Source organism: Nesoenas mayeri, assembly GCF_963082525.1.
Source record: "Nesoenas mayeri genome assembly, chromosome: 2".
In the NCBI taxonomy this organism is placed as follows: domain Eukaryota; kingdom Metazoa; phylum Chordata; class Aves; order Columbiformes; family Columbidae; genus Nesoenas; species Nesoenas mayeri.
In genome coordinates this window covers 25,205,304-25,277,392 of record NC_137543.1, presented here as the reverse complement: position 1 = coordinate 25,277,392, position 72,089 = coordinate 25,205,304, and the positions used below count along the sequence as shown (strand labels likewise).

Sequence of the window (72,089 nt, the reverse complement as noted above, 5' to 3'; positions counted from 1 at the left end):
TTTGCTGGCATCCATTTCCTTGTGAGGCTGAACCTTTCTCTCCCCCCAGGTGTACAGATTTCATGAACCTCTGCAGGAAATCTTCCAATTTCCCCCTAAATCAGCGTGCCATCACTCTTACCTTACCTCATGTCCACTGTAGTATGAGCAGGCATTTCTGACTCCCAGTGGTGCTGGCCCACTCTCTCTAATCTCAGTTTCTACCTGTTTATCCCTCACTTTGGGGAAGATGATTGTGAAGCTGATAGAGATGTGAACCTCCACCCACTAGGTCACAACTCTGATGAAAATCGCTACACTGTTTTTACCTCCCAAGGGTTTTTATTGAAGCACTCATGTCAGCAGCACATTTGAGATCAATTTCAGATTTCCATTAAAAAGGCACACTCCTTATCTTTTATATTGTCACTACTCAGTACATCTTTCTAATAGTCTTGAAAGAGCAGGTCCAGGCTAGAAATACATAACTTCCAAACGACATTATGTAGAATATCCTTCAACAGTTTCACCCAGGAGTTGTATCACAGTGAGCTTACTTTTCTTTATTGCTTTTTGTTGCTGCTGTGGTCACAAAGCTCAGCAAACTGTTGTGAGAGGTACGAAGGCAGAGAGGGCACTCCAGAAGAACAGGCTGGCAGAGAGAGGCAGGAGGGTCAACCTCCATGGCTTTTTTCATATTCTGCTGCACCATGGACTGAGCAATGTCTGGGCATCAAAACTGAAGCTAGAGAGGCAGCAAAATACATTTTACAGCAAGAATTTATGTGTAGCTGCATGTTGCTGTTGCAGAGAGCACGGGGTGTGGGGAGCCACTCTAGGATGTTGCTATGGAGGAAAGCATCACCATGTGGTGTTTATGGAGTTCATTTGTCCTCTGATGACACCAACCATTCAGCAGGTATACATTTTGTGTTTGGGAGTCTCTTTAGACAGAAAGGACCTGTACTAGCCTGTAGTGGAGAAGGACTCCCAGCAGGGACTTGCCTGGACATTGCACGTCAAATCAGATCCTCAGCTAGCCACATGTAGAGGGGCTGAGTCTATCTTGGTCTCCCTCCTTTCCTGAAGCCTAAAACCAACCTTGATCCCAACAGCAGCTCATTCTGTGCAAAGCTCTTCAGCTGCCAGTACCTGAGGGGGTTTGAAATCAGGCTAAATGTGCTCATTCAGCCTTATTTTCTCCAGGCAGGACTGACTGCAGGGGTTGGAGTCATGCTCCATCGCTGCCCAACACCACAACATTAAGGACTTGGCACTTTATGAAGCCCTTTGAAAGCATCAGTTATACAGCGCACCTCGGGCACACAGCAATGTGCACGCAGCTTCTTATTGATGTGATACTGGAACACCAAGAGACAGCAAATTGAATTTAGCCTCTTAATAGCATTTATTTAGATTTGCTTTAGTAACGGGCAAGAATAAGGGCCTAATAGCCCAGGAGACTGTAATCCTTTTAGACACTCAAGCTCCCAAGCAGAGTGAGGTGAATCTCCAAATATCATGCAAAAGGCACGAGCGACTCAGGACTGTGCCCCGACCGTGGGGAATGCAGGGAATCCTGCTGCCTCTGAAGGAGGCGAGAGGTTTTCTCTCCTGGCTTTTGGGTACTACTGGGCTTAAGAACAGAAGTCATAAATATAGGGACTGAACTGGCGTAAAAATTAACTTTCTACATATCTATAACAAGCTATCTCTCTTTCCCAAAAATTTTGTGAGAAGCAGGGGAGATTTTGCAAAATCCGCACCTTGACTATCAAGGCTTGAAGATGCGGTGCTCTAAGCTGCTGAAAAACTATCAAACCCTTCAGCAATGGATTTATCAAAATGCTTAAGTGAACTCTTTGTAATGTGAAGTTACTATCCTTGATAATACGGTTTCTTACCCAGGTAAATAATGACGTGGGTTTTTTTACACAAATAAACTCTTGGAGCCTACTACTGTCACTGTGCTTTTTCATCTCAGGAAATTCTTGTGACTGTAACTGGTGAAGATTTATTTCATTGTGTACTTCTGAAGAAAAATCCATGTTAAAAAACAAGGGCTGGAGCTGTGGCAGATGGTACTTTTCTGGAGAAGAAATTAGTGTTTAATAAAGATTGTAATAGTGTGAACCAGATGTTCATCTCACATTTTATCTTTGAAAATATTTGGGAGGATGCCAGATAGATACATATGTGCATCACAGATCTTGAAAAAATACACAACTGGATCCCCAGGGGCTCATTAAGGGAGGAGTAACTTTTTGTGAGCCATCAAACTCAACTGAAAAAGCAAGGGCTGTTTAAGCTGTGACTAAGTATCTCCTAGGAACTCCCTTTCACATTTCACATGGACAGAGCAGAACCCCAGAAGATTAAGGGTAGCAGTAGTCCAATTTTCCAAGGAAAATGGTGACTCTAGTTTCATCAAGCTCATAATGAAACACGACTCTTAACGGGCTTTCTCTAGCTCTCCACTGGGATGCAGAGGTGGGTCTCTAGCTATACAGGACATTTTCAAGTGTCCTGAATACTGGCCCTATAGCAAAGCCTGAGCATGGGTGTATTTACTGTCTCTGCCTTGCTCCTGCTATGTGATGACCTCCCAATCTTCAGTGAGCTGATCAAAGTTTCCTCCCATGTAGAGAGGTGGTCCCACCCCTGCGCTCTCCACCTGCAGCTGAGCTACCTGAAGGCTCAGCCTCACACGAGGTGCTCCTGGCAGAGCAGAGGTGGGAGATCAGAGCTCCCAGTCTGGTGATGAGGTCTTGAAACAAGGCTATTTTAAACCCCATGTGCCTGTTGGTCCTCTGCCTGAGCCATGCACATCTCCCTGGGTGACACTTCTCTCAGCTACCTGCGAACAGCACAACTCTGCCCATACTTCTGCTCAAGTATGAGGTCCTCTCTCCATCCATCTCCCAGACCTGGCTGGAGTGAGAGAGCTTTGACTGGACATGACTGTAGAAGATCAATTATCTTGACCTTGTTTCTCTTTTGCACTTAAACAAGTCCTTGATTCCAACCAAGATCTCCTGCCTACCTTCACTCAGCAAAAATACACCCTGCTGTAGTAAAGGACCTCTGGATGGATGAATGCACACAAATACCTCTCTACTCTGTGACTGAGCAACTTGCAGTCCCAAGCCAATTAAGCTGCTATTGGTGCCTAGGTGTTGGATGTGATCCCTTTATTTTAGGTGGAGAGTCGTTCCCAAAAGAGCATGTGCAGCAAGTACCGACGACAGCAGCCATGCTACTGCAGTTAGAGCAGGTGCCTATCACAGGATGGAGCATTTATTATCAGCTCCTCTTGTTACTGTAAAAGCTGTAAGTTCTATATGTATCTGTGAAGGGTGAGGTTAACCAATGACCTGTAAGGTGGTTATTTAGCATTATCATCTCTGTGTGTGGGCACGTGCCCATCCATCTGGTAAAAATCCAATTCAAAACGTAGATGCCAAATATTCCAGCTGCAGCTCCACCACCCTGGCTCCTTGTGGGGTGGTAGGCTGACCTTGGCTGGATACCAGGTGCCCACAGGTGGGGACAATTCAGATGTGTTGTCCTGTGCCAAGGGCCCAGCAGAACCCACCGGTTTGGGAATAGGGGGAGCCAGGACCCCTGTGGCTGCTCCTCCAGCAGTGGCTGCCCAACCTGATTTGGTCCTTCCTGCCGCAGCAGGAGCCATTCTCCATTCACAGTTTTTTTGAACAAGGATTGTGTCACAGCACTGAAATAATGACTGAGGGACTGTGCATTTCAGTGAGGCCTGCTGTGATTCTGGGCCCCTTTCCAGCAAGCAGACAGCAAGACTAAGTGTATATGTGGAGGACAGTCTTCATTACACTGAGAGAGAATCTCTGAGTTCCTGCTGCCCTCCTTTAGCCTGTCTCTTCAAGACTTCTTCTGTGTCCAAACAAACTCAAGAAGCAAGGATGCTAAAATTATGTGAGCTAGATCGGAGAATTGCATGGGAAATTATCTTACCATAAATCCATGGTGGACATAATTTCCAGGATCTTTTTTTTCTGGGCATTTGTAGTTCTGCATATTGCTGGAGGGTTCAATGCCATGGCCATTTTTGCTGTTAGAGCTCAAGGTATACTATCTGAAGAACTTTGCAATATGTTTTGAGTAAACAGAAAAACTGCATTAATTAATAGGATTTTAATTAAGAGGATGAGCTACACTGTGCACACTTAAATTGACTTAGAACTGATTTACATCAATTTCTTTGCTATTAGTCAGTTGTAAATCAATTAAATATGTCCACGTAGAGGACCTGACTGGTATAAAATGCAAGACTGAGTCACAGATTGTTGGTATTTACATTCCAGTTCAAGGTCTCCTCGCAGCAAGGCCGGTCGCTATCCTGTAAACAACATGCTTATCTTTTCCAGCTTATTGTTTTCTTGTGGCTCAGATACCAAGCTGAACTACTCTCATTCCATTGTGGAGGAAACAGTTTAGCTTAAAACTCTCTCACCAGAGTTCATGCTGAGTTGCCTCACCTTGCAATTAGAGCAGGTGAGGAGTGCACATAGATGGTTATTGGCATCTGTGGGAGCTCAGCTGATGCAAGTTTAGTTACTTAACTCAGTTGTCTCCTGGAGCTCTTGAACTAAAATAAAGATTATTCTCACTGACAACAACTTTTGTGCATGCAAAAGCACATGAGAACTCATTAAGGACTTTATTCTTTGAAATTCTTAGGAGTCACAGCAAAACCCCATGGCTGCCGAATGTGTCCTTCCAGAATTGGAAGTTAATGAATTTAAAATTTCATTCATTACAGAAGAGAAGAAAAAAGGAAAAATCATGTGTCATCATCTAACATTAGTGAAGAATTTGGAAGGGAAATGAAGATTTCTTTTTTTTCACTGTGAAGATATTTGCATGGTTTTCCTTCTTTCCTGTGCTTTTACAGATGCATTGCAGCTTGTACTGTCAAGCTAGTCCTACTTCTGTGAAGAATTTCATAAAAATATTGGAGTAAAAGCAGCTGCGATCTCTGAATGTTCACTTGTGAGAAAGCACACCAATATTCAGAGCCATTGGGCTTGGGAACATGAGCTCCTTGCTGACCAAGGCACAGAGAAACTTGTGGGACAGAAGCAACAATTTTCCTTTTGCCTAAAGAGCTGTTGTAGCATTTCAGGCAATGTCTGAGTAGACAATTTTAATAGCACATGTGTTTCTGATTTTTTCTGGCCACAAAAGACCTCTTCTTCACCTTTGTCTGAGGTTCTGTCCTGGAGGACTACACTGTGCAGTGTCCATTGTGCATCAATACGCTGGCAGGGCCAGCTGCTGCGAGCCAGCATGCACTGCAAGTCACTCACAGAGCAATCCCGAGGGCACACACATGGGAATATTCAAGTGACTTCTGTTGCTCATATGGGTTACCCGTAACAAAACTGGGCCTCTGTGATGGTGTTTATGACTGTGCCTACTGCCACACATAAAGAAAGTGAGGAAGGAATAAAGCACCCACTGCCTTGGTCAAGGTGCAGGAGATAATTCCTGCTCTAGAGCCCATTACTCTTTTTTCTCCCCACTGCTGGCACTCTTCTCCCTCCCTCCTATCCTCCCATTTCCTTCCGCAGCTACAAAGCCCTTCAAAGATCAAAGTCATCATTGACCATGAGTTTGCACAATGTTTCTGCTTCAACACTGGCTGCGAGCCAGCTGGCATGTGTTAAAAACCATCATCAGAATCTGTTTAATTACTGTTCCCAATGCAGTGTTTTAACAAAACACTGGAACGGACACAGTTCCAGCAAGCTGATGCCCAGTGATGGGACACTACAGTAGCACAGCCATGACTTTGATGTTGGCTATTTTAATTCTGTTTTATTTTGTACTATTAATCCACTTTTTGGCCCATTTTGAAAAGATGTCTTTGCAAGCACAACTTAGTGACTTAATCTAAACTTATTACTAAAAGAGGTCACATGTCGATTTGGATACAAAATATATTGCTCACAAAAAAAGGATGCTCTTTCTGCTAGGACTCCTCCCATTTGTGACCTGCTACTGGCTAAGGACATTCTCCTGGCTAGCCTTGGAGCTGAGGGTTAGCATGATGATTGTCTGCTCCAGGCAGTGCATGCAATTAATCTGCCTGTTAAATTAAGCCCACTGTGCTGCTTCTAAGCCTTTTCCTGACCTTTGATATATGTCTTGACTTCTGGTCCTGTCCAGAACTATTGGGTGGTTTATCTGGCTCACACCTTCTCCAGGTTCTTCCCTGATCCATGACCGCATATTCTTGCTGTCTCTAGGGGATCACACACAGCATGGGGCAGGTCAGACATGCCCCAGGTAGCCAGTGGGTACCCCTATTGAAGGACCTCATAACGGGCATCTCTCTAGCCAACAGTACACACTTCCCTGCCACCCAGGGTCTCAACCACCTGCGATCAGCCAGCATGGGTACATGCCACCCCAGTGAGCAACACAGAGGGGTGGTCACAACCACCACTACCACTGTAACAGGACAGTCAAAACTTCTACCCTCCTCAAACTGTGCAGCTGAACACCCTACAGGTCATGCCCTATTTTGTGTTTAAGACACTGCAGCTCTGATGACTGCCCACATGCCTCTGTGGTCACATTCACTTGATCAGACTTGATCTCCTTGTCTGGAGGAGGAAAGATCCAAAAAGTCTGTGAGCAAATCATCTGCACTGTTGCCCAGAATTATACCACAGGATTGATAGCCAAAACACTCCAGTCAACTGTAGCCAGACTATGGAGATGCAAGACTGCATGGGACAGGAGAAGTCTGAACTATGTGGTAGCAGAAGAGTATCCAGCCCAATGTGCAAGGTGACATCAACTGCCTCATCATGCCATTCAAGCTGGAAATGACATCTGTGAGGCTGCACCATCATCCACTGAGAAGCACAATCAGGGCAGCCTCTGGCCGATGCATAAGTTGCCCCTGTTCTGAGGAGTGAGACTGTGCTATCATGACCACTTTGACCATGGCTAGGTACCTGTCAATCTTCCTGGTGCCCAGGAATCTGAACTGTGGGTACTCAGGGCTAGATGAAGATGACAAGACGAGCCCTGCAGCCAAGGCCATTGCTGTCTTGGCAGACGCGTTCTCCCATGAGCCAGGGAACCACTCCTGCTGCTCTGCAGTGGACGGCCTCTTTGGCAGCTCGAGGGACTGTGAATAATCCTTTTGTGCTCCTGCCACCAGTCCCAAAGTGTGATCAGTGGGCAATGACGCCAATGAGATAGTCTGAACCTTCTCCTGCTCCAAGTGGCTGGGTTTTAACAACAGTGACAAGAAAAAGGCGGGATGTAGGGGATATTCAAAAGGACTCTCTCCTTCACAGAGATCCTGTGACAGGAACGTCGTCACCCCAGCAGACCACAGGACAGTGTTGCACACAGGTCACGTGTTAGGAACATATTGTCCTGGCAACCCCAGCTTGCCCCTGGTTCATGTGACAAGCAGGTCTGCTTGTCTCCCTTCCCTTGTCCCATCACACAGCCCAATGCAGACCTCAGCCCTGAGAAGCCCAGCTCCCAGATGGGGTATTTATTCATCACATTAATTACTGCCAAATCCTGGGTGTAAAAACGTGCCTTCAGGATCTCCAGGATGTTGGACTGGGAGCCTCAGCACCCAGGGTCCCCCAGCTGGACACAGCACCTGCAGTGGCTGTGGCAGGCAGCACTGTCCCCTATGACGGGGTCATGTTTTCACTTCTCACCGATAACTCCTCTGCTGTTCTTTCTCGTATATTAATAACCTTCATCTCCTCCATGGTGGATTTAATGGCAGGATAACTGCTTGGGGCTTTTGTTCAAAAAGACACCAGAAGCTTCAAATACTTGGTCACCCTGTCTCAGCAACTGGGATCTGCAGAAGTATCTGAGCACTATCATGAGGATGAGGGTAAAATGTTGCCCTTGGAGAGGTCAAATGAGAATTTAACCATAGATTTTATCATACCCCTGGAGCTAAGATTTCCTGCAGTGAGACTTCTAGCACTTTAACTGGGTGTTCTGTTAGAAAGACCGCACATGATGCTGTCGGACTGGTGTTTAGTTTTTCTGCTTCCAAGCCTGGCTTGACCTAAGACGAGAGCTAGGAGTGGAGGGGAGGAAGGGGAGACAGCCTGGGCAGGAAACAGAGTCCAGTGAACTTTTACAAACCTTAAACAACCACAGCTGGCTGGGATTCAGTGTGTGAGATGGACCAAGGTTCAGGGTGATTTATTTTATCTGGAATTGTTTCACATCTCTGGATGTAATGTGTGGGGCTGGATCCCCCTCCCAAAAAAACTAGGCCTTCCGAAGAAGGCTTTCAAAATGATCACCCATTTATCTGTAGTGGAGCATTTGCCTTCTCCGCATTCACAAATTTGGAACTAATTCCCTGTATGACATACCATTTAATGAGTTTGTCTCCTGAGTTCTGCAAAGCATTTAAAATCCTTTTGATGGCATTTTCTCTTTAGTAATTAATGTCTTATCAGTGAGTTTCGCAGAGAACAATGGCCTGATTCTCCTCTGATGCCATTTTACATCTCTGTAGCTTCACTGACTACAAATGAGTTACTCCTGCTTTGCATAGTGTGAGAGGAGAATTAAGACCTTAAGCCTACCACTATTTAATCACATGCTTTGAACTCATTTTGTCTCATTCAGAATTTGTCCTTTGCTTGCAGCCCTGCATAATTCCCATTTTACTATCATTAGGAAGCTGGTCATTATCAATAATGCATGTATTACCCTTTGATTTCTGAAATGCCAAATGAGGGATGCTCCAGCCAGGGGAAGCCCCACACCACATTGTCTCATGGTGATAGGTGGTGGCTCTTCTCACCTGGGTGTCAAACTTCCCCCAGGGACTGCTCTACCAGCACTGAGGGACATTGATCATTATTTCATTTCACCCTGGTAAGCAGTCTTTTCAACATCCCTGATGAGTTTGCAACTACGTTAAAAAACAAACAAACAAAAACCAAAACAAAACACACCACACACAAAAACTTGGAACATGAAAGTGAAGCTTTTTCTCTATCACAAAAAGAAGTCCAGCTGCATTTTCTCTTAGAAACAGTCAAACCATAGACTCTCCTTATACTGCAGACTAATTTGTTTTGATGCTCACAGGATGTATATCCTGAGATTGGAATAAATATGCTGAAACGTGTATGACCTGGACACATATTTATTCTTTTGGCTCTGGATCCAGTTCCATCCTGAAAAGGTAAAAGCAACACCAACAGAGACAGAGACATAAATGTGAAAAACCCAAATAGCTGTGATAACACTTGACATAGACAGATGCTCGCTTGGAATATATGTTTATTTAAAATATATTTATATCTGAACAATAAAGTATGAGCAGGCAAGAGGTAGCAGATACTGTTTTAAAACACTTTCATCAATTATACACAAATCTGGACTAACTTGAGCATGCATGGCATATTATATGGGCAAGTTCTACAGTATCTGTATAATCCCATAAGTCAGGAGGTGATAAGTGGTGTCAATTAATTCCAGTGGATTTTTTTATGCGCACAAACATTACTCACACAGGTAGAGATTTCCAGGGCCAGACAATAGAAATCAGTTAACCCAAATGTGACATGTTGTGCATTATATTTTAAGAGTAACATTACAAAACCTTTGCTATAAAAACATTTAAGCTACAAAGCAAAGTGCTCAGAGTTGAGAAACATCAGAATTAACATTGTCCTTGCAGCTAATGCCTTATGATACCATCTTTAATTACAGTCGTCTTTGTCATTTTCTCCGTAGCTTTCAACTTCTGCAACAAAATGCTGCATGGATCTTACTGACAACATTATCTCTCACTACACAGCCTATTATTTATGCTGTTCAGCCAATGCAGAGTGTTGGGGCAGACAGACATCTTCCCAACACTATTTGCTGACAGCAGAGGAATGTGAAGCCTTACATCCAGTGGTGGTAATTTCGAGGTCTGGAGGAGAGGGCAGATGCCCAATGATGGGCAGTTATCACCTTGTCTCTTGCAGGACCCTTTCCTTCCCCTTCTCCTGGCCACCCCAGGCATTGCATCACCCTGCCTTCCTTCCTCACTGCCTCTGCAGGTATCACCTACCGTGGGTCTGATGCTCTGGCCCTCACCCGTCTATGCCGACACCACGCTCCACCCTCTCTCTTCTCCTTCTCCCACCGCGCTCCACCCTCACTCTTCTCCTTCTCCCACCATGCTCCTTCTTGCCCATAACCTCCCCCTCTCCCTCCTCACTCTCCAACTCTTACAGCCAGTGCCCCTCTCTTTATTCCTCCATGAGTAAATCAAATTCCCTTCTCTTTCCCCTTGCGGCGCAGGCACACACAGCAGACCTTGTCTTGCAAGCGTCGAGAGGAAATCTGCAGCCAGCCCTTTTATTTGGAGACCAACCACAGAGAGATTTCTGTGGCTCTGAGCTGGAACATGCCTGGCTTAGATGGGATTTTTAGATATCAGAATTTAACAAGTCTCTACCAAGCATGTACAAGCTGCAAAGACAGTAATGCTTAGACATGGTCCATATTTGGGAATAATTCCCCAATTGTGTTGAAAAGCAAATTTCTGGTGTTGGGTTGACTTCCTTTGTCAAATTTTTCTCTTTGCTTCCACACATGGAGGTAAAACATCTTCTCAGAGAAATGTTTGAAGGAATTTGTCTTACCATAGACAAAATAACATACTTTCTCCTAACCTTGCTCTTGGATACAGATGTACCATTCTTGATAAAACTTGCAAAACAAAAATAAAACTAAACAAATCAAGTCAGTCAGAGGCTGATACCCAGCATAGGAAATTTCAGCTTGATGCATTAAACTTTGGCAAATGTATAAGAAACTGACAACAAGATATAATAATGAAAAAGTGTTGGGCAATCTCTGCACCTATAATTCAAAACTCCTACACGTTTTAAGATAATGGAAATTACTCATGTTCATCAGGAATTGAATAGATGCCTCTGTTATTACTTGCATTATTCAGTTAGCAACAGCAGCCAAATGTATGTCTGACTTTCATTAACTTCAGCAGTATACCTGGCAGAATTAAAATCTACTCCAATTCAGCCCTTCTGTATTTTTCTCCTGATGTACCACATACAAACCTTAACCACGATACCATCTTTTGGGATAATAAACTAAATCAACAATGCATTTCATTTGCGGGGATCATCACGTAAGAGACACTTCCAGGTATGCAAATGTCTCAGGCAATATTGAACCATGGCTCTAAATGAAACTTTCAGAGATAAAGAATTCCCTTTTGTATTTTAAAGGTATATTTTGTCCTAATAATGAAAAAAGAAAGTGTAACAACCATGGCTAGAATGGCAGAATGGTAAATTTTACCCTATTCAGGAGGCCAGCATGAAGTGATGTTGAATTTCTTACAGCAGTTAACATCCAGAGCCAAAGCTCTGGATAACACTTCTTTGGCCAAGATCCATAATATTTTGGTGGCCCTAACTGTCGGTATTGTGTCATTTGTTTTGCTTTTAGTGCTTGGTAGGCATCTTCCCTGAAAAAAGAGACCCCCAAATCATCAAGGCACTCAAGGCACATTTTTTAAACTCGAAAAGTTTCAGCATCTTGCTGAATAGCAGGGGATGTGACCTGCTCTAGGGGTGCTGCCAAAGCTGGGCTTTAATGCCAGATGTTAAGGCCATCTTTGAAACTGGATGAGTGACTGGTTGAGACGTCCCCATCTAGGCAAAGGTCACTACTTTCTGAATGCAACTTTTCTGGAAAGCGGAACAGGAGATAACTCCAGATCCCTCCCTGCAGCTATTGCTGGAGTGATGCCCCCAGATGTCCTTTTGCCTCAACACTCCTTTTGTTCCACAATGACAAACACAAACCGGCTTCATTCTCCAGCTGCTCCTGGCCTGCTTCACCCTGCCCACCATCTCTGAGGAGGTTGCTGTTGTGCTCTACCTGTAATGCCAGCCTTTCTCTTCCATTTTGTTTTCTTCCAGACCGCTCCTTACACGGGGAAGGAACGTGCAGTCTTCACCATACTTCACCTTCCCCCCCACCCCAGTATTCTTTTCCACAGAAAATGATCAAAAATATTTTGTTTGCTGAAAGTTATCTGTTGTCAGTTATTACCCAGCTAAGTTGCAAGCCAAGCTCAGACTTTCTGTTACATTCTGTTACATTCATATAAAACCCATATAAATCACCTTATAAACCACATACAGTCCAACTATATGACCCCGGTGGTGCCCCAGCAGACACAACAAGCACTGGTTGCTTAATGGTGCCCTTAGCTCCTACCATGCTGTTGTTTTAGCTATCAGGGAGCACCCGGTTCTGAGCAGACATATTTTGTATTTCATATCTAACCAAATTAAACAGATAGATGAAATAAAAAATAAATACCCTGCCTATGTCTATGATTCAGAAGCTGCATAGCAGAAGAGGCCTTTGAATCAAAGAGAAACAAAGATGTCCCAGGGTATTTTGGGGATGCTTAGAAGAAGCACCCTTGGAACAAGAGCCTGTTGAAGAAGGATGCGTGTTCATTTAATCACACTGCTAAGAACCAATGCAGAAAAGAACCATTCAGTGATTTGCTACCAAATATTGCCACCACCTCTCCTGTGGTTCAATGGTCCCACGAGCACCAGTACCATTTCACCACATCCCTGAATTCAGGTTATAATACAGGAATGAACATGACTGCACTTGCAAATATTTAGTAAGACATTTTTATAGAAGAGATGCGTAGTTCTGTTGTTCTTAAATTAGAGGCATAACGTTTGGGAGTTTGGGGAGGTAGTAATAAATCTCACTTTGAACTGTCCTACTGACATATTTTAGTAAGCTTATTTCAGATCATTGCTGGTATGGGTTCAGACAGATTTAATGCCACCTGCTTCCTTGCTTTCCAAGGAGGTTCTGCTCATCTTTTGATAAGTTATTTGGGAAATTTTGCCACCTCTTATGACTTTTGAATGTGATGCCAAGGCTGTTCCATCCTGGGTACAAATAGAGCCATCGATCATTCATACGACGAATGTCAGCTACATCCAACACCAACTCATCACCCACTTAACTGCCACGTTGAGGTTCAGTGTTTTGTTATGTTCCCTGGTACTTTGGGCCAAGTGTTCTCAATCACACCTTGAATTATTGGCCAAATCTTAATGGCGAAACAGCATCATTAGGAGCTGTTCTCCCCATGTAGATCTCTCACCTTAGTTCCATTGATCGTACAAGTCACCTGGACAACCTGGAGGATGCAGAAATGAATGCTCAGGAAGTCCTTCAATACTTGTTAAGCACATTTATCCTTAACAGGGCCTTGGCAGCTATTGGCTGGAAATCTTTTTCCCAAGATTCCCAAACTTGCTTTTTGCAAACCTCTTATCTCTTTCTAACCATGACTTGTCCCTAAAATGCTAGTAGCTCCATAGCACATCCCACTAAAAGGGCCCTGCAAAACCCTGCTTGTGCTTTGCATTACTCCTGGCTTTAGATATGTTTGCATTTGTGTGAAGACCTTCTGTGCTTTTACTGGTCAGTGCAAATGAGCCAGAGCTGGGAACACAGGTTACAAATCCAGCAGGTTTATTTTCCCCTAGGACAGACCCAGGGCTGAATTTTCAAATTTGGTGGACATTTGGGTTATAGTTGGGGCTTTTCAGTAGCTGGTAACCGCATTGCACATGCTACACATGAGGTCCTCCTGCATCCTTCCAGCATAAAACACATTTTGTAAAAAAATGGCCTTTGGTGGATTTTGTCCCTTAATTTCATTTTAATCACTTTCCAGCCTGGTTTGACTCGATGTCGGGGTTGTGATGGGATGGCTGGTGCCCATTGGAGGGTTGGGAGGGCTTGCAGTAGCACAAAGGCAGGGTGGTGATTGCTGCCTGGCAGACTGCAGCAGAAACGCCAGGCCTGCAGCTTTCTCTTGGCAGCTCTGTCACATCGCCTGGCTCTGATTACCCTCTCATTGCAGTTCTTATTACATAATTCCTTTGGGTTAAAACCACTCGGTTTCAGCTTCATGCTGGGATTTCCACTTGCCTCTGTCCCTATAAAATCAGGATGAGAGAAACAGGTGCCGGAGCACTTGGCTGTGGTCAGGTAGCACAGCTGTTCTCCATGGGACCTTGCATGGAAGTGCTCCTGCTGCAGTACAGTGCTCCCAGCTGGAGGGCTCGGGAGTGTGGAGAGACAGCAAGTGGGTTCTAAACAATCTTATGTTATTTCTGTGACCTACAAGGGTTACTTCTTTTTTCTTCTTTCCTCCTCATGGCCATTTCTATCTTTCTGAATCATCTATCTGGCTTCTGGTCTTCAGTTCTGCTCCTTCTAGTGTTAGTGCGCATGCTTATCTTCATGCTTGGCATCAGAGATTGTCCTCGCACAGGTTTAAGGATGCGTGTAGGCATTTGGAAGTTTTGCGGTCTTAGCCGCAAGTTCTTCATGGGCAATGCCCATATGGACACATGTGGTCCATGAGGAGCCCATTAGCTGCTGTTGCCTTTGCCTGAGGAAGGCCTTCCCTGGTTTCAGATAATAATTTGGTCTTTGATAGATTCTACTGAGTACATAAATCCCTGGTAACCATGGATTGTAACATGGAAGAAAAGGTGAGCTTGATTTATTAAAGATGTGACTGAAAGGTCTGAGTACTAAAAAAATTCCTATTGTAGTAAATCACCTGGCCCTTTGTGTCTGACAACCCTTAGGATGCTTCCTGTAGTTGGCTTCTCTGTCTTCACATTTGCTCTTTCATGTTATTTGTTTCTAACATGGTGTTCTGTTTTCCTGCTGTTAAGGATCCTGCCAGTGTAAGGAATGCTATTTCTGCTTTCCGCTTTCACTTGAGGCAAGTTGCAACCTCTTTATTTCTTCCATCCCTGCAGACAGAGGTGCCTGTAAGACCATGTGCCTATGTGAGGTTGTACAGATTTGGCCCAACCAGAGTTTTCCTCCCTTTGCTTCACCGCACTTCACTCACCCACATCAAACAGAGCTGAAATGATTGCTTAGTTGAACTGCAACCCTGCTGCCTACCAAAGAAGAGGATACACAGTATTACGATATTAGGTCCTAAGTATTTGCAGGGTACTTTGAAGGAGAAGTATATTAAACAATCTTTTTCACATAAGGACTATATTAAATGATCTGTGTGTGAGACCCATGAGAAGCAGACCATTGAAAATCTGGTAAGATTTCAGCGAGGAGTACAGCTTAAAAATCAATGACACGGCATGTCCAGAAAGTGGATCTAGAAATAGCAAGCCTGGTAACAGTTGAGAGGTATCATGTTCTCAGGACCGGGTCACACACAGTGAAGGTGCTCCAGGCATGGCTGGGGGCATCTCCTGCTGTTCCCCAGCACAGGGCCAGCCACTAGATCCACGCTGCACAGGGAACCCCAGGGGTGCGTGTTTGCCTGGGAGAGGCTGGGAAGGTGATGAGTGGGGCGAGGGATTGCTTGTGCCAAATTAACAGTATTTTCTTATGTGGCGTTCCTGTTTTGATAGGAAGGCAACCAGAGCAGGAACCGAAGGTGGTTGGGATCTCAACACCAGCTGTCATCCAGAGAGCTCCCCAGAGCACAGGGCAAGCAAGGCGATGGGTGTGAAAAACATCTGCCCAGGAAAAGCATCTGCTCTGGGAATCTCCCTGGGCTCTTCTTGCCCGCTCCAGGGCCTGGGTTCTCTAAGAGGGGTAGGTTTTGCTAAAACTAAAGAACCATTACAGTCCTTGTGACCATTTGACTCAGGCTCTAAAATGCTGCCTGCATCCTTCTGAATTAAATAACAAGTGTTTGTTTGCAAGTGAGACTGATACATTTAACTTTCCTAGTTATTGCTCCTTTCCCATGTCCAATGACTGATGTAATATATGGACACTTTCAGCAGTGGAAAACTGCTGGCATAGGTGAGTGGATCAGGCTGAGGCTCCTAAGCTCTGCAATACCACCATTTTCCCCAGCTGAGAAATATCATGGACTAGTCATAGCAAGACTTCATGTTTTGGTTTCTGGAGCACATATCCTTGGAGCTGTCAATTCCTGCAGTACTTATTTTGAAGACACAGCTCCTGGATCCACGTAACTAGGTGCAGGTTGCAGCCCTCTCTCACTTGCCACCCCCTCGCCCCTATAAGTTTCCAGTCTTGTTGAAGGAAAAAAGTCCGAAAAATTAAACCGTGAGGCAGAAAGCCAAGTGGGGGTCCAAAATGGGCTGGCATTGTGGGACACCCCCCTTACGCCTGATTTTTAACATCCCTCGGTCCTGATTTTTCTAACACTTGATGCTGCCACCCAGGCTAACTCAGGAGGAAGACGCAGAGCACCGATGCGAAATCCGGCGGCAGAGCCCTGATCACCCACGGCAGCGGCCAGACTCCCCTCGAAAAGAGGGAGCGCTTCCACGTCTCCGCTTTTATATCGGGCCAGCCCTCTCTCGGTCAGCCCGTGGCGCTGCTCATGTTTTCCACTGGCGGGGGAGAGGACGAGAGAGGGGAGACCGGGGCGGAGGAGGAGGAGGGCGGATAGGGGGAAAGTTGCTTGAATTTGCGAGGGGCGAGAGCCGGCGGCGGTGGCGCGCCGCCTCCTTCCACTGGCTGGGGGAGCTGCCAATCTGTGTTGTAATCCTGCAGGAATTTCTGCGGGGTTTAACTGGGAGTCGCGCCGCCGCCGCCGCGCACTCGGGGCGGAGGGAGAGTGGCAGAGCCGGTAGCGCGCAACCTATAGCCCGGGCGCCCGAGCGCCGTGCAGCACTGGGCCCGCCGGGCAGCGGCGGAGCGGAGCGCGGAGAGGAGCGGAAGGAGCGCTGCGGAGCAGAGGGCGCCCGCGGCCCTGCCCCGCGCCCCCTCGGGCGCTGCCGCCCCCCAGTTTCTCCTTTGTGCCCGGCCCTAGGCGGCCGCCGCCGCCTCGCCGGCTCCGCGGGAATAATGCGGGGCGTGTGGCTAGTGCTCACCGTCAGCTTCGTGGCCTGCGCCTCTGGGCAGCCGGTGAGTGCCGGGGTGGGCAGGGGTCGGGGCGGGGGGGACGGTAGCCCCGCGGAGCGCGGCGGGACGGGACGGGGGCGGCCGCCTCGGCTCCGTCTGCCGAGCGCGGAGCGCGCAGCCCCGGTCCTGCCCCGCGGCATCGCCGCCCGCCGGGGCGGTGAGCTGGTTCGCGGGAGTATTTCTTGATAGCTGAGCGCTTTGCAAACAGCAGACAGCCCCCCACAAAACCCCCAAACAAACCCCCCCCCCCCAAAAAACCCCAAAGCCAATAAACCCACGAAGCCAAGCGGAGCACTCCGCTGCCCTCCGATGAGCCTCATCCGAAGTTTGTCGCGACGACCCGACAGCCTGCTGGCCTTGGATCCCCCCCTGTGCCTCTTTTCCTGCTGCCCCGGAGGAGGGAGGTGCTGCCTGGAGGTCCTGAGGCCCCTGAGGGCCGGCGGCGACGACAAGTTGGTCCAGGAGCCTTCGAGGCGCTGTGTCCCGCTGGGCTTTGTACCCGGTTCGGCCCGACGCTGTGAGCCGCCGGGCCGCACCGTGTTCGAGCGGCGGCCTGAGGAAAACGCCGTCTTTCTCCGGCTCCGCGGGCGGTGAGACGGGAGGGTCTCCCCGTGAAATCAACCCGCCCTGGTTGGTGGGTAAAGAGAGCAAAACAAGCTCTAACTACGCTTGGCTGCACAGCTCAGGATCCCCCACAGCCCTCTGGTACGTAGCGCTGCCTGCAGCTTTCCTTAATCGGGTGCGCAGCGCTGCGCGCCTCCCGACCAGCTGCCTGTCCCGACCGCGGAGCTTGCCGCTGCTCGGTGCCGGCTCCGCGGAGCCCCAGCCAGCCGCTGGCCCCACCAGCCCTTCACCCACGGGCTTGCTGCGAGATGCTCGGGATAATGCCGCTGTTTACACGTTTTCCGAGCCACAAGTGTGTTTGCTAACCGGGAACCTCTGCTTAATGCAATTAACTCGGTTGCCGGGATTTGTACCTCTGGAAAAGCCACTCTCCGGGCGAAGCACTCCCACCCTTTCACAGCACGAAGCCGGTGATGGCTGGCCAGAGGGTTTTAGTCTTTTCCATCGGTGGATCTGAGATTGTCGTGAAGGAAGGGGGCATACAAATGACACGGTTGCAGTGTTTGGGCAGATATTAGGAAATAATAAATTGAGGTTTTGGTATGAAATTAAAAAACCATGACAATTTAATCCAATTAAAATGAGCTGCTCCACTGAACTAAATAATGTCACTAGCTTGGGTTAACTTTTGAAGTTGTTTAGCTATTGTATAAATTAGCCCAGACACAGCCTTCATGAAATCTGGCTCATCATTAAGGATTTCTAAGGATACAATTGCAAAACACTTTTCTTAATGACTAATTAAAAAAAGGTGTAGAGTTCTGAATCCTGTTTCCGCTAAGTATAACTGCACTGCAGAAACACCCTTGGCTAATGAGGTACAATATACTTTAATTTTATAGAAATACTGTTATTATGAAGTTCTCTGATGGTGTACTAACTATTAAACTGCCACAGTAATTAGTAAAGCATTAAGTTTTATGGTTTTTTGCCCTAGGATGAACACACTGCAGCAACATGAGGAGGGTTGTTGGGGTGTACCAGGGCAGTGCAGTTTGTGGGGGAGGGGGCAGAGTGAGGCGTGGGGAACCTGCCTGGCCCTGGTGCAGTTCCCTTGCTGCTGCCAGAAAATTATGGAGAGACTGAAAAAGTAAAGGGGAGGGTTTTTTTCCTTTCTTTTTTTCTCCTCCATTTTCTTTTTTCTTTTTTCTTTTTTTTTTTCCTCTTTCACTGTCTGGCAGTAGATACATGGTCTGTTAGGGCAGGATTTTGTAGACTGGTCTCTGGAAATACAGAGATCCCAAATCTGTTGTCTATGTCCTGATCATAAGAGGAATTTTATATGGATACTTTAAAAAAACATGCTTGGTAGCTCTCCGAAGCACTGTCAGGTGGTTTTAACTCCAAATTTCTTCTCCGTTGTTTGATTCTGCTATTTATTGTTATTATCTAGGCAAAACTGTAAGGTAAAAATCTCATTTCTGATGAAGTAAATTATCCAGGAGTTTTTTGAGCAAGGGAGGGGGAGATAGGGAGATTTTGTTTCTTAAAGCAAAGAGTTCCTTGTGTTTGTTTCATGTAACTGACAAGGCTCTTTACTGGGGTGGGCCAAGTAGATGTCAGAGCTGTCCTAAAAATGTACTGAAAATGAGACCTGCCACCAAACCTGGGAGTGGTTTGTCCATGCTGGGTGCACACTTTGTGCACCCTGATGCGGGCTGTCACGCCATGGACGTCCTCTGGTGCGCTGTGCCAGCTGCCCTGGGGGAGCAGCCGTTTAGGGACATGATGGGAATGTAGAGAATGAAGAGGAGACCGACCTGTTTGTGCCAACCTGTGCATGGTGGCAAGTGTTGCCACATCAAAGCTGGTGGATGGCAGCCAGGGCTTGCAGTGTGGTTTGCTGCCATCAGCGCAGTGTGTGGTGAGACGTCAGATTAGAGTGGGATCTGGTAACCCTGAAGGGCCTGAAAGGACATTGGGGATTCACCCAGGCTTGGCTGAATGGCAAAAGATGTGCTTTTTAGGTACCTTCAAGGTTTCCGGGTTTGCTTTTAGGAGAGGGAAAGAGAATGACATGAATCTGCTGGGAAGAAAAGGCAAACTCTGTAAGTGAGGGGACTGATGTGCCTTTTAAAAGGTTGGGTCTGGACCTGATGACAGTGGGAGTCAGCTCTTGCTGATTTTAATAGCACCAGAGAGCAGTGCCAAGTATCCAGCTGTACTTGTCAGCTCCCATTTGGAAGAGACTGATAAACCTTTCCATTTCATCCTGGTTTGCAGCAGTGGGACGAATGGTTTTCCAGAGCTTGTGTGATGCTCTAATCCGCTCTGCAAACCCAAGGTTGCGTCGTGAAACTTTGCTGGCTAGCAGGTTGTCCTGTGTACCACAGCATTAAAGTGCTGTTCTCTTACCAGGAGGTCAGTCATGGCTCTCTTCTTCCTCAGTGGGGTTTCTGGAGTCTGGAGGAGACTTTGCTTCACATCAGCAATTAGTGTGTGGGGTTGTGTTGGAAGTCGTTCAGTAAAATAGAGCACTGGGGTATCGACATCAACTGGGTGGTCTTTCTGGTTCTTCTGTAAGTGTCTGAGCACTGATTTGTTGGCATAAATGTAGTTATTGAAGGATGATCCAAGGCTAATATTTGTATATTTTTCAGAAATATTTAGTATTTTAGAAGCATGATGCTATAATTTTCCTGCATTTGCTTCTAATGGTTACTTTGCTTTTGGAATTTGGAAAATTAATAGCATATTGGAGAGGAAGAATGTTATTTTTTGAAAAATGCAGCTAGACTTTGGAAATGGTAATTAGAAGAGAAGAGAGAAGAAGGGCTGAAGATGGCATTTCAGATTTATATGCTGTGCATGTCTCTCCTAAGCATATTAAATCTGTATTGCCAAGTAAGTTCCAAAGAAAGGTAGGAAGCTTTTTTAGTCTTGGTTTATCTCCACCCTTCCCCAACTCATGTGAGCTTTTTTTTTTATCACCATAGAATTAATACACATCTGTCCATTGCTTTCTGTGGCTTGGCAGTGCCTGGAATTGGCCAGCAGCATCTGCCATGGCTGCTTCCCTTGCTCTGGTTAAACATCTTGGTGCTCCCATCCAAAAGCTGCCTGCACTGCCGTGCACTGGAAATCTGGGAGAGCTCTGGGTTTTGCTGCCAGTCCCAGGTGTTATGATTCTGGTACTGCAATGAAGCCATCTCTTATCTGGATATTCTTAGGAGCCACGTTCTGGGAATAGGTTTCCCTCCCAGGTTAGCTTATCTTTTAAAAATTAAAAAACACATGATTCTTGACCTGAGATCAAACACTGAAGCAGTTTCTCTTTTTAATATCTTAGCCTCGAGGTCTGCATTGGAACTGAGTTAATATTCAGGCCTAAAGTGCAGAGATGTTTTCTCTGAGGTTTTTTTCTAGATCCTTATCGAGCAAGTAGATGAGAGCCTCCTCTTCAGGAACAAGTTGAGACAAATATCTCAGGGTTTGAAGTCGAGTGCTGGGATTGTGGTTCTTGGGCAAATGATACCTCTGTGGTAGGTTTGAGGCAATTGCTGCAGCTAATGGGTTAAAGATGGTGGACGTTGGAGAATGAGCCATAAGCCTTAGATTTGTTTGAAGTTTTGATGGATCCCAGTCTCTGTGGTCCTGATCGTAAGTGTAATCTCAGGATGGCCAGATCAAGGCCTAATTTCTTGACTAGCAGAAGTCAAAGCATAATTTCTTGGCTAGGAGAGGTGTGAGTTATGAAAAGCCCAATTTCAAACACACAGCTGCAATGTAACATCCCCAGAGAGGATGGTGGAGAGCTACCTGCCATCCTTGGTGGGGAACATGGGATTCTGGCAGGGAATCCTGAGCCTGGAGAAGAGCTTGTTCCTTCCTGTAGCAGCCGAGCTCTCCACAGAGCAGGCACTTGTTTGCAGAGCTCTCCGTTTGCCCTGCTCTTCATGGCCAATTGTCTTTATAAAACGTCAAGCAGAGGCATATGGATGGCATTTATTAATTACATTATCTCACCAAATTGACTTTTGCCGTTGACCAGTTTAAACATTTTCCTTATGGCAAAGAATTACAGGCTTTAGTCAGGCTCGGTGGCTGAACAAAGAGCTCTTGTTTAGTTGTGGAAAAGTACTCTTTTGTCTTCTGAATAGATTTGACTGACTATGTTTTTTAACAGAAATGTGGTGTTTGAGACTGGCAAGCTTAGTCTAGGCCCCATGTAAAACCCTACTTGAATGTAAGTCATAAAGATGCCCTCTGTGCTGCCGCATTTGAGAGAAGATGCACAAGTCATGAGCAAGCAGTTTGGTCTGCATTCAAATTGCTTTTCTCTCCATACTGTAGCAAGCATGAGAATTACTTTAGGTTGTTCTGCAAACAGCTCGTTTGGTTATCTTCAGTTCATGCTTACAAGACAATAATAAACTGCTATCTAGAATCTTTTCAGGACTAGTAATTTATTCATAGGCTACACGGCACTATTCAGTGATTTGGGAACAAGATTTCTCTCACATTGAAGTATAATTTGCAATCTCTTGAGTCAAGACTGCATTAGTGTTTGACCCTGTAATAATGACAGTTCTCTGTATGTATGTTGTTTTCTTGATTAGCTCAGCCCTGAGGGATGCTTTCAAAAGCATACTAGATATTTAGGCAGAAATACAAAATATGTGTAATCCTCAAAAGAATTGGAAAAGTGATTGCAGTAGGAGAAAAAAATAGTGTTTAACAACTGTTTGCAACAAGTACTTTTGCATTGAACAAATGATTTTTTTTTTGATGTCTCAAGCAGAGAGTTCATTTAAAGTGAAGTAATGACTGATAGGGTGGTGATGAATCTGCAGAACTTGGCCTTGTCTGTAGATAGGTTATTAGTGTGTCATATAAGCTGTGCTTAACTAAAGCCTGAGCTGGACGCTCCATCTGAAATCACTATTTTTGGTTTATATATAAACACTTTCTTCAGAAATCTCCCTTCTAAGCTAAATTGTTGTGTTCCAAAGGTGAATTGATTTGGGCAAGTTCAAATAAAAACCTGTTTGCCTGTGTTTGAGTTGTGAGCGTGAAGATAAATACATACTTTGTACTCTTATTAATGGTAAAGAGACAATGAGACTTGCAGAAGGTCAAACAGCCTGTGGTATATGCAGGAACTGAATCAAAATATTCAGAAACCAGCTTTGTGATTAACAACTGGAATATATTCTCTGTATTTAAATATTATGTGGTCAGACATGTTTTGTTGCTGCTTGATTAACCATAATAAAATATAATTTTCTCTAGAGGTGCTTCCACACTAATGGAGGTCACTTGTTACCTTTCAGATCAGTGTGAAGTGGCCCATCCTTATTTTTTTAAGTGTATTTCAGAAGTGTGACTGTAATGGTCTTGCAGAGCTGTAGGAAACAGTGCTGCTAAAGAATACAGCCTGGGAGGTGAAGTACTTCTTGGGGAGCAGCTGCGTGCATGACTGGTGTGGCCTCGAGACTAAGGATGTTTCAAGAGAGAAGAAAAAATGTTATGTGCTTGGTGCCACATGAATAAGTAACCTAACTAGGTCTTCCATCTCTCCTGCCTTCCCCAGGATCCTCTCTGGTATGTCTGCTTATATCTCTCCATGAGTTATACAAGTAGAAGCAAGCTTTCTTCTTTCTTTGGGCTGCATTAATTCCAGTGACTCTGCAGTATCTGCAGGAGCAGCAGGCTGGACACAGCCACCGGAGGGCACAGCTGTGACCAGCCAAGATCCATGCACTTGATGTCTTTTGTCTCTAAGAGCTGAGTCTTGATTGTTTTTTGGACTGGTGTCTGCAGGGGAAGCCTAATAATGGGTTAGAATACATGGTGTATATTGCAGGCTGTAGAGAGATGTCTAGGAGACTGATTCTTCCACTGCTGGGTTGTTTATCCATGCTCACTCTGGATAGGGAGATCCCAGAACTGGTGTGTCACTTAAACTGATTACTAGGCAGAAACCTCCACGAAGTCTTTCCTTTTGAATCCCTTTCAAGTGTTGTGCAGTTCCACATTCTTATATGCAGGTGACATTGATAGTGTTCTTATTATTTAAAATTTGTTCTTATTATTTAAAAGGGAAACCTGCAAGGGAAGCAAAGCAGAAAGGTGAAGCTAGGTCAAAGTAATGGAAATGCACCATCATTGGGACATCCGAAAATCGAGCTTCTGTTGAATATAAATTTGTGACATTGCATAAGTAAAAATAGTGTATAGTTCCTGCAGCAAGGATGTGCATAAAATAATGTTGCTGAGAAGCAAGATTCTGAGTTTTCTGTGGAAGGAGGATTGCAGAACATCCAGGTCCAGTCCTGGCTGTGAGACTACATCTCCTCTCAGCTGGGTGCTCAGGGGCACTCGGTACTTGCCACTGGTGGCACTGCAAGCACAGTGAATGGAAGTGTTTATGCAGCAAGGAGAAAGCATACACGGACAGGGTATGTGAAGTTTGTGTATGTTAGTAGCTGGCTTGCCTAAGTCTCATTGTACGAAGGTGAAATGTTCTCAAGAACTGCTGTGGCAGCACACAATGTTAGAAGATTAATGCTTTAGGATCATTAGTGACTTAAGCACCTGTAGCTTGTGGAACTCACAAATCTCTTTCTCCATGGTAGAACAAGAAATAAGACTGGTACTGGAGGTAGATAAGGAAAGTTACTAAAGTGCCTAAATTCTTGCCATTGGTGGGGTTGCTTATGATTTTTCGGTCATGTCCTCTTTGATTATTTCTCATCTCTGAAGGCTGATTTTTTTTTTTTTTTTTTAATGTAACATCTAAAGTGCTATGAAACAAAACTTCTTGGAGGACATTTGAAATTACGTGTTCTTAGAGACTGTCTTCCACAGAGCATTCAGCACTGAGCTCTCTGCAGCTGTTGCAGTTCTAGCTTGGAAGATCTTTGAAACTTTGTGTGTATGTGTATATTTTATATAGAACTCTATTCTACATATATCTCTATTTTGCATATATTTTTATTTTAGATACTTTTGTGTGTGTATCTTTCATGAAAGCCAGTGTGTCTTTCAAGTGTCAGGAGAAGAAATGCCCTGCAGAACATGAGGAGGACTCCAAGTTAAATAAACAGAGCAAAATTACTCTCAAAATTGTCTCAGTAGTTGTCCTGGCCTGAATTAGGGTGGGAAGAGCAGCTTCTCTGACCATGCTTACTAGGAAAAAAGCCTTAAACAGAAGGTGGTCTTTACAAAGGGTTTTCCTCTTGTTTCTTCACTTGTGATTTGATACAGCGATTTTGTAACAGTTTTCTTGCCTAAGTGTGGTTTGATCCTCTGTAGGTCCCACAGGTACTAATGGGAGAGGCAGTGAGTAGGAGGTGGGTGAGGAAGCCCTGAGTCAAACTGCGAGATGGTTTCTGCTCTGATGGTGGGAGCTGCGGTCCTTCCTGCGGAGCAGCACAGAGCGTCCCTTGGGATGTGGAGGGGAGGGATGGCATGAGGGATCAAGAAGCTGCAGCTCTTGAAAACCGACTATAAAAAGATACATTGATATAATTGAACAGCCTTATCTCCAACATATTGAATAATATTTGGGTACTTCATTGCCTCTTAATGGTCTGACTGTGCAGACTTTGAGCCTGAGGGAGGTAGGTACCATGGCCACCTGTTGAAAACAGACTTACCTCCTTAAAGTGCACAGGTGCAATAGTTACTGGAGGAGACAGGACCTTGAGGTCAAGTATGACTGGTTGTGTCTCCAGTCCTGTTGCGTATCATAAATGCTTTTCTTTCTGATGGCATTTAGCTCCAGCAGCAGGGCTCTGTTCTGCCGGGGGCGGAGAGGCTCGGTCTTTGCTCAGGCTGGGTACTAAGTAGCCTTTCTGTGGGGCTGAGGAGGCGGAGGTTTGCCTGTGCCACTGTGCTGGGGCTGGCTGGGTGGAGGAAACTTCTGAGCTCCTGATAATGCAAGAGCATCGGGTCTAAAGTGGTTTGAGACAGGACTCTTAATAGTATTGCTGTGCTGAAAATGCCAGTTCTTGTCCATTTTGTAACTGTAGGGCATTAGAAAGGGGAAATGACCTTTCTTTCCTTTTGTTCCTGTGCTTGCTGTGATTCACAACGTAAAAAGCTTATTCTATCCTTGTCTGGTTCGGAGGTTTGTGCTTTCACTAATGCTGCTTCCCTGATTTTACCCTCCCATCCTTGCTGTCTTGATGTAGGTCTCTTGTGGTGGACACTTGCAATTAGTTTTATGCCTGATGGCATAAATTGTCATACACAAAAAAACAGATAAACTTAATAGTGTTGAAGGTTTCCTAATACTTTTTTGAGAAGGATGAATCTTGTTTGTGGGTTAAAGAAGTCTTCTGGGCTTGTGAACATTCAGTAATGCTGCTGAGGTCATGTGCCTATGATTTTTTTTTCCTGATCTTCTCTATATGTACTGGAAGAATTAGGCAGCTTTAAGTTATGATAAGAAAAATCTTAGTTTGGGGTAAAAAATGCTGTGCTTCTATAGTATAGGAGTCTCTGTGATGCTTTTTAACCATATTATTTCTTGCTGTTTCACATAATATCTGAGGATCTTATCTCCACTAGTTCACATGTGTAAAGGTATTTGACTTGAGGAACCTGAGGACAAAACTTCTTCTGGCAGACACTGTCAGTCTCAAAAAAGTAGGTAGGATCTCTTGTCGCGAATGTTGTGGCTATGTAGACAGTCAGCACTGGCATAGCTCCTGTGAAGTAGAATAGTTCACATGGCATTTCTGCATTGGTGATCAGAGATGAAGGGATCGTAAGGGAGGATTAGCAAGAGTGTTTTTTGGGATTTCTCTGTGGCTTCCTAGAGATCTCTCTCTCTCTTGTTATTTAATTCAGCTAACCTAATTGGAAAACCTCCTTAGAGCAGTCCCCGGCAGCAAGCTGTAGCAGCTGTACAATTAGCAGTGTCACCTAACAGGAGAGCAAAACAGGGAGCAGCAGGAAACTGGAGGTGGATGTTTCTCTGTATCTTAACAACCCCCTCAACAGCCAGGCTTGCTAGAGTGAACTCAACTGTGAAGTTTAAGAACTTAAAAAAATAGGAAAAGTCTAAGTTCTTAAAGACTTAAAATTCTTAATGCCTTGACTTTCTTACTGCCAGTCTTGTTATGCTTTTAAGATCCATAAAAGGTGTATTTGACCCCAGATACACTGTTTTGGCTATATAACTTTCTTTTACTCCTTGAAGCATTCAGTTTTGAGGTTTGGGCATCATTGTAGTTAATTTACAGCTGATTTTATTAGTGATGTTTTACACAAACATGACTGGATGTGGGGGCTGATGGGCTCTATTGCCCATTCCTCAAGATGTGAGCAGTCAGGCTGTGTGGGGAAGAGGTGTATAATGAGGTGATTTATATATCTGGGGACAGCCCTTTTGCATTTGCCCTCCCAGCTTGGCTGCTGAAGTATGCTTTATTTAGGGATAGCGTTGGAGCCCACTAAGAGCAGGAGCTGGTGTGGAGGAGAGAGTCAGCCCTGGGGCTGCCGTTGCTCTGCCAGGGCAGGAGGTGATGGGACTGGTGGCAGTGATGCTCCATGGCTGCATGGTTATGGAGGCACCAGAGCGCAGGGACAGGTTTGCATTTGAATTGACAGCTTGGCACTTTCCCACTTCACATCATTAATTGCCATGACACTAATGCCATTTAACCATATATGTATATTCAGGGAGCATTTAATTAAGAGTATGTGTGGGGCAAGTCACAATTTCCCAGTCTGTGCAGAGTTATGTGGTCATCATATTTGAAATGTGTGATCCATGGTAATAAAAGATGTTTTTTGGAAGCGCTGTTAACTGAGTGGCATGTCAGGGCCTGGAAAATGTAGGCTATTTATAATTATCCACAGGTGGAGAGGGAGGCAGCAATGCACAGTACCAGTAATAATTATCAGCAGTATAGAAGTTCATCTCTTAAGCCATTGGGTCTAATGCACTAAAAAGTATTTGATCTGAAGTCTGGCACAGCCTTCAGATGGAGCTGTTCAAAGGCGTCCTGACCTAATTTTGCTGCAGAAGTGTGCAAGCCTTCCTCATTCCCTTAATTTCTTGCAGAAGGTTTCAATGATAAAGCCTTCATCCCCCTACACGTGCATATATTTTACCACTGAGCATTTGAATAAAAGCAGCCATTACAAGCCAGGTGGTAAATATAGCATGCAGCTTAACAGAAATGACCTTCATTAAGCAGAGGCGGGCCCTTCTCCTGCACTTTGCAGTTGTCAATTAGCTTTCCTTAAGACTTTTTTCTTTTTTTTTATTTGCTGGGTCTTTTTGTGACTAATTGTAAAGCCTGAAGTGCAGCACTGGCTCGGAGTGTATGAGTAAAGACTTTTTGTGATGCTGAATTCCTATTTCAGTTAACATCTCTAAACTGTGAAGCAGCTTAAAAAGAAATGTTTGCTTTCTTTTCCAGGGAAATAAATCATTACATTATAAAACATTGTCCACAGAGCTATGTAAATTTATCAGTTAAAGCATATAGCCTAAGTGCTTTTACTTTCCTTTGGATAAATCAAAGCAGATGTAACAACATTACGTCTTAATGGGCTTTTGTCTTCAAAAGAAAATGGGTAAGAAAGATTTCTGGTTTTCAACGGTGGTATGATAGAGTGTACTGCAGGGATGGGCAGTGCTGCATATTATTGTCTGTGTAGGTGTAGGCTGTTTTTATCAGAAGGTAAAAACAAACAAAGCAACCTAAACTGCTGAGGGTTTTTAAATTCTGTCTAACTTGTCACTTGTAGGTTTTCTCATGCCATTATCACTGCAGCGGTCTGTAACACGGCTGGTTTCCTATCAGAAATGACTTTTTTGGTCAGTGTGGCTTTTTGACTTGTGCTAATGATATTTCTGAGCCATACTGCGCAGTACGCAGTAACTATAATGCATTTAATTGTATCTTAAGTTATTTATTTGCTCTTTTTCTTTGCAATTTCTTTTGCTTCCAACCTCATTAAGCTGATTTTTTTTTTTCTTTCCCCTCCTTGCTACTTTTGTGCTGTCAGGGAAGCCAGGTAACTGTTAGCATTGGCACTGCTCTATGATCTCATGTTGCAAGTACAAGATCCAAGAGCAGAAGAAAATGTAGAGGAAAATCTAATCCTGCTCTGGTCCTTTTGCCACCCCCAGAAATCCTTCTGCTCAGTCAGGTTGTGGCAGAAGAGGGAGCGGAGAGGAGATGGTTGGGAGTGACCGAAGTGCTGGTGGAGCTGTCGGTGGGGAGGGGATGCTGGGCTGCTGACATGACTTGGCCAGACCATAATTCAAGGACAAACCTGGAGCTGACTGGTCTGGGGTGGAAAAGAGTCACTGTGTCAGGGATATTAGCTCCATCTTTGACTTGTCAGCTGTGTCTATTTTGACAGAGCTGGAGCACGTGAAATAAGTGATTAAGCAGATGTGGATGATTTGAGCACAACATCCCTCATCCCCTTTGGTTTTTGGAAAGTGAGTGTGTGGAGCCAAACTTTGCAGCTTGGCATTTCTCTCTGCTCTTCAGGTTTTCTTGAAACCCTTTGTATTCCCCTCTCAGACTGGGGAAGGATGGGAATGGTGGGTGCAAAGTGCTGAAGAAACTGGTGCTCCTCCTCTGCCCTACAGCATCCCTTTAAAACTTACTTTTGTACAAATCACCATTTGACTGTTTAAGTGATCAGTAAGTGTGCTAGCTCAAGTGGAGGGGAAGCCGGCTGAAGTTGGGATTAGTTGGAGAAGTATCAGGTTACTGAGGGCACTGTAATCAAGGTGACAGCTGCTTTCCTTATGCTATTCTGAAACAAAATATCCCAAACCCTTTGACAGAGCCTCACCAAATACATTAACCTCAGTGCTTTTACTCTTTCCACAAGTTAGCTGGAATACTTAGCACTGTTGCCTAATGAAGCACTGGAGTGCTAATCTCTTTCCATGGATATCAGAGAGGAAAATGTCGAGCATTGCTGCCCCGAGAGCAGGGGCGTATGCGTGTGCTGATGAACATTTCCAAGGCAAGTGGCACGGGGAGGGAAGCGGCTCCTCCCCGGGTGCTTGTGCACCCGCTGTAGGTGCTGACCCTGGCACCGGGGGGAGAGCAAGGGTGGGCTCCAGCGGGCCCAGGGGATTATCTGTGGCTCAGCAGCTGCTGTTTGGATGCTCGCTTCTCTGCAGCCTGCATGGTGAGCAACCTGCTAACACAACCCTTGCTCCCTCCCACCCCTTCTGAGGTACTTACACTTTCCCTTAAGTAACCATTTCTTTCTTTGGCTACTCAAGCTGACACACTTTGAGATACTCTGGAATGAAAAATGGCAGGTGATACTTGAAATAGCTTTGATGTGCTGTTTGGGAGAAGCATGTTTGAGGAGCAGGCTATGAGAGTCCTCTCTAAGCTCTATTTATGTCACCCTTCTAATAATACAAGTTGGTTTTGTTTTATTTTTAAACAAAACCTCCTGTGAGTGTCTTAGCCACAGAAAAACACAAAAAAGCCTTGCTGGGTTTTGGGTGCAGTTTGTTTGCAGCAATGAAGGGCAAGCATGTATGGGGAACAGGTTTATGTGAAAGAATAATATAAATGAAGTTACTAGTCCTGGACTTTACTGTTGGACTGTGGGTAAAGTTTTAGGAATTGTCCTCTGGTACTTTTTTTAAACTAGTTTTGGGTTTAGTTTTTGGGTGGGCAGAGCTTTTCTCCTGGAGCAGTCTGGGTGCTGTAAGCTCTGGTTTCCCTGCAGGCAGCGGGGTCTGTTCCCAGGCCTCTGCAGAAGGGTCTGCTGCAACATCCAGTGTCAGAAAAAGGGAGGTTGAACTAGGAAACCTGAATCTGTAAAAACAGCAGGGATGAGAGACTTAAAAATTGTGGAGGGGAAAGGCAGGAGTAATCTTCTAATTGGTGAGCCTCACTGTATGGAAAGTGTAGCTTTAGCTGCCACATCCCCTTTCTGGTTAGGAAAGGCAAGAGCAAAGAGTGAAAGGACTCTGAGAAAACCGTCTGGATTAAACTTGTGTCACACAGGTCTGATAAAATACAGCAGGGGTGTCTCTGAGGGCATTTTAAGAGATGGCAGTACAAGCCCGAGGCAGGTGGAGCTGCAGCAGGAGGGAAGGCGGGCAGTCTCCAGCCACAGGGTTTGCAGGAGACTCCTTCCCCACCATGAGCTCCATCCTGTTCCACTGGCCTGCCAGCATGATGGGAAACCTCCCCTTTCCTTGGCCACAGAGCCTTTTCCAGCTTATGGAAAAGCACATCTGTATCACTTCATTTGTGGTCAATGATGTGAAATGTTTCCAGAGTTGTAAGCATGTGTGGAGTGGCGCTGATACTCCTGTCTGGGCAAAGAAATGAGGTGAGAGTTAAGGTATTGGTAGAGAACGAACTCCTTATATCCTGGCTTGCAGCTGCTTGGTGATTTCAAAGCACCTAGTTTAGCCTTTCATCTTTTCTCAGTCACACCTACCTGGGGCGAAGCCTGTGCTGTGTTGGAGACCACGTTGGAAGACACGCATTTTGAAGTGGAGAAACTGCTCAGCTGGGAGGAAGCATGAATATCTTACAAACAGCTTTTGTACCTCATGATTTTTACTGTTTGAAGATCAGGAGCAATAGGTGCCCCAATAAATCTCCCATGAGCAGAAGACTAAGCCGTGTAGGCCACAACAGCCACTGCTGCGTCCAGACTTTCTCAGAGGGACTGGTTAACCTGAACCCTTGCAGGAGGATGTCTAGGGTGTGCCAAGTCCCCACTCATGCAGCAGAAATCCTGCATGGCTCCATTTTGAAGATTCATGAGTATTTTTTTCCTTACAATGCAAGTAGAGGCTGTAACTGTAAGGCTGACCTCTTGCATGAGGTGAGAGATTCTTCTGAGGGAAAACAACCACACACCAAGGAAATAAAAGGGAGAAGTGTTCCAATAAGAGTTTTTTAGACCTATTTTGTTTTCTTTTTCCATAATTATTTTTAATCCTCTCCTGCTGGCAGCATAAGAGGCATTAGAAGGCGACAGTGTGTTCATTAGGTGTGGCACAGAACTTGTGAAGCCTGACCAAAATGAATAGGCTTAACTGGATGGTCATTGAGTACATGCTTTGGAAAGAACTCCTTCATTTTCTCTTGGGGTTTGGGAGATGAAGGGGGACTTTCTTTCAGCCCTCCTGCTTATTTAAAAGTATGCAGGCATGCCAAGCAGATCAGGATTTATTTTCTCTGATGCCAGGGGAAGAAGCTCATGATTAAGAAACTCTGGCAGTTTGTGACTCTTCATTTGATTTCTTGTGGTTTTGTGCTTATGTTTGTATGGTGAGGTGTTCACAAAAGCGCTAGAAAGTGTATTTTTGGGAAAGTTGTGAAATAGATGACATTTTCCAAAAGGACAGTTTGTCTCTTTTGGCAGCATCATGGTCAAACAAGTAAATATGTATTTTGGTAAGGAGCCTAATTTTGAAAACATCTATGGATCTGTCCCATCATGCCCTCCTTAGCGTATTCGTAATTCCAGGCAGTCATGGAAACACCACAGATATCAATTCCAAGTATTTTTTTTATATTTCATGAATTTAAAGTTACTTTTAAATTCTATAATAAAGGTCAGCATTGCTGCACAGTAAACACATTTGATTTCTTGTATAATTAGCACAAGTTTAGAATGAAGTACCCCAGAACTCCAGTAGTGGTGCCTCAGCACTTTCTGTGGAGGAAAAGGTAGCTGAGTGCCAGCTTCTGTTCATTCTTTGTCTCTCAGCTGAAACTGTTGCTAACAGAGGTATTTGAGCATTTTGTATTTCTGATGTGGAGAGATCTGTCCTCAACTAATGAAAAACATCAAATTTTTCCTCTGCTGAAAATTTGGTAGAGGAGAACAGAGCAATACTTAGCTGCTCATCTCTTGTGAGTGTGGAGGGCATCAAGAAAGTCAGACAGGGAGACATAGGGAAAGAGGGGAGAAGAGGCACAGTGTGACTTTACATACTGAAAATCATCCTGTCACTGCTCACAACCAATGAACAGCATTTTATAAAATTATGCATACTTTGGAAGTGGCTGCAGCAACGAATGGGATAGAGGCAGCTTTCCCTGAAAAGGAAGAAGAACTCTCAAAAAACCACACTTGCTGTAACTTTTGATCCCTTCTACTTTTGTTTTTGTTGGTTTTTGGTTTTCTTTCATTACATGGAGGCTGTCCCTACAGTCATTTACTCACTGTGCTCTGCCCAAGAGCCAAGTGAAGCACTGATGGAGAGTGAGCAGGTACCTGGCATTGTTGCTCCCAGTAGAGGTTCCAGGAGTTGCATCGTCTCACCAGTCCAGTGAAACCGGTGCTTCATCAGGAAAGCACAATAGTGTTGCAAGTAACCTTGTGAGAGATGAGTGCAAAGGTAATGATAGATTTATTTGTGGGACTCCAGAAGGATGATCTGGGAAGGCAGAGGTGCTCTTGTGTATCTCTTGTGAAAGCAGAGGACCACTTGGACTAGGAGAAGCGTGACAGAGTGGCAGGTTTGAGCTGGCTATTTTGGAGGGGAAAAAAAGCAAACAAATATCCCTTGTGGCATTTCATATCTGAACTGATGTGAAAATACATAAACAGATATGGCTGTTATGTCAATAATTCAGTATAACATGAGAAATTTCTAGCTCTTACTGCAACACCAGCAAATCAGCTACTACTTTGTTACACTCGTGTGAAGTAAAGTACCTGTATTTTATTGGTTTATCTTTGGAAATCTATATGATTGAGGGCTCTCAGCATATAAATTAACCAAGTTAAGAGCTGTGCATTGCAGTGCATATGATTAGAAAGCTCTTACTTACATGATGAAAATTAGCTAATATTTTGTATGAACTATTAAGACTTATTTAGCTTTTACCTAATAAATATTTATTAGCTGCTAGAAATCAGTCATTCATGCCTGATAAATTATGTTCTCCAGGAGGCAGCTTCAGCTACCTGCTCAGGCATCTCTCTCCTGCCTTCTCTGCACAGTTCTACGTGAAGCGATGTCTTTCCCACCTGCTGCTTTCTGCCTGTGGTTGGAAGGTCCCTTTTCAGTGCTTGTCATTGAGTCTGGATGGTGATGTGGGTATCTTGCACTTCTCAGGACTGAGAAGGGGACCAGTTCTCCAGGACAAATCCTCTTAGACATGTGAATTGGTTTGCTGCACAGTGCGGATTGAAATGGATCATCTACTCAAGCAGGGCTGTGATTTCTCCTTGGGAATTTAGGTGGATATTATGCATGTCACACTGCTGAGTTTCCGAACACATTTTTCTTTTTAAAATCTGCTTTTAAATGTCAATGTACTCATCTCTGAAGCTTAAGCATCCAGAATCGACAGGTATTTTTTCAGGACTAGACAGTCTTTGTGGACAGGCAAGTAGGAAGGCAGTTCTAAAATAAAGCATTAGGCCATTTGGGACTGCTGGTTCAGCTTTAGTATTGGAGAATGACAAGTCTGGGAGTACAATGGATGCTGTTTTCTAGGACACTGTGGGCCATGCAAATGCATGTAGAGTTTGTGATAGAGGTGTCAGGATTTTCTACACAACAGGAAAACAATAATTCATCTGTATGTATTATGGCTTTTTGATAGCGAGGCCAAAACTCCCTGTGTATATGAAACCATTGTATGTTACAAGGGAGAAAAAAGGCAGGACAAGGGGGAACTAAAACAAATTGGTCAGAATTGTATTGGTTTCTTTGTTAGGAAACGACGGAGTAGGTAAAAACTCACCAAAAGAAAAAATCGACCCCAAAGTCTAACTGATTTTACCATGATCAGCGATGTCCTAGCAGGCCAGCTTCAAACAACAGCTTGGGATATGCTGCTGCGTCTTTTAAAAATAAATTAAGTGGCATTTTGCTGATGCATTAAGCGGTGGTTTGCTGCAGAATTGCCTTAGGGAATCAAAACAAGTTAGGGATTTTACTTTTTCAATGTAAAGTTTCTGTTGCCTAGCAGTTCAGGGATTTCCATGCATCAGCATGATCTGCACAGATTATGGAGCTGGATTTAGTTACATGCTTTTTTACTGCTTAGAAAAGTCAACACTTCTTAGAAATTTTGTATATGGAACATTAGATACTGTATTAATTTCCTTTTTGGTCAGTGTGTTCTACATGAGGTTTTATTTTATTTTTCTTTATTTTATTTAAAGAGACCACACTATATGAAACTTTGTAAAAGTAACTTTCAAGGGTGTAATTACAACACAGTTGTCTGCTGCATTACGCTTGTTTTGTAAACTGTTGCTATGCAGTTGAGTTTACACTTTGAATGAAGCCTTATGTACCACCAGAATTAATATTTAAACCAAACCACCCGCTTAAAATTGGCTACCCGTTACCCCAGTTACATTAAATTAGAAACTCCGGTAACAAAGTGAAAAGATTCTTGTTTTATAGCATGAGCCGCTTTCCTACCCTCAGGCAGCAAACTTATTTTAAGTTTCCTACTCCAAAGAAAATAGAGTTCAGTCCTCCAGCTGCACATGGCCGTCTCAGCGCTGCAAAAATAGAAACCGGTGTTATCCCAAATGCATAATTCATCCCGTAGCTAGCAGGCATTCGTGCAATACAGTAAATTGCGATGGTTCCTTCGAGCATGCTGCAGGCGAACAGCGGCACCGGGGCTGTGGTGCCCCTGCTCCCATGCCCGTTCCTGGCTCAGACTCTTCCGTCCTGCGCCCGGTGGGAAGGGTGCCCTGGAAACAACACCGGCAGCTTGGCAGACACACTGGGGCATGCAGGAACCCCTCTGCTTTTGGCAAAGTAAGGGCTGACCTTGCAGCCCCTTAAGTTATGGGGAAACCTAGCCTGAAGTTGTCTTGGTTAGATGCAAAGCAAAGAGTTGTCCTTTGGATGAAAATATATTGCTTCAGGCTTTACAGAAAATGATGATATTCTGAATTTGTACAGGAAAAAGCAGTTTCGTAAGCTATATAGCTGCTGTAAGATATGTTTTTCTTCCATTCGTCTTTCTGATAATCCAGTACTTGTTTCTTCTTCTCCATTGCATTAGTGTTGCTTGTTACTGACCCAAAAAATGGAGAGTTGGGATCCAGATGTGTTCACTGCTGGATATTGAGGAAGCACAGCATAAAGTAGCTAAAATTAATAGCAAACTTTTCCTTGTCTCCGTCTGAGCAAAATTTTCTGGAGCGTTTCCTAATTTCCGTTAAGAAATTTTCGATACTCTTGCTTTTACTCTTGATTCTATCTGAGAAAATGTCATCAACTCAGGTAAAGTTTGTGTTGCAGTAATTGGAGAGTCTTACTCCAGCATACCAAAAATAGTTGCTGTAGCTTTGAGGGGTGGAATAATGTCAGGTAGAAAGGGAAATACAGAAAGGTGGTGTTGTTTTTCTTGCAGAGTGAAAGCGTGACAAAGATAGCTGACATGTTACTTGTTTGGATAATAGGCACATACACGTCTATTTATCTACTACTTTGATTTCTAGAGGAATAAACATGGAACAATGAAAATAAATATGGTGTGTCAGAGGAAGGTAGACATTTAGGTGGCTTCTCAGCAAAGAGAGGAAATGCTTTGACGTTTGTCCTGTACAGGTGCCGAGGGACAAGCTTGCAAAATTTTCATTCATTATGGTGCCTTTCGAAATAATTTTTAATAGACTTCACCAAAGTGATTATTAAAAAAAGAAAAAAGGTAGTTCCTCACTTGCTCACAGCTCTTTCCACCCCTCTTCCAAGCCATTTCTGTTGCTGTATGTCTGTGTGCATGTAGGACATAGATTTGGCAGAACTTTATTACTTTATTTAGGAAAGTGCTTTGGTCATGCTAGGTATCCATCAGTGACTCTGATGGATGCAGAGAAGCACCGACTGTTTCATGGTTACATGTTGAGGAAATTAATCCCCAAATTAAGTGGATGCTTGAACCAGTGGGAGAATGGCATTCAGAGAAGTGTGGCCATCTTAATTTCCCAAGTATGTCCCTATTGCCAGCATTGGGGTGGGCAGCTGCTGGAGATCTATTTATTTATTTATGAACTTACAAAAGAATGTAGTCAATTTTAGTGCTCTGTAGGGAGGAGAGAATGGTACAAAATTCAGTATAAGTACAGAATGGCATGAATGCTCAGACTAAAACTGCACAGGTTGCTTTATTCAATACTGTATCTTAGTGAAAAGACTGTGAAGGACACACAACCCACCAAGTGGTGTGTTGGAAGGAGCAGCCTGTATAGCCCAGGCTGAGCAGGAGGAGCTGACAAACTCAGAGAAGAGGCAGCTGGCTGCCTTGCAAGTTTGTCCTAGGAACTGTTGCTTCTTTTAAAATATGAATCAAAATATGTATATCCTGAAGGCAGTTTATGTGCTGTGTTTGGCAATTAAAGTTAGGAACGCAGCTGAGAGGGGGGATGCAGATCACTGCAGAGAAGCGTGGAATTGTCTCGGTGGAAAAGATGAGTAACTCCAGAAGAGCCTCCTGTAAAAGCAGCTCACTTATTTTGGTCAGCCCTTCAGAGAGAGAATTGAAATCACGGACACATTTCCACCATATTAAGTGGAAGAAAGCATGTTTCTTCTGTGCCTCACGTGAAGGAGAACAGTGGTTGTCATTGCCTATGCAGTTCTGTTACCCGTCGTTCCTAAGTGTGACTGAAGCATAACACATGTGGCATATCCCCGTTTTGGTCAAGTAATGCTTTCCATCCTGAGCTCTCTTTGCAGACTTATTTCTGAAGCATTCTTGTTTTCCTCGATAATTGGCAGTTGTCTGCTCTCCTCCCAAATCTTCGCCCCCACCTCAGACCCAAACTACTGAGCAGTGTAGGGATAAACCCATGGCATCTTGCCTGTCTGTAGAGCTGCAGCCCAGGCCTGGCTGAAGCCCAGACTGCTGGACGGCCACCACCTTGCTCCTGCTTGAGGATATTGCACACAGCACAAGCAGTGGGTGTTTGCAAGGGCTGGAATCACACTCTAGCACCTGGGAAGCTGCAGTTGGAGACTTTGGTCTAGCGTTGAGTTGGCCAGCTTGTACCAGGTGTAAGCACTAGTCTAGCAGTGCAAAGGTTGTGTATATGAACCTGAGCAACATTGCAGTGTTGGGTCCTCCAAAGTGACCTCCACATGTGACACATGGACCGAGGCTTTAATTCTGCTCTTACATACTCTCCATTCCTGGAAGTCATTTACATTTCTGATCCTGTTCTTTGTTTACTGCCAGAGAAGTTTTGGTGTTGTGTCCCATAGACATCAAGCACAGATAAGATGTAGTTTATTGGAGTGAGGTACTTCACTTGAAACTGTGCTCATTCCTGTGTTCTTCCCAAGCTGGTTGCTCTGCCTCTGGACTGAGGAGCCGGCAAGATTTGTAGGCATGTACCCTGGAGTGAGTGCAGTGAGGTTGTATCTCTGAAGCCCATAGTCAGTTCTACTCCGTTCCAGAGGATTTGGCAAAGCCTGACATCAGACTTCCCACTCTGCTGTTAGGCCTCGCAGATGAATGTGACTAAAAATAGATCTGGTCGCTCAATTCCCAGGTGGCTGAATTTCCATGTATTAGGACTTCCACCATAATTAATCAGCTTGGGGTGTATTAGTGATGAAAAGCCGCATTTCTACAATCACAATTTTGTTCATTGTATTTTGTTTCTGCAGTTGCTCAGCCTTTATGTCACTCACATTTGCTAGTAGGTGGCTGTTGCTACTGTAAAATTTGAGATACTCTGTTGAAGAGGAGCTATACTGGGAAATGACATGTTTATTACACCTGCTCTAGTATATCCTTTCCTTCATTTCTTTCTCTCTCCACCTTTCTCACACCACATCAGCCTCGGAGCTCAGGTGCTGAGACCTCCTTTGCTCTCTGGCAGTGAGGCCTTCCTCCCCTTTGAGAAGCACCTGGCAGGCAGCGACCTGCACTGGGGTGCTCATACGTGACAGGGCAAATCCTGGCGAGGTGCTCGCCATGGTACCCGCTTCTCCCTTGGGCAGGTCTGTGTGGTGATGGAGGGCTGGCCTCCTCAGCCTGCGAAGGGTTGTGTCTTGTAAAACAGAAGAAACTGGTGTGGGCTACATGGCAAAGTTGTTTTGTTGGGGTTTTTTTTGATTTGGTTTGGTTTTGGCAGCTCTGTTTTACCTGACTGAAATTCCAGCAGCCATGCTTCCTGCGTGACTCTTGGGGAAGCAGGTTTCCAAACTGTGTTGGTGTAGTGACTTGGCTGGTGCCAACAGTTGATATGACCCATATTTATCCCCCAAGGTGTGTGACACCTGCTTCTGCAACACTGATAAAACTAAAACACACAGGAGCAGTTTTTTCTGCTTTTCCAAGTGAAGCTTCAGCTTTGGACCTCTCTCCCCTCAGATACACCTGGACAGCACGCCTCAGAAAAGGTGGTGTGTGAGTTTGAAAGCACAGTGTAATCCACAGTGTGTGGTTTCTGCTAGCCTTTGCTTTGCCAGCCTTTTGAAGAATTTGAGAAGGAAATTACAATTTTTGGTTTATGACATGTTTATATGGGAACAACAGTATTTTACCATAGACCCGTATTTTTCACTCTCTTCCCATAACTCACCTGAAACTGCTTAATTTTAAAAAGGGTATGCATTATAAGGTCATTTTTTTTTCCTGTTTTTATATCCTCTACATATATTCTGTGGAAGTTTTTATAAAAATATACTTTTCTTTTTTACATTGTTAACTTCCTATGTAATCTTCTTCAGTGTTGTGTGATACTGAATGAACATTCCTCCTGTTTCTTGAAGCATCTTGCCTTTGTTAGTGTATAATGTTTCTGCAATTCATTAACCTTTATAAGAGTTTCTTCGTAGTGAATGAAAGGAATTGCAGGTATTTCAGGAATCTATGAATAGCTATTTCATAGTAAAAAGCTAATAAGAGAGGTGCATTTTTTTTCCTGGTAATCTGAGTTTTGAGAGGTGAGTACTAAGAGCTCAGTGTTATGGCCTTCTCGCTAAAACTTGATCCTTCAGCTGTATAAAAGAAAGCTGTAGTCTTCAATGAGATTGTGGAGAGATAAAAATACAGATCTGTGCTGTGTCAGAGTGTTTCTTGCCACAGCACTAAGCGAGCACTGAGGTCTCTTTATCTAAACGAGAAGTGACAGCAGTGTTGCCTTCAGCATGGCCAAGAGCTGAGGTAGAAGGAGGGTGGCTGGATAACAAGTCCCATTTGAGCTCCTGTAAAAAGTAAATAACTAAATTACTTGCAAATTCTATAGTATGCTACAAGTCCATCTCTGGTAAGGAGCGTGAAATAATTCTGATTTGGAAAGACATCTCAGGATGACCATTTGACCTTCTAGCAAAGTAATTCTGTTAAATTTTCTTTGCTCTATATAGTGAATTGCGGTAGCTGCTGTGAGAGCCCCTCAACCTTAATGCCTTCCTTTTAGGAAGTGGTATTACTAATGGGAAGTTGTACAGATTAGGGTCTATCAGTGCCTGGTTTCTATCAAACAGCTTGGCAGGAATTGCTGCATTCTCTGCTAATAGGTTCAGTGCTCTAATGCTGTATCTTTCTAAACGCAGTCTTAAATGAGATGCTATAGTATGACTTCTGTTTCATGACTGTACTTAAGAGTATTGCCTTTAAATCATGGAGGCTTTTTGTGCTTCAGTTTACTTATGTTTAATTTTTAAGCAGGGATTCCCTTGAGCTAGGTACTCAGTTTTACTTAAGGCACATAATAAGGTAAGTATCAGATGTGGATGATTGTTTAACAGCCATGGATTTTCACAGTATAATTAAGGTTAATGTTTTCCTAAACTTATTTTCTTTATATCTTTTTCAATTAGTGTCCAATATAAAAGATATGTTTGTAGGCTACCTCTGCTCTAAATTTTTTAATTTTTCTAATGTGATTTGATTATTTCTGAGGGGAAAAAAAACCCCTCCCTGTTTTGACTTCAGTGTTTCAGCAACGTATAACCTTAGAGGGATATGCTAATGCCTGAATTCAGATAAACTTTTCTTTTTCTTCTCTCATTGATAACAATCAGTAACGGGTTTTCATAATTTAAAGCTGGTTCTTCTAAGGGCAGTAATACTACCAGTGCTGTGGGTTCAACCCACACAAAAGTGGGTTTCATTATCAATGCTGAAGAGGGAATATCTCTCAGTCAGTAATTCTAACAAAATAAAGGTCTTTTTTTTTTTTTTTTTTTTTTCCTGTTGTCATAAACAGCCATAGGATTTTGCTATTGGGTAGAGTTACCCCCAAATATGTAAGTCTAATTTAATGCATAGTACTTATGCCGTATCAGTTTTGAAAATGGTGTTGAATCCTTCCCAAAGTAAGAGACATTTCATTTAGTGCTACTGGTTTGATGCAGTATCAGCAAGACACAGGCAATTCTTGCCTGTATATTTGAAAGTAGTGGAAAAGATGATGTCTTATTGAACACAGGAAAAATTTAGCCCCAGATAATAGAGTTCATTGAAGAAGTTTAAACTGGGAATGTGTTTTCTGCTTTGAAAAGACAGAACATACGTAGAATATGCAGCTTGCTAATAGCTTCTAGTTGCCTATGTTGTTGTTGTAGCATCTATGCTTTATATGAAGATCATGCAAGTTTTCTAAACCAGATAAATATTGAAAAATAACCCTCTGTCCCTCACAGCCCATGTGATCCTCAGGCTGTTGTGAGGAGTTTGTGTATTGTTTTCTGTTCCTCATAAGAAGTACTTGTATTTAAAAGAAATTAAAAACCCCTGTGGGAATGCCTGTTGTGTAGGAAGCTGTCAAGGCTTTCTAATTGTATATGCAGTAAAGCTTACGTGTTACTCGCACAAAAGTTAATTGCTGCTATGTTTAACTTGATCACAGACCTCAAGCATTTAAAGGAATTAAAATCTGGGACTTGTGCTTCCTTGGTGGTAGCTGGATTTTTTGAGGTTTTTTTAGTTTGTATGTGTGTGTCTTATGTATAGAGTGTGTGTTTGGTTTTGTTTTGCTTTCTAAAATTATCCTTTTATCGCCTTCAGAATTATTACAATAAAGCAAAATGCCTATTTTTTAAATCAAAGTGAGTGCAGTATGGAGTACAGTCATGCATTTATTTATTATTTTTTTGACTGCCCATACAAATTATATTCTACATACCATGCTGCAATCTGTTTTATGGTTAGAAGAAAAATACCATTGCTAGTGGTTTTGAGAGCTTGGGAAGGAAGGAAATAGGCAGCCTTTCTGGTTAGCTTTCAGTGGAGTGCTCTGAAATGCTTGGCCTTCAGTCAAGAGAACAAAAGTCCTCTTGTTGGTTTATGAGGTTTTGGGGTGTGCCTACACCCTAAAAATGTCATAGTAGCATTTATTTTGGAAACTTTATTTGGAGCTTTCATCAGCACCCTGATCAGGAGGGGAAAGCTACTATCAACTCCCCGTCCTGGCCAGTTTCTGGCTTAATCCAGCCAAGAGGGAAACATCAGTAATAATATATCAGCCTTTGCTGATCCTGCCTGGACTTACCTTTCTGGCCTTGCAGAAAGAATGGGATGTTCACCTGGATTTTCTGCTAATCTCTGTATAAATATGGCTGGTGATCTGTACAATGAGAAACTCTGGAAGTAGAAGATCTACAGGTTTTTTAACACAGTCAGCTGATAATGCATCACTTTGCTGTCTTCAACTGCCCATCTGATATAACATCCACTTCACAGTTGTGACCTAGAAGTCCTTTTTAATGTCCTTTGAAGATTTGCCTTGGTTTATTTGTTATTAGAAAAATTGTCTTAATAGGTTTATGTTACAAACACGTTAGTGTTCTTCTCACTTCTATAAGCAACAAGTTATTTAAATTAGCTTTGAAGGTTTGGAAACTTTCTTTTTCCACGCTTTGCATTTCTAATTAAAGAAAGGTGACCTGAGTGAAGAAATTATTCAGCATATTTCTTATATACTGTATAATCGTGTTGCACCCATGGGATACGGAAGTCTGCGTTGACATCTCCTGTTGTGAGGAGCATCTTGGGGTTTGGCCTGGACTTTGTCATCCCTTGAAGACCTGTTGGGTGACACCCTGGAGCACTCTCCAAAGCTTGCCCTGCTGTGCACGAGTTGCTGTCACTGAAGGGTGGTAACCCAGGCTTCGCTCATGTTATATTCAATACCTTGTGTATAGGGAGTGTGTGCTGACATTACAAAGCTGAGCATTCCAGATGTGTTTCAGACATCTGTGCAACCTTCATTCAGAGCCCTTTGTCTTGCATGTCACAAACCAGTCCCTGATTTGGAGATAGTCTCCTCCTCTTGCCTGCAACTCCTGTCCTCCCAGCGTGGGACAGAGAAGACAACTGATCTTAATGTTTCGGGCCATCTGAGATACCTCTGGCACTGGGAAGGTCTGCACAGCCCCGGAAGGTGCAATGGGACATGTGGAAGGCAGGTGTCCTGGAACAGGAGCTGGGGACAAGGCAGGGTGCCTGTGGCATCCCAAGCAGTGCCACATGCCTGTGTTTACAAAGCTCAACAGGGCACCTCTGGGTGCAGTGACTAGATTTCCACTGATTAAAATACATTTTTGGACACTGAGCTGAAGGCAAATGCCTGCCTAAATGTAGGTGTCTTTGGAGCTGAATCTTTCACTTTAAGCCTGGCCTTCTGGGGAGCTGAGGCTCTCAATGAATGAGGTTTAAATTTTCCATGCTTGTTTGTGCTTTTTCTCTTTTCCTTTTCCCCTATCGCTGATGGTACTTCATCTTGGGGCCAGGAAGCACGCCGATATCCTGTAATTGCCTCTCAGATGTTAACTGCGAAGTTCCTTTTGTATAATTGTCTTGTTTTGTTCTCAGCTTGTTTGTTCCCACAGCCTCCTATTACATTAGGACAATATGTCCCTCTTGGAAGGTTTTCTAAGCCACTGTAAGGTAATTTCATCTTGCTGACCGGGACACCATTGTCTGTAAGTGCATTATAGGCGGGTATCCTTAGGGAGTTTTCATACTGTGTGGGCATTTATCAATAGCCTGGCTCAAAAGAGAAGCAAGTGACACAGGAATAGGAACTGGAGAGCTGCCTTGTGCTGAGGGACTTGGTCATTATTGTCCATAGGTAGAATAGATGTATAATTACCAGAAATTTCAAGCACTTTTTAACACAAGGACATCTGACATTTACATGTTGGCCTGAAGTAAATTTTTCTGCTGTTCTGTACTGGATAGGTATACAATGCTCTTATCCAAGACCATTATGTATACGTATGGTCCATGAAGGATTTAGTAGGTAAAATGTTGCTAAAATGATAATCAGCATGTTTAACAGCAGCAGTTTGCTGCCATGGAATTTGGGGTTGATTCTTTTCACCGCTAGCAAACTCCATTAGTTTCTCATTTCACACCTGGGAGATTTCTGATGCTAACTGTGTTGCAGAATTTCAAGAGGCTGTCTCACTTGCATTTGGATGCTGATCTTACTGCCTCTGTTGATTTTAGAAATAAAGTTAAATTTACATAGGAAAGAACAGTGAATTTTGAACTGGTTTGACTGGTTTCTTTCTCATTGCATGATCGATATGGGATGTTTAATTTTAAACCTTGATTGATTACACTTTATTTTCATTGTGCATGAGAAAGTAAAGTAAAATACATGGTCGCAGGTTTTACAAAGCATTACATTCTTCCAAGATAGCACAAGTCTGAATACTTGTATACCTTGTGGATTTTGATCACTGAATTTCAATGCAGCTACTCCTTTGTTTTCCATTCCTTAAAATGGCACATGGAAAATCTTACTTCTAAAGCATTATATTCAGGGTGCATTCTCCTGTAGACACCGGATGGCATTGAGAAAGGATCTGATATATGTTACCATTCATTTAATGACTGTACAGGGTAAAATTAACAACTGGAGGAGAGTTGCAGTGCTCCAAGCATGAAACAATACAACTTTCATAGCAGTCATCAAATGACTATAAGCAGCATAAGAAGAGGTAAAAAGTTTACCTGGAACAATTTTTTTTAGCATGTTAGTACTGTGCTAATAAGCCAGCAGAACTGGTTTTCATTACAGCCGAGTCCATGCATTTAGCTGCATGACAGTGATGTCTGGGTGCTTGTAGACTTCAGAGCTGAAATAGCTGCTGTTGTACCTGGCCAGAGAAATACTGATGCTTCTTGCTGAAGGAACTTTGCAGTCAGAATTATGCTGTGGTTGCTTTCTTTCCCCTTCCTTGTAAAGCATCCAGAGAAATGAGCACCCGCTGTCCCAGTCCAGGGACAAGTCACCTACTTGGTTGGGTTATACTGTGTCATTACAGATAAACAGAGGTCTCTTATTAGAATTGTCAGCAGCAAAAATATGGGTCTGCAGCCTGAAGTCATGGGGTTTGGGGTTTTTTCAGCACAGCTTATGGCAGCAATGAGATAACTGAGGTTTCTTCCTGAGTCTCATAAACCCGCTGTTGTCACAGTAATTGTTCCCTTGGAAAATGCAGAAGTTCTGCTGGCTTTGCAATGTGCCTCTTTAGTCTTTTATTCCAAAACTCATTCAGACCTACTGGAACTTGACATTATAGGTGCCATTTCAGCAAGCGATTGACTCTCTTGCTTAACATGTGTTGAAATGGCTGTTCAGCTGTTAACTGTGAACTGAGGAGTCTGAATTCAGACATATAAAATCAGAACTGTGTCCAGCCCAGTGGAGAAGCATACCTCTCTCCACTGATCTGTGGAGGGACATTTTGGTCCTGAATTTAGCTGCTCTGGATTGAAGTAAAGTTACGTCCCTGAAAGACACAGTGACTTTAAGTCTCTCCATCTCTGTACTCTCATCTGAGAGTGCCACGATATTAAAGCCCTGAATTGGATAATCCAGCGTGAGGCCAGTGGGTTCAAAATTACAAGTAAAGTCTAATTGTAGCGATTATGCTAATTGTATAGAGATATTGAGAGGGAAAGAAATGTGCATGTGACTCTCTGGGGACTCACTTTGATCCCTTGCCTTTCTGGGCCAAACAGAGGGACACAGAGAGTAGGAGTAGGTGCTGATAATGTTGGAAAAATACTTCAGGTTTCACCCAGGGCTAATGTTGCACTTCAGGCTGTGGCACTTTTCACCAGGCCAGGTGAAGCCCCCAGCCCCCCCTCTTCTGTGCTTTGCTTTGAAAATATAAACTTGAAACTTGACATGTGCCAGGATCACTGTGAATGCAAACTGAATCTGTGTTTAATTCCTCTTTAACATTGGGGTATAAACGAGGAGTATGTGCCCTGGAAATTTTTCTGGCTGCTTGCACAAAAGCAGTAATGGAAGCTCAGCATTGAGATTGATTGATTACTCAGATTATAGAGCAGCAATTACAGACAGTTTTAGTGTTTAAACACTGCTTGGTATTAAACCACTTTTATAGCAGATTGGAAAGGCAGATGTCCACTTAATCTGTTTGGCTCTTTCCATGCTGCATAATGTCATGAATGACAACCTTCATCAGCAAAATGGAAACCTTCAGCTGCATGATCCAGTGAAATAGGCTTGGAAGTGAGGGAGAAGCTTGCTCCTCTTAGTGACTCCGCTGGTGAATGCGAGCTTTAACTTCCAGGTGACAGGGCTGATTATAAATTGATACTAGGATATGATATGTCCTAGGATGTATAGGATACTACATATCCTGGTTATAAATCAATAATAGGATATTAAGTTTATTTCTTAAGGTAGTGTAAAATGGAGAAATTATGTGGGGTATCCTAAACTGTCCCTTTATTTGAATCTTGTGTGTATTCATTTAAAAAAGACAAAAAAGCAGTACTATTGCAGACTGTCCCTCAACATAGAGACTATATGTACTGAGGTTTTTTGGTCTAATCCAAAAGTAAGTGCCACTTTTATACTACTTCAGCAAGTGCCGAAGGACTGCAGTTGGCTGTTACAAACCCAAGCACTTTCCATTTTATGTTGCCTCTAAATCATGCCTGTAATGAGCATAGAGAGGGGAATAGCACAACACCCTTTGATCTCCACAAAATGGGGTTTCAAAAAACAGGGCCCCAGTGGGTCATCAGTGCTAGCTGGACTTGCTGCAGAGCCAGCACAGAGCGGGCTGGGAGAGGTTAACGTCCAGGGGGTGCACGGCTGGAGGCAGCTTGCTGGAAACTTCTCTTCAGCTTTCTGATGACAAAATGAGGTTTTTCACTCTGAATGCAAATGGCATGCCACTTCAAACTGGCCCTACTGGGAAAGTAATGAAGAAAATGCCACATTGTCTGTGAAGACAAGCTGCGGCTTGTCCAGAGGGTCGCCCTTGGCTCCCAGCGCCGTTTGCTGCCTGCCCGAAGCCTGTGGCTGCCGAGCTGGTGCATGTGATGAGTGGTAGTGTCCCTGGTGTGTGCAATGAGGGGCAATGTCCCCAGGGCCTGGTGGCTGCTGGCACCATGGGCGGTGGGGTAGGTGGGACAGACCTGTCCCTCTTTCTGCCCCTCCATGGCCTGCGGTGGAAGGTAGAGTGACCTCCAAGGCAGATTTCAAGAATATTAGACTTGCAAAGTGTGGCCTAGCCTTTCTATTTAAAAAATTGTAAACAGGCTCATGAAGGAAACGGTGTTTGAGCAGAAAATAAAGAGCGAGTCCTGGCTTCCCAGCAGGCTTCTCAGCGGATGAGGCTGTTGGCAGAACCTCCTGACTCTGCTCTCACCCCAGTAATTGAAAACTGAGGCGTTATCCTGCAGCTTTGCACTGCATTTTGGTGGGTTTATGTCACTTTTTTGGTGTTCTTCCTCATGACTGTTCATTTTTTCCCCTTCAAACTAATTTGAAAAGAATGAAATGGAGGCTTGTTAAGCCTTTCAGTTGCATAATGTGCTGTATCTGAGCCATAAGCCAGTAGTAATCTGCTCTCCCAGCCCATCGGAGGGTTCCCCAGGGGACTGCAGCAGAGACCTATGTGTACTTACACGTAATTAATGGAGGAAAGTCAACCCCTGCCAGGAGCTGGACCAAGGGCTCGTGGTCTCCAGGATGGCTGGTGCTCTGTCAGGCTGTTAGGTGAGCAGTTTCAGCACAGCAAACTCTTGGGGAACCAGTTTCTCTTGATAACCCCATTTTTCTGCAAGTGGAATGCAGGTGTGTGTTTCACTGGATGAGTATCATTACTTTTCATGGGATGTGTCTGATATGGACTAATCTTTAAAAAGAATAAATGATATGAGCTTATATACTAGTAATGTTGCAAAACCATTCTGTGTTGTCTTGCTGTGGCAGATCTGAATTTCTTGCCGTATGGTCTACCTAAGCAGAGTCTTTACACCTCCCCTCTTTGCCCTTGGATTTTTTTAAGCTTCCAGAACCTGGAGAGGTGAGCAGGTTTGTGCAAGGTCAAGTCTGTTGAACAGCTGATGTCCATAGCACTTAGGCTGATGAAACCCCTTTTTGCTTGTTTCATTTCTGAGCACGGAGTGACTCTTTTACTGAAGCAAACAGAACAGGGACTAAGCAGCTTTCTAATGCCATCAGCATAGCAACTTTTTTATTGCTTGCCGAGAAAAACCTGTGGTTTGAATTACACTTTTATTATTAATCTGGGGTTAGCCTTGTAAAGTGCAATTGCTTTGGACATATCTACAATGAAACCTTAAGAGAATTTGTCCATTTGATTGATGTCTCTGTGGAGCAGATTATATGCTACATTTTTGAAGCAGAACTGTCGGAAATAAGGTGCAGATAATTGGAATACATTCCTGCTTTATCTAGAATAACTCAGAGTACACAGGTTACTCATCCACTGTGTCCACTGTTTTTGCCAACACTTAAGCATGTTAAGTAGCATGAAAAAGCCAGTGCTGAATTGGTTGCTTCTGTAAAACATTACTTAAAAGCTGTTCTTGTGATACTTGAAAACTTTACTGAATTGATAATTTATAAAATGTCTGTTCTTTCCATTCATTCCATAAGGTACAGGTTTAGCAAGGAAACAGCAAAGTTGTTCTAACATCCAGAAATAAAATATCATTAGCAGTGATTTTGTGGACTCAGTTTGTATCAGTTTAATTCTCTTTCTTTTACCCTTCTCCTGGGGCAGCTTCCTCTGTATGTCTTAGCCCTCAGCTGAGAGTCTGGTTATCAAGTGTGATAGAAAAGTTGGTATCAAATCTAAATCTCTCTGTACCTGTGTAGGCTGTCAGTTGAGTACATTTTATAGTGTTCCCTTTTATTGAAGCAGGTAGATCTCAAGAGTTCTAATGACACTGAGGAGTAGTATGAGTTGCTGGCCACACCAGCTTTCAAGATACAAAACTACAAAGTAAAAAGACGAGCAAGAGTTGCTTCCCCAAGCAGAATCACCCCATAAATATTTTTGATAAGTAGGAAAATAGAAGAAGTATGGATGTGGCTATTCATAAGTTACAATCCAAGGAAGACTGCTGTGCTAGCACTGTCCTTCTTGGTTGATACCTCCAGGCACAGGCCTGCAGAAGACCATGAGATTGCTTTTTGATATGCTGTGATGTGTGTCGGACTGAGATTTACTTTTCCTACCATGCCAAAGAAACATGGTCCTCAAGCTGGAGACCTTTCTTTCATAAGGGATTTAAGAATAAAGCAGAGTGTTTGGGTTTTGAGTTTGAAGTATGAGAAGTTTACCTTTCTTTTTCTTCTTCCCTTCCTCGCCTCCCAAGCCAGGTGATGTGTTTTCTCACTCAGTAGGTAATTACACTTGCTAACTTCCATTTCTCTGTGAGACAAATGTACATATAAAAGTGCCAACAATGTAAAAGAAAGTGTGTAAATTAAGTAGCATGATCCCGAAAAAAATATGGATTTGGTCTGTTTTGTGTGCTCTGCATTCACGTTTCTCACTTTCAGGAGATGGCTTAGGTGTGTAGCCGGATTCCTGGCAGCAGAGCAGTGATCTGTAGGATATTAGAAGCATATCAGGAAAGTGAGGAAAAAAGAAATAAAAAGGGAACTTGACAGACCCCTTTCTGGTTTCTGCTTAGTACCTCCACATTTTGTGCTGTATTGTAAGCAGTGCTTTAGCAATAATACAGACAAAGCCTAACAAAGAGACTTGCTTGCTGGCAGAAAGTTGCTTAAAATAACTTACTGAGGATAAAGAGGCTGCCCAGGTCAATAATGCTGTGAAATCCTCAATGTGTAACAGCTCCAGGAGGTTTTGTAGGCATATGGATTTTTAAAAGCTTTAGACCGTTGATAAGGCAATAAAGACCATACAATGCTGCTGACCTTGTATTGATGGTGCTGGGACAGTTTTATGAGGATTTGGAGTCTGGCTATAGAAATACTGAAATCTTTATTCCCTTCAGCAGAACTGTGATTTAAAGTATGAATGCAAGAAAGAAAGGGTTGTTCTTTGTTAACAGATGCTTAATACCATTAAGAGTCTTTGTTGTATTTTACTCTTCAGTCAGATCTATGACTGTTAAAAATGCTGTCAAACAACTTACCTGGTTTGCTTTCCTTTAAATCAAGGGAAGCTAGTTTATTCAATACAGTGTAATTTATCCCTACCTTCGTTATGAATGTAATCCTTCTGGCTCTAGTTTTATGTAGCATGATTTTTAAAGCATCAGCTGAAGGTAATCAATATGAAGTTCATTTCAGCTGATAACTATGAGAGATTATGTTAACAATTCACTTCCTTCGATTAAAGCGGCTGCTTTCTTGACCGTGCTTTAAACCAAAAAAATTGTAACGTACTGTTTCAAGGTGGTCCCTTAACATAATTCCATTTGAAACTTTTATTTTGAGAAATTCCTCTATGTTCATCTTCAGAGTTGTCTGGTCCACGTTCTGCCGCATCCATGTGCACAGCTCATGGGGAGTGGGTAGCACAGGGGAAAGGGGCAGGAGCTGGGGTTGTGGTGGGGTAGGGAATATCTGTAGAAAATCAGGTGTCAGCCTTTCCACTACTCATAGAGTAACTTTTTTGTTTTAGTGTACCTTATACTATGCAGTTTCAGCTTGATGCTTTCTGTGTATGTTTGTGGGTTTTTTAAGAGCAGCCATAAGTGAGATGGTTCTTTTCGGGAATATAAATGCAGGTTAATAGTTACGGTGTGCAGAAGTGTCTTGCGGTGGGTACGGAGTCTCACAGCAGGCTGTCTCACCCAGGCTCTGCCCTGTTTTCTCTTGTAGTGCAGTTGACGTGGGATCAGCCAGCTGACTGTGTGGGGAGAAATTCCTAACAATATAGTTCAAATTATTTTTCAGTGGTTCTGCTCAGTATATCCACCTAGTTTATGGATACAACCCTGGTCTACATTTGTCCTCAGAAGAAATTGTCCCTTTGGTTCCCTTGCCCAGTCCCCAATGCTGCACTGCAAGCCCCAGGGAGCTGCCAGGAGAATCAAAGACGAATGGAGGGCAGGAGGGACAATCCTTCCTTCATGCCTCAGCCCCACCTGGCTAGGAAGGTGGCTGGTGCTGCTGGCAGGGTGCTGTGTTCCCCCTCATCCCAACCTGTCTGTCATCGTTTGCTGGGAAGTCAGGCAGGCTTGGATCAGGGCTACACCAGTTCCTGCTCGCCGGTGGAAGGAGGGGAGTTGTGCCTGAAGGGCAGCATACCAGACAGAAGGCTGCTTCTGAAGCCATGTAGCCTGTACAAGCTGCTGTATCTCTGATTTCACTCAACTGCTTTTATAGTAGTAGTTATTAGAGTGATGTTTTATCCCATCTTCAGTAAACTCATCTCTTATCTTTGTATGCATCAAAGAGTATATGAACACCAAGCCTTTGTAGCAAAAATTCAGTTAGGTAAGACAGGATCAGAGTGCCGAATCAAACAACTTAATATTGTCGACCAGTGAGATAAGTGGGTGTTAGACTAGTTGGCACTTGGAAACAGCCATAAAGTCATCTTTGTTGTCTTACTGTTTAAGCATCTGGGGTACGAAGAACTATCTCACAAGGATGTACCTGGTCTCTCAATGATTTCCGTATTTGCTCTCTGTTTGAGAGGACTATATCAGTGGAAAGAGTAGTAGTGATACCACTTATCCTTTGGCTGCAGAGATTATGACTTCTGGCCTAATTTAACCAGTGCTTCTTCTGCCAGAGGACACACTGATCCTCTAGCTCTGTGCCTCCAGCCATCACCCAACAAGTTGGAAGTAGTTAACTGAATAAATGAAGTTGCGGCTGTTTCCATGGACTGAAGAAAGGAGTCAGCACGGGCAGCATATTCAGCTGTCTTTCAGAAAGTTCACAACTGATCTACAGTTCACTTTGTATTTTGCATCATTAGACAGTACCAGTCTTGCTCAGAAAATCTTCTCTGTCAGCACCCAAAGTAGTATAAAGATGGTGATTTGGAGGTTTTTGTTTGTTGGTTTTTTGGGTTTTTTTGTTTGTTTGTTTTTTTAAGATTTTTGTTCAAAGGGCAATTCTTTCCTCTCATCTAAAAATCTAGTGCACCTGGGGTATGACTGTGTTACCACCAACATTCATCTGAGTTCTATAGGATCCGGGATTTCTTTTCATTTCGAGCAGTTTATGACCATCTTCTGAAGTAGGTTGCATGTGTTTTTATGGGAGAGAGGGAAGTTCCTTTAGCTAATTTCTATAATAGCACACAATTTTAGAAAAATCAAACAGATCTCAGATCCACCCATGTCCGTTTTTCCACCTGTGGGGAGTTTTGGTGAGATGTCACCAAGAGTTTGCTGTCTGCAAATGGCAAACAGGAGTGTCCACTGAGAGATTCACAGACCTTGTTTTTCAACTAATGAGTCCTGTTTATGCATGCAAGAATTGGAAATGCTCACTCCTTAAGCTGCAAAGTCTTCCTCCCTCATTTTTGGCAAACTTCAGTTGCCATACATAACCTTTGTTAGTAATATTTAGTTGGTGCTTAATGTGACTTTAATAATATAGTTGTTTTATATTTAATTTCCCTGTTTATGCAAAAGGAATGTAATTTATTGAGGCAGTTTATTGCCAATTCTTGCTACTAATGGCAAAAATATCTCAATTTAAATGATTTCACGTTAGTTGATTCTGCAATCCTCACATGGGGTTATTTCGTTGAAATCCACGGACTGGAAAGAAATCAATATGGGGCTTTTGAAAGTGGTGGAGGTTTGCAGTTCTCCTGCTACGATTGATTACAGCTGCTTTTGTAGGGCTTTAAAAAGAACAATCTGTATTAAAAACATCATTCTTTGGTATGAGCTCAAACAGCTCCAAATAGGTTTCCATGGGGGCTGCCCTGCAATTTGACCACTTGAAGGGACGGCAGTAATCACCAGTGGGCCAGGGCAGCGAGGCAGAGGGAAGGCTATTAGGTGGGCAGTTATTGGCATGCATGCCAAAGAGGTTACCCTGGCAGCTTTAATCATTCAGCCACATTCTCAAGAGGAGGGAGGAAAATATAAGTGTTAGTTCTTCTGATTGATTAGGAAAAAGGGTCAGTAAAGCATGAAAGGAGAGGGGAGGTATGTGTGGAAGAGCCAGTGTGCGTTAGATTTAAAAGCACTGACTGGGGCAGGTACAAGTAGTTATGACCTCTGTACCAACAGCTACTTGCACCTCCTGTTACTGTCAGGCTTGTGACTGGTGATTCAAAGACAGGCTAACCTCTTTATTCAGCATTTTCAAAGGGGCACATTTAGCTTCTTGGTCACGGCTGTGCCTTAAATTTAACCTGTCTGCACATGGGCTGATGTGTCTTTAAAAAACTTATGAACATTTTGAGCTGTGACAACTATTTGCATGGTGGTTTTGATCCTGTTTTTGGTGAAACCAATGGGTGCTTCTTGGAAAACATGCAGAAAATTGCTATGCTAATTGAGATAAATCAATCTGTGATGCACATTGCTGGCTGCTGGCTTCTGATGCTGTTTTGCCTGCACATTGCCCTTTAATATTTAAGTCTGGAGTGGTGCTTCGGCAGCTGATTCAGCTGTAGTAGCCCTTCTAAAATAGTTTCCCTGTTGTATCGTGCCTATGTCAAAAGCACAGTCGAAGAGTAAACTGTTCTTTGCACCAATTGGTGGCTTGGCATGAAAGCAGAAAGGGCTTTGAATCTTTTAATTTTGGGATTCCCGGAGAAGCTTTGGTATTAAACTTCTGCTTTTACATGGGAAATGAGAGTTGCTGTGTACTGTACCCTGACTGTTAAGCAGTCTTGAGGTTTTCAAGGTAAAGGAGACAACTAAACTGCAGTGTTCAGTTCTGAGTTTCACTTGGAAAGAGAGAAAGACCCATTAGTGCAGAGTTAGGGAACGCGATGCATTTTCAAGTTGGGGGTTCATGTAAACAGCACAGCAGGACTTTTTGCTTGGGTTGGTGTATCAGATTTGCTCTGGCCTCTGTCATTCCTAAGTAACCATTTTTGAGTTGGAGTAAGTGTAAGTGGTCGAAGGGTGAGCAGGGTCCCTTGGTGCTCACCTGTAGTCTGTGCAGAGGTGATCTGACCATGCAGCTCCCTGGCTGTAGGTCTGGGGGAGGACCAATGGGGCTGATCCCCTCTTGAGTGTGGGCTTTCAGCATGAATTGCTGTGGAACCACAAGAAGCTTTCATTGCTGGAGAAAGAAAACAAGATACTGCAGTTTCATATCCTGTGATCCAGGTAGCTTTTATTTATTCAGTTGCGAGATGAGGCTGTGGGAGTTCTTCTGAGGAGACTGCCCAGGTGAAGAACTGCTCTTCACTGGGGTACAGCAGTGACAAAGATCCACAGAGGTAAAGGTTTGTTGTTCCAGAAAGTCCTGTATAACTGAATGAAGATGTAGGCATCTTCTGCAGGGTAGATGATTAAGGCATCTTTTGTAGGGGCACACCCAACTATGGCCTCACTCAGCTATCAGTCCTTTAATACTATTTCATGTGGGCTTGAGCCTAGTTGGATAGCCTAGGAGGGCTGTTGGGTAGCTGATGATGATCTCTTTTTGTTCACTTACTAAATATCTGTTGTTGCTGGAGAGCATGGAGTGAGTTGTTTGATCTGTCCTTCATCACAAATTGTGCTTACTTGTGTGTAAGGATAGAAAGTCTTGCATGATCTTTTTGCCATGCTTGCTCACCTCCCTCCTGCACCTTCATACAGCAACCTCTGTCCCACCCTGGGCAACAAAGTTTCTGGACAAGGGATTGGGATAATAGACTAAAATTTGTCCTCTGTATGCATCTAGTACATAAATGATGCACAACTGCAAGTCAGACTCTTATTCCATTGGAATTTACCTCAAGCAGGTGAGAATTTTAGAGGACGTTTCTCTTTCTCCTCAAGGCAGGACAAGCCTCAGCTCCAAAACTGTAAGCAAGCCAAAGACTCACTACACAGATCAGTGAGTCTTTATAATGGGAAGAAAAACATTTTCATATAAGCTTGAACAAGTTTTCCCATTATCGTTTTAAGTTCTGTTATCACATAATGTACCATACAGCATGTAATTACACATTAGGGAATATTTCTGAAGGCACAGATGACTGTTAGGAAACAGGCACACAAGTTTCTATGACTTCATGAAGAGTGTGAACTTAAATCTGTCAACTGCAGCACAGTAATTTCTTTGGTGTGTGGCTGCAAGTGAACAGTAGTTGACGTGGTGGTGGCTTGTTGGTGTCTCCTTACCCTGGAGGGCTCTTTGCCTTGGAGCGTTTCCCTATGAGCACCATGGATGTGGCGTATTTTCAATCTTGCAAGCCATGACATAGGCTGCTGAAAGGTCTGACACCAGCAAGAGTTTTATTAATGCTGTCCCTGTCAAATAAGCCTCTGTTTTGGTAATTAGTCTGGCATAACAGACTGTGCACATCTTAAAAGCCAGCATATTTTGACTCTTGGCCCTGACATGAGGCAATCTCTGTAAATCAGCTCTTTTGGTAGACTCCTCTATTGTTGAACACTAGCAGGAGTAGAAGCAGTTTGCAGTGCTTGTGTTTATTTTGGGCTCTCCGCCTTTCCTCAGCAGCCACGAGCGGTCAAACCCTTTCTTTATCTGTCGTGAGAGATTGGAGGCCTAAAGCTATAGCTTTGTGCAGCATCAGGAAGTTCGTCTACATGAGGTACAGGGAGCGTGAATAATCTTTCTGGCATGTGCTCCAGTGGCAGCAGCGGCTCTGTACTGCACCAGACACGATCTCAGCCTGCCGCGGTGCTGCCGGCACCAGCGCCGTCCCCACAGGCAAACACCTGACTTACAGCACTGGAAGGGACACCTGTACAAAGCCGAATTCCTCTTACCCCTTACCTGAAGGGCAGAAAACGTTTTCTATTTTATTTTCAAAAATACCTTTGGAAATGAGCCCTCCAGAATGAGTCACAGCAATCAAAGCTTGTTATTTAATTGACCAAAGCCAGCAGTGGGGGAGGCATTGCCTTTCATAAATTTGGTCCAGACAGTTCCCATCGCAAGGCTAGTTTTCACATTGGGCACATGGATGGAGCAGGAGAACTGGCACAGAAAAACAGCTGCTTTGGGGAGCGTTTGGAGGGATTTAAGCTGTTCTGAGGTAAAATTGGGAGATGGTAACAGTGTCAAAGTGATTCAGGGGAAATGAGCAATGCAGATGTTGGTTTCTGTGTGAAACCCTTGCTCTCAAACTTGCAAAATTCAATCTGGGGCCTGTTGTTACGGAAATAATATTTTTGCTCTGATCACAGTTACCCAGACCATGGTGTAGGGCAGTTTTCCTGCAGCCAGTACCAGCACCATTAACAGCACCATTGTGCAGGCAGTATGGTTTCTCCAAGGAAGAGAATGGGGAGTCCTTAGAGCATTGTGCATAAATTACATCCCTAATTATTAGCATCTTATTTCTCAAAAAATCCCACAACTGCCCATCACTGTGCCTCCCACTGCCACTTCTGCTGCAGTTGGCACAGTGCAATCAAGTAGGGTTTGCTGGGAAGAGTTTGGCCTGTGAGTCCCTAAAAGCAGCACCACCACCTTGAAAGGAAATGGTTGGAACTAATTCTTTCCTTCCCTTCTGTGCCCAGCTGTAGGACATATCGGTGAAAGGAAAGCAAGACATCTGCCTCATAACATAAAATCCTACTTCAAAATGACATGTTTTTGACAGGGTACATGTGGGCAGTGTAGGGATGGTAAAGCAGGTGAACCTGCTTTAGCAGGTAGGTTGGACTAGATGATCTCCAGAGGTCCCTTCCAACTCCAACCATTCTGTGATGATTCTGTGATTCTGATGCACAGGCTGAAGGAGGTCAATGAACAGTGGCAGATGCTGGAGAACCAGTAACACAGCTGGAAATGGAAGGTGGATACTCTTCTGCTTATCACGTTTCTCTGGGAAAACCTAGTGCTTTGAGGTGTAAATCTCATTTTCAAGTTTTGCACTTTATAGAGGTTTTGTGGGGGCTTTTTTGTTGTTTTGGGGTTTTGTTGTTGTTTTGGTTTTTTGTTTGTTTGGTTTTGGTTTTTTTTGTCTAAAATCATGACTCATTTCTGGACAAGGTTAATGAGGTTTTAAGTGGACATTGTCACCTGTGAAATAGCTTTCCGTGTGTCATGAGGGAAGGCAAAGAAGTGGCAAACAATGATAGCAAGGTGCCTGCTGGCTTTGTAATCATCAATGCTGCGGTCTGTTGCAACTAACTCCTGTTAGGTGGCAGACCATAGTTCCTTTTGCAGGAAGCCTAGGGGGAAATACAGCTTCTCCTTCACACAACTGACTTTTCTTCTGCCTTCAGTGAGAGTCTCTGCAATGGCTGTCAGGGTTTAAATGAATGCATTCAGGTAGTTAGCTTTCAAAAAAATTGCGTGTATATGAGGAATGCATCACTTCAGTGAGTTCAGACTCACCATCTGAACAGGCACTATCTGTTAGTAGAAGGGGAAAATCTGTTTTCTTCCTCCTTCTTACTTATAAGATCTCCACTTAATCAACAGCTGTAATGCTTGCAAATTTTCATAGCCTTCTGGCTTAGATATTTGGGATATAACATCACTTTTAAAATATTAGTCTCTGGTTCTGTGCATACTAAATGAGTTACATCTAAAAGACTTCCATCTGGGGAAAAAGGGAGGCAATGTACCATTAATAACCCAGCTGCAAACCTCAAATTCTCTGTCCCATACATATACCCAAAAAGGCAGAGAACAGAAATTTGAGTGCATCTGTAAGTAATAAAATGTTTCCTTCCATATGTCAATTACTCATTGCTCTTCCGTTTGAGTTTCGAGCAGCCACGACAGCCGCATCAGATATTACTTCTTCGCTGCTCATCACACTAGCTTTCTTGGCTTCATCCACGTGGCATAAAAGTCTTTAATGTCTTACTCCTAAATCACCCCCACGTAATGGGAGGATTGACTGTAACGGCAGCACTGGAAAAGGGAATGGCTATGACAAGGCACTTTGTAATTTTATTTTTTTTTAATGAAGTGTGCCATACTTTCTCAACCCTCCTATTGTCTGAAGATTGTTTTCAATTTTTTGCCATTGTAATTTTTATGAATGATTTATGCCTTTCATTAGATGATATGTCAAAAAAACCCTTTTTTGCTTTGTTTCTTCTCTCATTTAGTGTCAGAATGAGGGGTTTTTTAGTTATATCCTGGAGGATCTAAATTTATTAAATTAAAAATATTTTAAAATGCAAGCTTCAGTAAAATAAATACTTTGACATTTCAAATTCAGCATATATCTGATATGGGAATATCTCTTATTTAGTACTTAATGGGTGCTAATCTACACTGCATCCAGGAGATTTAGATTTATGCCAGTGTAGTCAATGACCAGACAGGAATCGGTGATCATTGGCATGTAGCATGTGAAGTATTTAGGTCACAGGATTTTGCAGCATTATATTCTTGGAATAAAAATGTAAGTGGGATAACAATGACAGATAAGAATGCGATCTCTGTCAAGAGGCAATGAGTGGTTTTTATGGCTTCAGGGCCAGATTAGAGGACTGATAACAGAGAAATCCTTGCCTGGTGTTCCTGCCGTTTTAATAGATCCGAAAATAAGGCTGCTACATAAAAGTGATGTTGAGGCCCTCATTTCAATCGCTCGCCATAGGAAATAGTCCTTCAAATATCCGGCCTTCATAATAACTAGAAATAGATATATGGACTTAGAATTTGCAAACTTTTTTATTTTTCCCCCTAAGCATATTGAAATGCCAGTACAGACCTTTCTCTGTCCCAGGCTACTGACAACAGACTTGTTTTTCCAACTTATCTTTTGTGAACACCCTGGAAGTAGTCCATGGGCCCCCATGGATTCTCAGCTGACAAGCGAGAAAATGTTTCTAGAGCAAACATTAAATCAAATTTATTTTTGCACAGCATAAAATTGCAAAGCATGGGTTCAGTGCTTGATACTCACTTAAGCACCATGAAGTATTCGTTTATTTTCATTAACTGTCTCTCATTTTCCTAAGCTTAATCTTCACGGAATTATTTTGAATGGCTGTACATTTTTTGTTAACTGTTGGGCTTTTCTTTTTATTTGAAACCTTAAGGCAATTTTCATTCCAAGTGGCATGAAGCAGCTACATGCTTCTGAGTAAGTGGGAAAAGAGATGCAAGCTGTGGTATAGAGGGGGTGCCCCTACTTTAAGTCTACTAGCCAGTTCAGGAAGAAAGTCTGTTTGGAGACAGTGCAATGCATTTATTTTTGAAAATGCCTTGGGATTCTTAAGCTTGAGTATGCTTCTTTGTGCCTTTGGTTTGAGAGGGTGCTTGTGTCTGCCCAAGTTCTACTAGACAAGAATCATTCATACTGGAAATGGTCTGAAACAAGGGGTTCTGGCCAGAGAGGCTGCAGAGCATCTTCCTCAGATGGAGCTTGATGTTTGATCAGAATGCATTTGGGGTTCACTGTACCATATATTAATATTTCTCCCTAGACTAAATATTGTACTGGATCTATAAGACTGTGGGGGATAGTTCTCCCGTTCTGGTGGAGTTGTGCCGTCCACAATACTAGATATTAGATAATATTTCACACTGTATCCTTTGCATCCGTAGAATAAAATACTATGGGTACTCAAATTGCTGCTGAAAACTACCCAGGCTTTTCTTCCCTTACTGTTCCACTGTTTTCAGTTGGTTTAAGTCTTGAGAACATCTCAGCATAGCTAGAAATGGAAGCTTTTGGCTGCCAAAAAGCCATAATTCATTGAGAGAAAGGGTGTGAATATGATGGCGGAGAGCCTGGCTGACCAGGCGCTTGCAGCTTGGGCTGGGCTGGCTTAGCTGCTCACAAAAGCTGAACGTTTAGAAGAACTGTCAGGATAATTTCTGCCTTCTCTGACTCCTGTGAGGCTGGAAAGAGCAAGAAAATGAGGTCATTTGTTTTGGAGGGGCGTTGTTTTGAGTTTTTGTTTGGTTTTGGAATTCTACTGAGTTTGCTTATGATGTAGACAGAAATGGGATATGGCCAGGGAATAAACTGATTGGTAAATTCATATTTGTATTCTATAATAAAAGTTCCGGGCATGGATGTGTGATGCTTCTGTTCTCATGCAGACTAATTTTCATTCACTAATATTTGCAAATTGAAGCTGTTTCTCACTCTTGCCAAAGGTAACTGGCAATTTCCTTTGTTAGGAAATTTCTCCCAGTAGGTCTTCAAATTTTTTTCCCAGCTTGGCTTTGGGTAATATTTACTACCTCTGATACCTTTTGAGTATTGTGTGCCTTTTCTATACTCATGGTCAGCCACCTGCATTTCCTTTTAAATATGTTTTTTCCTGCCCAATATTGAGGAGTGTGCCTGTTCTGTACCATGATTGTGGTTGAAAGTAAAATGGGGCGAAGTGGCTTGGTCCCTTGTGGTAGCCTGATCAACAGCAGGATATTTGTCCCGTGACAGGGAGTTGTTTTCCTATACGGAAACGGTCTCAGCTGTGTCTTAATTACAATACCACCTATACACCTACTGAGGCACTTCAGGCCTTCCTTTGGAGACATCTTTTAAAGGAATTAAGTCATTTGCTGGTGACCAGTCATCATCTTGAATTTCTGCTTTGGCCTGCAGCCAGTTCCGGGCAGACCGTGTGAACTAGCAGCAGCAGCTGAGAGCAGGCCTTTTGTAAGCCTGTCCTAAAAACAGGGCATTTTTTTCCCCACATGTCCCACAGGTAAAAGCTACCATAGCAAGAGTACACTTTGACCAAGTATCATGTTGTTTCTCTTTTCCTCTTTAGAAGAAAAACAGGATAACATTGTTTTAGTTCAGAGCTGTTCAGAAAAGTTTCAGGTACCCCCAGTGCAAAGGTCTTTTTCTCCAAGATACTGTAGTAATCAGGATAGCATTTCTGCTTTCCATTAAGAATACTTTTTTAAATTTTAGATCAAACTGAAGAGCAGTCTTCTGCTGCAAAGAAGCTTATAAGGTTGGAACAGGAATCCATTGTCAAAAGCCTCTTAAAAAAATCACAAATGTCTTCAACATTATTCTTTAGATCTGCAGGAAAAAATTTACCTCAGAAAGTCAGATGTAGGTCTTTGCATACAGGAATTGCCCATTTCACGGTTTGGCATGTCTTTAGGAAAGCTGCAGTGAATGTTGGATGGAATAAAATGGGCAATCAGTGTCGAGCAGTAAAAAGTAAGGTGGAAACCCTTGGGACTCAGAGTAGCAGGTTTAGGTGAATATATGAGATAAGGAAAAGACTCAATTTGGTATTGTATTGCTTTTTGACTTGAAACTGCATTTGCAACTGTCCTACTTTTTTTCAACAAGTCATGGCAAATGGATGTTCACAGAAATGCTGGTAAAAGTAACAGTAGTTAATAGCAGCAGGTACCTGCTCAGTCATCAGAGCTCCAGTGCTCCTGTAAGAAAGTGTGTGCTCTGTTGAGAAAGTGCAAGCTGCTGTGGGGGAAGGTCATGTCTAGTCTCCCAAAGCCTGAATTGTCAGTCTAAAACCATGACTGATACCTTGTTCTATTATCAGCACATTTGAGCAGGATCTCTCTTTGGTGGGTAAATACTTGCAAACATAAAAATGTAGTGAAAGTCACAAGAAGCCAACTTTTTAGCCTGTATTTTAGGAGATACACGTTCATTTTGGAATCAAAGCATCTTGCCTGACCACAATTTAGGAGATGAGTTACCTAATCTGTCTGGAAATGTCATAATCCTTAATCGACAGCACTGTCTTGGAAACGTTTGTATTCTGTAGCGCCAGTTGTTCATTCTAACTTGTAAAGAGTTTCATGAGGTTTGGCTCAATATATCTCCAAGATGGTTTTTGATATGTGCTCTTGTTGCTTCCCATTTGTAACCAAATGACATACTTCATGTGACAGCCTATAGATTTGTGTATTTGAGATCTTGACAGAGGACTTCAATCCTTGGATTTGCTTCTTTCTTGTTACAGAAGTTCTGCAGACTATATAGCAAATCCTATAATATTTATTCATTCATGCATTTAATGAGATGAAGTGTGATTTGAAGGGGGATTGTTTCCTAAAGATTGGGTGATTTCTTAGTTTCGTCGTGTAGCCTCGGATTTTTTTTATGCTGTAATTTTTACAAATTTCTTTAACAAGTTAGATGAATGTGTTGTATAAACTGAAGGGATAAGCTCTTTAGTGTGCCATCATCAGCTTTGGAAATAGGAGCGAAGATTAAGAAGCTGCTATGCTAGAGAACTGTTATCTTTTTAACCATTCCTTCTTATCTGTTTTCCAGAGACCAGATTTGACCTCTGATAAAGATTTATACCTTGACAACAGCTCTGTTGAAGAAGCATCAGGCGTCTATCCAATTGATGATGATGATTATTCTTCTGGGTCAGGTTCAGGTGAGACAACATGTCACAATTGATTTTAAAGTGTAAGAACTAATGCAATTATTTGAGGAAAAGCTGTGCAGTTTTCCTTTATAAGCTGGAGATGATACTTTCAGTGAGTACCATGAGGACTTGGCTCTCTATTTACAGAGCAGTGAGCATCCCTGCGGGCTGAGTTTTAAATATTAACTTTTTGCTCTTTCCCCTTACTCCTTAGTTGCATCATTTCCCTGTGTTATTTTCTCTCTGCTGTCCCTCTGGTTTCTGTGTAGATCTCTCTGGAGTTCACAAATAAGGATTAGAGAAGACTTAGTTCTCCCATAGCATAATGCTAATTTAGTAGTCTGTAAGAAAACACAGCAGCAGCAAACTTGTTTTCTCTTACATGCATTCAGGTTCATGTAAACATGGTGTTCACTTCTTTTTTGCTGTTGTTTTTTTTTAAATTTGAAAGTCTATATACTGCCAAAAGCATGATGGTTTTCTCTGATGTAATTACATCCATATAGTGAATAAAGAGGTTCATAAACACACCATACTGAGTTTTCAGACTTAAACAGTCTTTAGAGGCAGGTAGTGAGCTCATCATTTGTCAAAAACTGTCAATGAAACCTCATTAATAATTTCTTTTAGAAAACCTCTTTGTGGTGAGTCTTTTAGACTGGCTGGGAAGTTCCAGCCTTTAAAAGTTAAGTGCAGGATTTTATGGTAGTTCTGGAAGAGAAACTTCCTTATTGTTGTGAGCATTTGCTGAGCTGTTGTGGAAATCCCATTTATTTTCCAAATGTGCTACTTATTTGTTTGTTATTGCACTTTTTGTCATCTGTCTTTTGATGTTTATATGTATTTGTGTATTTTTAAAGGGTGAGCCTTGTCTTTGTTATCTTGTAAGCCACAGCTGTCATTTTTTCAGATTATTTTTTGGTTTTTCTTTCTTTTTGGAGCTTCAAAGATATGTTAAAATGAAGTCTACAGAGGTCTGATTGTGCTGCCAGGCAAATCCAGGCCCATCAATGATTGGCACCTGGGTAATACCCTGCATTTTGGGAGTCCTCCACAGGGACAGTTTAATGTTCCAATGTGATCAGAGGCTTAACTGAACATCCTTGCTGTAGACTGAGGGGAATTTTACATTTCGTTTGGAAAAAAAGAAAAAAAAAAGCCTGTGATTTCATCCAGTTTCTAGGACTAAGAAAAAGTCTGATGTTTGAGAAAACTGCGCTTTCGGTCACCATCCCATTCTGTCATGTCTTCAGATGCTGTTGACTTTGTAAGCTTCAGAACAGGAGATGGGTTGACAAAAAATAGCAGTATGGAGAATGATCTGTTTTGGTTTTTATTTCGTCTCTCTCTGGAGTTTGGCTGTTTCTAGTATGGATGATTCAAAATGCAGCCCTGCTTTTGAAGTGGGAAGGACTGTAGAAGAACTGACTTCAGATTTTATTAACCCATCCCCATGGTAAAGGTGCAGCCAGGACAGAAAGTACCTCTAGACTTTGCCAACAGTAACACCTTGGCTTTCCTCTGTCTCTTTTCCCGTGCTCAGCCTTGAGCCATGAGTGGAAGTTGGAGTACATAACACACGCTGACGCTACCTCTGGCAATCTCTCTTTCCTACAAGAAAGCAGGAAAAATGTTACTGTAGACTGACACTATCTGGATGCCCCTCCATAGAGTTCATGTGACAGTACCAAAATCTAATTCTTTGGAGCAAGAAGTAGTCTGAATTCAAATAAACTTCTAAGCAATCCGTGAGGCCAGTTTTATTCGCTTTAAAAAAAACTCAACAGAGAAGCAAATTGGCGTGCCCTCTCCCTTTCTAATCCTATACTTACTGCCGTCTCCACTTTATGAAGTAGAAAATCTTCCTGCAAAGGTACCCATGATCAATTTTCCTCACATTATGTTGAGTATGTCTCTCTTTACTTGCTACGCAGTGATGTAGTGTTCCTACCAGGAAGAGCCTTCCCACTCAAGAGTGGTTTTCTTGCTATGTGATTCCATTCCAGGCAAATAGATCCAAGATGACAACATGCTGACTTCTTTCCTTGGTATGAAAATTGTTAGCTGCCACCAGGCCTATGGAGATAAACATGAATTGTCAGCACCACCATTAATGCCCTTGTAGGTCTGCAAGCAGCATTAACATGGACAAGTGTCACTGTAAGCACGACACATTTCAAACTAGAAATTGGCTGAAGGCTTTTTCTGAGGAGAAAAAAAGGTGACGGTGTTGGGTTTTTTTACTTTCCTTTCACAGCCTCTTTAGTCTTCATGTGCATTCAGCTACTGATGTTTGTCTGCCCAAGTGTTCAGTCCAAATCATTTGGTCAAGAGTTTTTGAAGGGGCCATGCCTGCTTCCTGATTGTCTTGTATCAACATCAGAAAGTCCATAGTGAATTCATTAGTCCATTGTTTCCTGCTTGCAGTCTCCATCTCTGAGGAGATGCATCAGTGTGTCATCACTCTTTTTAGTGTAGATGTTTGTGTATTGCATAATAATAAAAGAGTAAAAATAAGTTTTTCTGCCTATATACAACTTCAGTGCTTTTATAACTATTATTGGTTTTTCCTCTGGCATAGAAGATCTTAACTGAGCCCTGGTCTTGCAGGTACCTGGAAGTGGACCTGCTAAGCAGCATGACTACCCTTATGTTAAGGAAAGCCACCATCTCTGTTAGATTTATCTACATGTTCTTTGGAAAACTGTCTAATTCTTGTGTCTTAAGTTAGTCCTGGTAGATAATTCCATGCAATATATATCAGAATCTGAGGCAGATTTTCCTTCTCCTTCTTCTCTTCCCCTAGTCTAATATTTCTCAGTCAATAGCAGCTTGGGTTGAGAATGTGAGCCCAGGATGAGCTAGGTCTAGACTGACATTGTGTCTTAGGACTATTCTTGTAAGAAAGTTATGATGGTGGGATTGGAGCTCCTCCAAGAAACACAAGAGTAGATCTAACGGGAAGCTGAAGTTCCGCTCCAGGGCCCAAGGGCAGTTTAGGAGCCCAGTGGCAGTATGGTGTGGGGCTGGGTGACCATCATTTTGGGAGGAGGCATGGGCATGCTCCCAGGTGCTGAACAGGAGCTGGCGCAGGCGCCATGGCCGATGGAGGCTTCTCCAGGCCCCAGTGGCAATGTGCCTGACAGGCACTCCAGGTGGGGTGACACCCCCTCTCCTAGTGTGCTTCCCCTCCGGTGGGGCAGGAAACACAGCAACTATTCATTTTTCTACTTCCTAAGATCCCATTCATCTATGCTTTTCAGCTTGGCTTGCAGCAAGAGCTTCTTCTGTCCACCTGCTACACCAGCCCCAAACATGCTTTATGACATTGTCTGTCTTGTTCTCCAGGTCCTTTAACGCAAAAACCTACAGTGATAGTGTTTGAAAGTGTGTTTTTCTTGTGCTGGACAGAATCTTCAGTATACATCAGTTCAGTTAAGACTCTTCCTTTTACTTTCTTCAAGTTTTGTTGTTTGTTCTTTTTTATGTTTGTGTCTTGGTTTTCTTTGTTTGTTTGTTCCCTCCTCAGGTGAGGATTGCCAAAGACACAACATCCTTGCGCTGTCCCTATTTATTTCAGCTGCAGTTCCCTGATAGGGCACTAGTGTTATGTTTACAGTGTCATCTCTGGTTGCCTAATGCTGTGTTGATTAAGGGTTGTGTTGGAGGCTTTGCAAGGGGGTGAGATAAGCCAGCTAAAAATGTGTCATTCTGGTATGTGCTACCTTGATGATAGAGATGAAAGGTGTGAAAGAGATGGTGGATATGTGTGTGCTCACCTTATGACAAGTTTGCTTGTGGTGGTAGTACTGCCAGAGTGTGATGTGCAACAGCAGATGAACCTGATGCCAAAAGATAGGGGGAAAGGGTTGGATTTGTTTGGTAGGAAGGGTTACTCATTGGCTGCTTTGCAAGTAGGAGTACTAACTACTGTGGGCTTTTTGTAGCATACAGTGATTTAAGCTGGCAGAGTCTTGATTTCTTGACAAGTTTCCTGAAGCACCAGGAATGTGAAAGAGCGTTTGCTTTCCTGTCATCCAAGGGGCAGCTAATAGACACATCGTTGAGGGCTATATTAGATATTTCCAATACTACAGCACAATTTAGAGCTATTTTGACCACTATTAAGACAGCAGTTGGGCATTCTGAAGAAGCTGCAATGGATATGTGATGGTCGAGAGCTCTCAACTCTTTACCACAGAGATGGATATGGGTTTAATTACTACAGAGTTTTTGCGGTGCCCTCTCTAAGAGGGTAGTATCTGTTTGTAGAGGGACTCGCGGCAGTTAGTACCCAGCACCATCACCCAAGCTGACCAAATCCAGAAATCATCTAAAGAGACAGTGATTTTTTTAAGAGGAAGAAGTAAGCTCCAACCATTTCACAGGATTCATCTTAGCAACCTAGTCAGAAGTTTTGCTCATGGTAGTCTGTAGGTTTTTTCCTTTCCAATCCTATTTGGATACAGCAAGGAGAGTGGTTCTCTTTTTCTTTTTTTTTTTTTGTTCTTCTCAGGGAACATCATACTATGTAAAATGCTCTTACAATATTCTGCAGAGCACTGGAGAGGTTTTTTTTAATCCCTCAGTCCTATTTACTGGTAATTCTGAGAATACTACTTTCACTTTAGCAAAGGAAATGCCCTCCCCTTATTTAGACCAACTCCATGCCAAGCAGAGACCTCTCTAAATAAGTCTAATTAGAAAGCAGGAACCATGGGGATGTGCTTGAGCCAGTACTTGAGTCAGGTCTAAACTACAGGTGCCCCGATGTTTTTGGGATTGTCAGGATTCCACTGAGATCGTACAGAGGAGGAGTTGGGTACCTTTGATGCAAATCTAATGACTAGTCCGGGAGCTAGATTAGTCACCTGTTTGTTGGGAGACTGGAGATCTGCATCCTCCGTAGCCAGAGAGATTCAGACCTGTTACACCATTTTATCTGACAGACACAGCTATTGCCTGGAGCGAAGGTGGCATTTAAGGATCTGGAGGAGCAGTTACAATTAAATGGGGCTTATAATTTCATAAAAAGAAGAAAGTAAAATTCTGTACTTTAAAAGCATGTTTTATCAGATCTCTAATCTGATCATCGATTTTAATTTCCTTGACTGTGAGAGTCTTCTTTAATTCGGAGGAACTTTGGAAGGTAAAGCAGGCTGAGCTATCCATTGGGCCCATATTTCTCAAAGAAAACTCTTGAGGCAAAGCCAGAAAATTTCTTCCTGTTGGATGCCTTTCCTTACCTCTGTTTTGAAGCAAGATGTTGTGTTTTTTGATCTTTGAGCAGCATTTCAGGAAAATACCTGGTTCTTGTTGTGAGGTCTTTATCCTGGAGATTGCACTGTAATTTTGGTATCTCTGAAGGCTTTTCCAGTATTATTCTGTGCTGGTAGCTTTAATGTAGTACTTCTTAAAAAAGTATTCCAAACTTTCTTTTCTACAGTACAGAAGCTATTTTAGTTGTTGTTTTGTTAATGCCTGTCCTTTCGATGCCAAATGTATATAATTCTTGATCATGAGTTCAAAACTTTGTTATTATGCTCTTATTTTCAGCCTTTTTTCTTTCCCTACAAAAATAAGATAAAAAGTCAGTTTGGAATGAATGAGTCACACTATTCTGTTGAAAGAGGATATGTTTTTATTTGTTAGGAATTACTCTTATGCACATTTGCTGGATTTATTACCCAATAGTTACTTGGGTAACCAGTGTCTGTAATGAGTAGAACACATTGAGATTCCTAAGGAGTGCTCCAAGAATAGGTCGATCTTTTCTTCTTTCAGGCTTCACAATGGTTTAGTCTCTTGTCTGTGTCTTCTTCCTTCCAGTATCTCTAAAGGATATTTATTAGACATGTCCATTATCTTATTCTAAAGGAGCCTTCATACTCCAGCCAGGCTTTGAATGTGGAGGAAATTGAATTTAAGGTCATCTTTAGGGAGTTTTCTCTCCTCTTACTCTTTATTTCAAAATAAAAAGGCTGCTGAATTATGTGAAGTTTAAAAGTATGTGAATTTCTAGTGACTGAAACATAATATAATGGCAATCTTACTGTAGACAGAAACTACTTGGTTTTTTATATCTGAATGTTTAATAGATTTGCTGTAGAGGAGAGATTTTGTTGTTGAAGCCGTGTGCTACAGGGAAAAACTGTTCGGTTCATGTGGTTAAGTCAAGTCAGGATAAAGATGTTTACTGATTGATTTATTCATGATGTGCAATTGACTGGCAGTCATTAAACTGTACTTTTGGGCCTAGCATCAGCAACACAACAGATAACCACAATACCAGCCGCTTAAAAAATGGTAACTTGCAACTACAAATTTCCAGCTGCCCCTCTGTAACGGATCCCAACATGTGCCACACACACACACAGATTTGTGCACACACAGCCCCCCTGTCTCACAGGCCCTGGGGTGTACAAGCTCCCCTCAGCTGGCTGTGCAGGACCCTTTGCCCATACACCCCCACCGTGAGAGACAACAGCCCTGTGTGATCCTGTGGCCCCACCACCTCCTGCCACCCCCAGGAGTGCCCCTCTGATGGCTGTGGGAGAGCTGGCGGTGGCTTCCGGGGCACCCTCGGCGTGGGAGGTGGCACTGCCAAGCCCCAGCAGAGCCCTCAGTGTCATGGGGCCACATCAAACAGGGTGACACCAGCCCTGATGGCTGCTGCTGACACTCCAGGGTTTCTCCCCACATTACGAGCATTTATGCTTCTTTCATACTTCTTTTCTGGCTGGTTCCTCTGTTTCAGAAATATCGTGGTAATTTCCTGGTTACTGCTTAATCCGGCCAATGGTCTCTTCTTCCTCTTTCATGGGATCACTTAGGGTGAATATCACCTTGACAGTTTGGGGCACATGGTTTGCATTTGCTTCTTTATCTTAGCAGGCATTGTCATCTAGGTCCTTTGCCTAGGATGAGCTGTGCAAGCACCCCTGCCTTGGTGTTATCATGAAAAATGTAATTGTTCTGGAAGAATTTCACAGGTTAACGAAATGTCAACTTTTTTGTCTCCAGGTGCTGAAGAAGATGAGGATAGTGCAGTGATAACAACATCCAGAATACTTCCAAAGTTACCAACAACTAGTGATGCATCTAGGGCTGAGACCACCACAGTGAAAACACAGACTAAGGTGCCTGCACAAACAAAGGTGTGTGACTGGAGAGCAGCACCATTTAAAATGGTTCAGCTGTTCCCCATTGATGGCTTGGTATTAACTTTGTTCGGTTCATATGGATTAAAAAACCCTCACAAACTTAATGCTACTGCAGCCTGTTAAATGAAGAAGGCTTCCTGGATTTATTCCTGCTAGAAAGTCTGCATAGGGACATCTGCATTTCACATGGAAGAAAAGAGAGATGCAAAAAAGAGTGATGCACAAGACAGTTTCTCATTATAACTTTGAGACTGAGCTGTACCTTTTTTACATCTCTCAAAAAAGTATTCAAAAATTCTACATGAAACTTACCTTCTCAAAGGAGACTGTTGTGTGGTTTGGCTATACTTGGAACACTTGCCAGGTTCCATTTAGTATTTCAGTATATCCTTCTACCACCATGGATAATGTTGTCTAAGTTACCCTCAAAGGCATTCTGAATATGACATACCTGATGTGTTAATTTCAGAATTGTTATTTCATGCACATGCTATTATTCTTATAAACACAGTCAATATTTAACAGCCATTTGCTAAATATACTTTTGAGGGTTTTAAACTTGTGGATAGTGTTTTTCATTCCAACATCATGATGCCAAATAGATCCAGTTACAACATCTAGCACAGCTTTCTGTGGCCAAAGAGCTTCCCATGTGCTGTGTTTGTGGGTATTGTGGAGTCTGTGCATGGAGCCACAGCTTCATGGCTGCCCATGACGGGCAGTGATTGTGCTGACTTGGTGCTCCCTGTCTGTAAGCAATGCTCTGTTTTCTGTTTTGTGCCACAGTCACCTGAAGAAATTGATAAAGAGGAAAGGCCTGAGACAGATGCCAAGAAAAAGAGCGATGAGCCAGGGGACGACACCGATGTATTCACCGAGAAACATTCAGAAAATCTCTTCCAGAGAACAGAAGTTCTGGCAGGTGAGGTGTCATTTACCAACATCCAACTTGCCAGAAATAGCACAGAAAACAGAAAGCATCCATATCAAATAATGCAAACTCAATGTTTGTGTTTTCTTGATAGATCCTTAAACACATTCATGGGGGTAGCCAATGGTTGATTTGATGAGAATGAGATGGGCATATTCTGGAGTTACGTAACAGTGAAGTCTTGCTAATTGATTTGATGCCTGCAAGTTGAATACTGCCTGCTGAATATCTGGAGCTTCCACAGCTCAGAAATGAGTCACAATTGGGATTGGTGCTCACGGTGCAGAAATGTATTTCTCACCCTCACTCCTGAGAGCACATCACTGTCTGGTCCATCTGGTGCAGATGGACAGTGCAGGAGTAGCTCACGGCAGGGGTGGTTGGATGGCTGGATGGAGAGGGATGGATGAGTGCTGTCCTTAGGATATAGAAGGCCTGTTTCTGTGCATAACCCAGGGAGTCACAGGCTGGCCACCAGTGTTTTCACATGGCTTTCATACACATGAGGGTTTTTTGGCAAAAAAACAGTGTTTACAAGTATGCTTTTCCCCCACATCCTTGGAGGGATTGTTGTTTGGCCTTCATGGCTCCCAGTTTTGGACCACATATTTCTCTGAGCACCAAAATGGGAAATAGCCTTAATATACACATCAGTGGAAGTATGTGGGTTTGCTCTGGAGGTCTGGTTGGAGTTGATACTTTCTACACACTTGCAAGTGCGCGATGAATGTAATGACTCTGTCCCTACAGCTCCATGAAATGTTCTCCTGGTACTCATTAACAGGAAATTCATTCCAATCTAGAGTCAGAGTGAAAACTGATGGAAAAAAAGGCAAAATCCATTTCTTAGCTAGTGTAACAAAATAGCTCTTTTAAAGCTGAAAATGTTAACTGTTGAAAAATGAGTTTGAAAGAAACAAGTGTTATTATTATAAATGAAGACAACTTTATGCTCCGGCAGTATGGGTGGCTTTCTTAATTGAGGCTTTGGGAAAAAATTAATAGCTTTTTAAAAACTGGGTTGTTGGATCACTGACTTAGAGGTACAATGTGCTTTTAAATGATTAACTTCATGAACATAAACAGACTTTCTGAGAATACATTTCAGGATACTAGTAATCAAGACATTTGCATAATAGGAACCCTTTTCTGTAATTTGAAAGTAATGGCAAACTCATTGTGTGAGATGTGAAAGAAACGTGGTGCTAAACGTCTTATTCTGGCATGTTGTGAATCTCTGTTTCTTTGATTACAGCTGTTATTGCTGGCGGAGTTATCGGTTTTCTTTTCGCAATCTTCCTTATCCTGCTGCTGGTATATCGCATGAGAAAGAAGGATGAAGGCAGTTACGACCTTGGTGAACGTAAACCATCCTGTGCTGCCTATCAAAAGGCACCTACTAAGGAGTTTTATGCATAAAATTCCTATTTAGTGTCTCTATTTATGAGATCACTGAACTTTTTTAAATAAAGCTTTTGCATAGAATAATGAAGATTTTTTTTTTTTTCATTAAAGAGCCATTACGGCACCTTTATGATAAAATCCCATTGTATTTAAAACTTTTCATGTATTCCTTTAAAAATGTAAAATTAAAACTTAACATTTGCAGTGTTCTGTGAATAACAGTGGCAAAGCATTATTTTATAAAACCATTGATGTTCACGGAATCATTTTTAAAACTTTATGCATAAATATAAAATAATGAAAATTATTGTTTTCTCCTATGGTTCAATGAAAGCTGTTTAATTTTTGTTGGCATGTCTCAGATTGATCTTACAATTT

General features: G+C 43.0%; 1 protein-coding gene across 1 annotated transcript; it reads left to right on the top strand.

The window, feature by feature from the left end:
* Window positions 1-16,926: 16,926 nt before the first annotated feature.
* Window positions 16,927-71,834, top strand: SDC2 (syndecan 2; the record flags this gene model as incomplete). The annotated part of the gene is made up of 5 exons (XM_080338741.1): window positions 16,927-16,986; window positions 62,111-62,222; window positions 69,237-69,370; window positions 70,163-70,298; window positions 71,563-71,834. The coding sequence occupies 5 exons, from the start codon at window positions 16,927-16,929 to the stop codon at window positions 71,724-71,726; spliced, it is 606 nt and encodes a 201-aa protein (XP_080194867.1). The 3' UTR covers window positions 71,727-71,834.
* Window positions 71,835-72,089: the final 255 nt, after the last annotated feature.